The 57,990-nt window shown below is 41.1% G+C and overlaps 4 protein-coding genes and 1 non-coding gene across 7 annotated transcripts; 2 read left to right on the plus strand and 3 right to left on the minus strand.

The window, feature by feature from the left end:
* Window positions 1-15,382: 15,382 nt before the first annotated feature.
* Window positions 15,383-28,503, plus strand: cdc42ep1a (CDC42 effector protein (Rho GTPase binding) 1a). Its single transcript, XM_010730772.3, has 4 exons — window positions 15,383-15,783; window positions 21,095-21,206; window positions 23,538-24,522; window positions 26,817-28,503. Exons 3-4 carry the CDS (start codon window positions 24,051-24,053, stop codon window positions 27,515-27,517), a joined length of 1,173 nt encoding a protein of 390 aa, XP_010729074.2. The 5' UTR covers window positions 15,383-15,783; window positions 21,095-21,206; window positions 23,538-24,050; the 3' UTR covers window positions 27,518-28,503.
* A 772-nt stretch (window positions 28,504-29,275) lies between these two features.
* sh3bp1 (SH3-domain binding protein 1) lies at window positions 29,276-43,362 on the minus strand. Its single transcript, XM_010730771.3, has 18 exons — window positions 43,085-43,362; window positions 39,039-39,081; window positions 38,603-38,707; window positions 38,437-38,513; window positions 37,963-38,074; window positions 37,730-37,806; window positions 37,571-37,658; window positions 37,400-37,468; window positions 37,223-37,313; window positions 36,983-37,119; window positions 35,552-35,663; window positions 34,178-34,259; window positions 34,012-34,092; window positions 33,233-33,346; window positions 32,718-32,815; window positions 31,907-32,078; window positions 31,446-31,810; window positions 29,276-30,079 (listed from the first exon to the last, which is right to left on the minus strand). The coding sequence occupies exons 1-18, from the start codon at window positions 43,132-43,134 to the stop codon at window positions 29,790-29,792; spliced, it is 2,163 nt and encodes a 720-aa protein (XP_010729073.3). The 5' UTR covers window positions 43,135-43,362; the 3' UTR covers window positions 29,276-29,789.
* Window positions 43,363-46,723: 3,361 nt separating this feature from the next.
* Window positions 46,724-49,511, minus strand: pdap1a (pdgfa associated protein 1a). The gene is made up of 6 exons (XM_010730770.3): window positions 49,308-49,511; window positions 48,438-48,520; window positions 48,267-48,341; window positions 47,736-47,860; window positions 47,470-47,621; window positions 46,724-47,347 (listed from the first exon to the last, which is right to left on the minus strand). Exons 1-6 carry the CDS (start codon window positions 49,318-49,320, stop codon window positions 47,313-47,315), a joined length of 483 nt encoding a protein of 160 aa, XP_010729072.1. The 5' UTR covers window positions 49,321-49,511; the 3' UTR covers window positions 46,724-47,312.
* Window positions 49,512-50,313: 802 nt separating this feature from the next.
* cby1 (chibby 1, beta catenin antagonist) lies at window positions 50,314-52,906 on the minus strand. Of its 3 annotated transcripts, none has more exons than XM_019269519.2 (5): window positions 52,806-52,906; window positions 51,591-51,689; window positions 51,318-51,423; window positions 51,081-51,193; window positions 50,314-50,673 (listed from the first exon to the last, which is right to left on the minus strand). In XM_019269519.2, exons 1-5 carry the CDS (start codon window positions 52,884-52,886, stop codon window positions 50,593-50,595), a joined length of 480 nt encoding a protein of 159 aa, XP_019125064.2. In that variant the 5' UTR covers window positions 52,887-52,906; the 3' UTR covers window positions 50,314-50,592. The 3 variants fall into 3 exon arrangements, with proteins under 3 accessions (XP_019125064.2, XP_019125065.1, XP_019125066.1); XM_019269520.2 differs by lacking the exon at window positions 52,806-52,906 and adding an exon at window positions 51,910-52,043; XM_019269521.2 differs by lacking the exon at window positions 52,806-52,906 and adding an exon at window positions 51,825-52,010.
* Window positions 52,425-52,497, plus strand: trnar-ccu (transfer RNA arginine (anticodon CCU)). Its single transcript has one exon. It is a non-coding gene; the product is annotated as a tRNA-Arg (tRNA).
* Window positions 52,907-57,990: the final 5,084 nt, after the last annotated feature.

The following is a 57,990-nucleotide window of genomic DNA, read 5'->3' on the forward strand; positions in this document are numbered from 1 at the left end:
TGTATTTAAGGAGACTCCAGTGTGGTTAAAGTGTGTGGGTATCTTGCGGCCTGAGTGAGAGTGTTGTAACGAGTGAGTGGCTGAGTAAGAGTGAGTGGATGTGACTATAAACAGAAGGGCTGGAAAGGAAGGTTTATGACCAGTGGGCAAAAAGCTGGAAAGCGACAAACAGTTTGGAGAAGAAATTGCTCCTCGCCCCCTCAGCGAGGTCACAGATATATAACATCACACTCTATATAAGGAGACCTGCTGTGGTTCTTGCTTTCCTTCATTCCTTCCATTTGTCCTTCTCCTCTTCTCTCCCCCCTCCGATCCCCTCTTTTCCCGTTGGCTCGGGGTGAGGAATGCTACCCAGTGGTGGCCGGGCATAGGGCCACAAGGAGACAGGCAATCACAGCAGCAGAAAGCAGGAAAAAAGATGAGGAGGAGGAGAAGACGCAAAAGAAAGGAGGCTGAGTGAAAGAGCAGAGAAAAGAGAGTTAGGATGAACGAGCAGTGTGTGAAAGAATATCAGATTTCTGATTTACCCACTGTTGTCTCTGCATGTTGTCACTTTTTTACTGTGCTTTCCAGGAAAACTGGTCCATGAAGTTGCTGGTAAAATTTAGACATATTCACATACATATGTGTATTCCCAGCAGCTGACCCAGAGTTTGAAAATGTTGAATAAACTAAAACATTATTCTTTACCAAGTTATAATTGTGCACCAGTATTTAACAGGTACAGAGACACATTTCTCCACCTCTAGTTTCCTCAGTAGTCCACAATACAGCACAGCCTCAGTTTGCATCATCTTGTTGGAAAAGAAACTCAATAGCTTGTGCAGTGGCCTCTTTGTAACATGCTCAAAGCTGCGGCAGCACCAGGCATTGTTCTCTGTCCACTTTTCTTTACATTTCACTCTCTCCTCCTCTGCAGTTCATACAGCCCTGGGATCTGAGAACCCTTCATTTGGTGTTGTCAGTGGCAACTTAGGCAGTGCAGTTGGACACTAACTGAAGTAAAAATGTAAAAGTGTAATAGGCTGGACAATGCTACGCTTCCTCATTAAGGTCCCCGGGGCTGGAGCCTATAGCGGCTAACTTAGGGCGAGTGGCAGGCAGCTGTTTTCAGTGTAAAAGCTCAGAGCCCACTGTACACTACCGGATAGCGACTAACTGGTAGACATAGGGCAGCATTTACCTGCTAAAAAGCCAGATGTTTTCTTCAAGAGTTGGTGGCAACCAAAACAGAGCTAAAAAAAGGAGTGCTAAAAACCTGGGCGTCGTACTTGATGATCGTCTTTCTCTCTCTGAGCACATTTCCTCCGTAGCGAGGTCATCTCGCTATGCATTGTACAATATTAGAAAAATCAGACCGTACCTGACCCAATATGCCGCTCAGCTACTGATACAGGCTACAGTCAGCTCCCGCCTCGATTATTGCAACTCGCTCTTGGCTGGCCTACCTGCTTGCGCGATCAAACCTTTGCAAATGGTCCAGAATGCTGCAGCGCGACTGGTTTTCAATCAACCTAAAAGGTCACATGTCACCCCACTCTTCAGCGACCTGCACTGGCTGCCTGTAGCTGCCAGAATTAAACACAAAGCTCTGACGCTAGCCTACAAAACCATCTCAGGATCTGCCCCTGCCTATCTCAGCGCCTTACTAAAGGCTCACGTCCCGACCAGGGCGTTACGCTCCGCTCATACAAACCGTCTAGTTGTACCCTCACCTCTCGCAAAGCGAGGTCACTCTAAACTCTTCTCTGTGGTCGTCCCCAAATGGTGGAATGACCTACCAACGGCTACTAGAACAGCAACATCCCTTTCGACCTTTAAAAAACTTGTAAAAACCTTTCTGTTTCGAGAATGCTTCCCTGCCTAACAAAACTAACAAAACTAACAACTACTCTGTGCTCCTTTACACCTTTCTCAGCTTATGTCCTCCTCTGTAAGTCCCTTTGGCTAAAAGCGTCTGCTAAATGCAATGTAATGTAATGTAATTATTGGACTTAGATTCGTCAGATGCACACAACTGCAAAAGTAATGTTGCTTCATGTCTAGTGTATGTAAATAAGCAACATGTTAGCTATATCAGCTCGTCTATGTTGCGCTTACAGCGAAAGCAGGTTTTTATCCTGAGTATTTGTCCTGAGAAACTTCCCATCAATTCTGCTATTTGTACTTCAAAATGTGAGAGCACCAGTTTTCTGCCTTGTTAGTTTACTAGTACTTTTCCCAAACAGAAATGCCATCACAATGAACTGCGAAGCAATAACAAAAACCAAGAATGTGACAAAAATACCCTCCTCTTAAACCTGTTTGTCCTCATCATACCAGAATAGAAACTTCAAGCAGCAGTCTCTCCGCGCAAACTGCCATTTTCACACTTACAAACTCACCGCTGCAGCTACGCTCACACTGTTATTTAGATGCCACCGAACCAAACATATTGAGAACTAATTACAGTGAGGTGAGCGAAATCTCAGTGACACCGCCACCCGGCACAGACTGCCTTAGATCAGCAACCACTTGTTGACAAATGTGTCAGAAAACTCAGACAGCATGTACTGCATGTTTTTTGGTTTGCATGTTTTATGTTCACGCTTTCGAAAAGAGGCATGATCTGGTTTGTATGTGTTCGTGTGAGAGAGAGAAAGAGTGAAGCCAGCACACACGGGTCAGTCTTCCAGGTCAGTCATCCATACGCAAAGAGCACAAAGGTCAGACATTGACATTCCTCATGGCACAAAAACACTCACACACTCCTGTCCTGACCTCTGCTCTATCGGGGCCTTGGACATCACCATCCAATGGATTAACTGAACTAAGTAAACACATGGTACAGTTTATATAAGAGTCTCTGTTATCACACCTACAGATTCACAGGATTTGACGAGAGAATCCATACACTCAGCCACACATGCAGCACAGAAAACGACATTGCTCTGCCACATACCTCCAGTCTGTAAATAGCCTCCCTTCCTCTACAGCTTTCCCTTCCTTTGCGTCTTTTGAAAGCCCATGTGAATCCATAGATCATCTCTCAGCTAACCTGAAAGGTGACATGGCCGAGTTCACAGGCTGAGACATGGATATGGTGGTCAGGACAACCCAGCCTGTATATGTGTGCACACTGAGGTGGTGTCGGACGTTTAGAGAAAAGCAGTGTGAGGAATGTCTAGACTAGATGGGAATCTGCCAAGAGGTCCATGAAAAATTTTCAGATTCATTCACTTAAATTTCCTATTTAGAGTCAGTGTTTAGTGTGTCCATTTTGGGCTTTTGTAGAAACCGGTGCCTCTGCTGCACTGAAACTGTAGATATAAAAGTCTAATTGTAAGGTAACAGAGGTGTAAACTTATTTTCAAGTGATTTGACATTAATAAAAACATAGTTATGCATATTTTATTCCATTTCTACCATATTCTGTAGCTAGAGACTCTTAAATCTGACACACTGGACCTTCAAAGGAAGTTCATCCAAATAAATTTAGATTTTCCCCTTTCATGGGTTGTCAGCTATTAGTCCAACTGTGGTTTGCAGAGACTTATAGATATCAGCCTTATCTTATCTTAGTAAGAAGTAGTATAATAGCTCAATTTCATGACATTTAAAGATCTATCTACATTTTTTTTGGCCATTTTTCTATAGATTTTTTTCACAGATTATTTTTTCTGCCTCTTGCACAGGAAGATAATTAACAGACTTCAGTTGAACACCCCAGGAAGAGCTCCAGACTTTGAAGCCAATTTGACATAGATCTCAAATGACAGCAATGGCATCAGTCATATAAAGCACAGTCACCACAAAATGCATTACCCCATAAGCTTTCATTATGAAAGAAGCAGCTGTAGAAAGGGTAGGTCCATTTTTTAAGCTGCACAACCCCCTGCGAAATGTTTAAGAATTTGATCCATTTGGTTCAGTCACATATGGAAAGAGCTGCACAATTTAAGCATTTATCCCCATTTTACCGGAGGACTAAACCGGAAGTTAGCTGGCTCAGCCGGCGGAACTCTGTAGCGTGCTTCCAGGTAGATCTGTGTAATCTATCAACGTGTTTTGGCTTCATGCACCTCTGAGCAGTTTCCATAAAGATGAATGGAGTCCCACTTTCAACACTGTATCCAGCTTTCATTAAAACATCCATACTTCACAGTTTTCTCGCAATCTCAAGATAATTTTGGAGGCTCTTACACCAAAGAAAAGAAGAACTTACTGGGGTCAAATTAAGGTTCATAAACATCAGGCACTTATCAGGCACCCTTATTCTTTAAAATGTGCTGTGATGTGTGTACACAGTTGTGTTTGTGTTACTTTAAGTATGTACACACCTTCTCCAAACATGTGACGTTTCCAGGAACTATGAGTAGATATATATCTGCGTAAGATGAATGAGTGGACAAACTCCAACGTTTTCCTTCTTCTCACTTTGGAAACTGGTAAATTTAGGGTTGGGGCTTTAAGGTGACGATTAAGATTGCGTTCAGCACGAGGGTGAACGTCTAGCTACTTAACAGTAAGATCGGGACAGGTTTAACTTGTACAGTCAATAAAATATCCTCACAAAATTGTATGTGCGTGATAAAGAAATAGGACAGGGAACATGATGGTCTTTGCTGGAGTCTCTGTGTTTGTGCAGGTTAGGGTGTGTGTATGCATGTGCCCGTCTCAGTGCGTTTTCCTGTTTTAGACTTGCATGGACATAAAGTGCGGTCTTACAATAGCCTATTGTCCCGTCTCCCCTCCACACTTCCTGTCAGGTCAGAATTCACGGAAATTAGGACACAGTGCAAACAAACAGTGGCGGCTACAGCTCTCCACCAACTGTCGGGCCCTCCAGGAGGAACCCCGGCATCGACTCTGGGTGTGGGTAGTAGCGTTCCTGCCAGGAAGCTAATCAACATCGCATCCCAGTTTGAGAAACGCAAGAGGTCTACATGTACAGTATGCATATGCGCACTCAGATGCGTGTCAATGTGGAGTGGAGGTGATGAAGGGTGGAGGGTGGAGTACAGAAGGGTTGGGGTTTGAAAAACTAAACCAGGAATGGTGGGGATTTCCAAGATGGTTTATAGTATATCAAATAGAGTGTGATTGGTGTGTTGGTTTACTTTGGTGGGAAAGTGGACTTTTCACATTTTTGGTTTGGGTGCATAGTTGAAACATAACCACTCTCTTTTCCAGCAGCATGGGTTTAAAAAGTAAACATCACCTTAACTCACTTCATAGATATTACAGAAAACTACTACATAAAGAGTCTTTAGCCTTAAAACAAGTAGGGATGACATACATCTGACCTTACAACAGCTGACTTCTCCTGGGAACATCAGGTGTCTCATCATGTGGCTGTTTGTGCCAGCTGAGTTTGAATGACTTCATCTTCACCTTGACAATGTGAACTAGAGGGAGGTAACATGCCAGATTGTGAATGAATCACTCCAGACATGCTTGGTGTGAATACAAACCTTTATCTGAGATTATCTGGACTATCTTGTGGACCTCAGGCAAGGCACTGAGTTGGTTCAACACTGTTTGTGAAATCAGTGTGGTATCTACTAAGTCTGTAGTTAACATACTGATCTGTGGAATATATGAAGATTGATGTGACTTGATCTTTTTTGTGCACTAAAAGGGAAGCTACTTCCAACAGCTGATTGACTTATCTTAGCATAAAGACCAAAAATGAGGGAAACAGCCTGGCTCTGTATAAGGCTAAAGAACAGCTTGCCACAAGCTCATTAATTTACATAATAGATCTGATTAATCTGAACAAAATGTGTAAAAAATTACATGGGTTGTTATGTGCCTATTTATTTGTCATGTTACTTATTTGGCCAACACAGTAACCTGTGGATGTGTGGATTAGGCAAACAAGATATAAACTGTTAATTAGTGAGTTTGAAATGTTTTGGTAGGTGGATTTTACCTCACCTTTGGACAAAACAGTCTTTATGCTAAGATATGCTAACCAGCTACTGCCTGTGGCTTCGTATTCAGTGTACAAAGATAAGAGAGGCATTGATCTTCTCATCTAACGCTCTGCAAAAAAAAGTATATGAATCATATTTTTCAAATGTCCTTTATGTTGGACCACTAAGAGTTTTTAGTGCATGGAGTATTTAAAGTATAAGGGTTAGAAAAAAATGACACAAATTTACAATATAATGGAAATCGATGTGAAATTCAATCCATTGTAAGATTGTTAATTTCATTCAATATGTATAAATAATACATATGTTCCCCGTTGGTGGAACGCACTACCAGTTCCTACAAGAGCAGGGGCGTCCCTTTCTACCTTTAAAAATCTCCTGAATCTCTTCAGAGAAAGCTCCCCCTTTAAGAATTGTCATAGTACCTTGATTGTTCCCTTCTCTGTAAATCCCTTTGGACAAAAGCGTCTGGTAAATGACGTAATGTAAAATGTAAATGTAAACATTTACACTACACATATACCAAACATAATACTCTACATCCACATGAGCACACATGGACAAACACACATGTGTGCTGCCAAATCCACAGACAGACTGGAGAGCAAAGATTGGTTCAGGAAACACACTTGATGAAAACAAGACATTTGGGATTTTTTTTTTCAGCAAAATAGTAAAACAGTCCCTCCTGAACACATAATTCAACCAAAATCCTGGAGGAACAGAGAGAGTGAGAGAGAGAGCCAGCACCTGTGTCCACTGCAGACTCCCTAGACAGACGTTTCGGTTCCAGACTCCTGAAAAACACAGTAGCTGCTGTTATTCTAGGAGTCAAATTAGCGGACGGCCGCTGAAGGTTGGAGAGGCCTAAGTTAAACCAGTCTGGGCTCTGGGGAGCAGATCACGCCGCAGAAACAGGATTTACTAACTGGTACCCAATCCCTGTTTGAATGTACACCACTGCGATAAAAAAAGAGGATATTACTTAGACTGAGAATTTGAATTTAATTAAGTTTGGTTTTGTTTGAAAGTGAGAATTTGTGCTTTATAAAAGTCTATTGGCAGGCAGATTGTCTGCTTCAGTGTCCAAAACTCACACAAAGGACACTGGGACACTTAAAAGCATAGCTGGATTTAGGGGAAGGGGTTTACTCTTTTCCTACTTTACTAGTAAAAAATAAGTCATGTCTGCCTTTTTAATGTCTCAGCATGTATTTTTCATGGTATGCTGAATGCTGGGATTGGCCTGTTTCTGCTTAATCCATGCATGTTTATACAATCAAGTAGTGGCAACAGAATATAATTCACCCAAAACACAACTATTCCTGTAAGTACACACATTATATACAGTACATAACTCTCTAATGTGGCTGCACAATTTGGGAGGGAGACCTTTTTCCAAACCATTACTTATAATTTCATAGGGCTGTTGTTCATTACCTGAAAATGTCTCTAGTCTCAAATGAAAATACATTACAGTTTGTGGCTGGCTCAGCAGTGATTTCTTTGAAAATTACTTTGGTAATTGGTTGAATTTTTTGGGCTTGTGATGCTGGAAAGGGTTCCAGCATATCTGGCAGCCGTTTGGACTGTGTGAAAGTAATTTCCTGGAAAGACATCCCCACGTTCTGTCTGTGAAATATTCATCCTGTTTCAACACACCTCTGCACTCCCTTCACATCCTCCTCCTCTTCTCCTCTAGCCTCCCTCATATTGTGTTTCCTCCTCAATCAGCTTTTTAGATCTCACTTTGACATAAGATGTCAAAGTGGTGTGGGCTAAGCCCCACACCGCTTAGTTACTCTTCTTATTCCCGTCAACTCGTCCGTTCTTTCACGGCACATTTCCCTTCTTCCACGCAGTTTACAGCAGTAATAGCGGTACATTTAGATCTCAATTTAGAGATTTAGATTTAGATTTAGAGCCTCCTGTCCCCACTGCTTGTAAGGAGTAATGCCTATTTTGTCTTTGACAGTGAAATATCTCTTAATCCTTGCAAGGTTGTTAGGTGAGTCATGGAGGAAGGCTTATGACCATGCCCCCCTGGGGGTCCTGTGGGCAGTAAGATGGGAGTATCGGCTACCAGTTCTGTTGACACAAACAATCCAGTCCATAAACAGTGGGTCTTGGACTACTTTGGGTTTGGGTTGTGGAGCTCACAATTGCTTCCCTCCACTTTGCAGATGATGTTATTCTGTTGGCTTCAACAGACCTTTATCTCCAGCATGCACTGAAGCGGCCTGTTGCCGAGTTAGAAGCGGTTTCAAGTCTGAGATCTTCGTCTGATGAAAAATGGTGGATTACTGGGCTCACCTTTAGAGATAGGGCAAGGATCTTAGACATCTGGGGGGATCTCAGACTAAAGCCATCGAAAGGAAAGCCCTTTGCATGGAAAGGACCCAGCTGAAGTAGCTGCCACTACAACTTGGCTCTAGATAAGCGGAAGAAAGTGGGTGGATGGACAGATGGATGATAGTTCCATGAATTTGTTGAACACACTGTCTTTGGATGACTTTTTAATGTTTCCAGTTGTTTTAAAATGAGAATCCTGTGTGAGTCATTTGATGGATACATATTGTGGTGTACCTCATACACATTCATCCATGGTGCATCAGTAATGACATACCATTTTCTATCATAAGCACTCTTGATGATACTAAGTTCACCCTGCAGACAACCTACTGTATGACCTAGGCCACAGCCACCCCTTAAAACTCTAAGGCGTGGTGGTATATGCACCATATTCTAATCAGACTGATTTCATTATAGCATAACCTTTTTGGCTGCTTAGTTTCTACACTTTGACATGCAGGACAAACATTATTTTTACCCTTTCATTCACATTTTCAAACAGTACTTTCTACTTTTAATGTTACAAGAGAAAAGGCTCTGAGGACTAACCAATGTGTTGGACAAACTTAAAGCTATTTTGGGTTTGGCTGAGGTTGCTGGAGTGTTAAACTTCTCCAAATCTAATAAACAGTGGAACATAGCTAACATGATAACCTGATAGCATCCAGGACTGGCTTCCACACAGTGGGAAAATAGTGTGTTATGAGGAGGCCGCCTGCCTCCTAGTTCCCAGTGTTTTCCCCTTATTTGTTTTCCCTGTGTGTCATGGCCTCCGGTTTTTCCACTCACCTGCCAGATCCCCACACCACCTGTTCCTCATCAACCAATCAGCCCCTGCAGTATTTGGATTCAAACTCCAAGACTCCATCAGATTGTCCAGTCTACTTTTGTGGTAACAACGCTGCGGTAACCAACTCTCTGCAAGTTTTGGCATCTCGTTTGTTGCTTTGTTTAACTTTGATCTCCCTGTGCTTCAGGAATACCTCCCTCCCTGCCACCCGCCAGCCACGTCCAGCTCTGTTTCGTCTCCATTTTTGTTCTTTGGGCTTCTGCCACCACCAGTTCTGCACCCGCCTTTGGATTCTCTTTTCTCCACCTGCTACTGCATCAATAAACTGTATCAGACTGTGTTTACACTTTGGGTCCACTAAACATTCAATTTACTACATACTGTAGCTAATAAACTGGACATACTAACATTTGTGGCCTATGTTAGAGCAGATAGACATATTGTTTCATCAATTTCTTATGTATGTGCAACACCATTCACACTACTTCAACTTGTGGAATAATCTAAAGCCTGACTGGCCTGTGGTTCCCTAGTTATAGTTGCTAAGCTATGAGTGGACATTAGCTGTTCAGAGGAGGGGTTTGGTAAATTTCATAAATACCCATGACAAACGATTCTCCTTTGTTTCTTCAGAGTTTAAACGGTCAACAATTGCTGTGACTCGTGCTAGCTGGCGGCCACTTCAACACATTGTCTGCACCACACCAGCTGACAAAGATCATGGATGACTCTTCCCACTTCCAGACACCACTTGGAAGATTCACAGAGTTCGACAAACCACAGACAAATTGGTTGAGGCCAGACATGCAACGTCCATAGACGTAACTCTCAGACACAAAGTGGCTCCCAACAAGGGGTTAACAAGCACATCAGACACTGAGGCTTGTCGTCACACAACTCCTTCTGAGGCAGGTTCAGGGGTTGATTTTAGACACAAGCACATCGATGTATTTTTCACCATCAGTTGCTACCGCTGGTAGCCATAGGGAAAAGATCTGACACTAAAAACAAACTGTGGTTCCGTCCAACAGCCCCCTCGCTCTTTCCTCATCACTCTCTCTCTCTCTCATTCGCCCTCTCTCAGTTGTTTTCCATCTGGTTAGATATAATTACCCCTTCATCATGCTCGGGAAAGCAAAACAGTGATCTGTATCTCCTTATAGGAATGGTGGCCTAGTCTAAACACAGCGGCTGTGTTGTTGTGCATGCGTGTGTGTGTGTGTGTGTGTGTGTGCGTCTGCATTGGGATATAAAAAGAAGCAGAGCACAGTGTGTGTCACTAGCAGGTTAGTGAGTGTTAGTTCATGGGATAAAATGAAATGTAGGACTATCTGGCTATGCGTCATTGGGTGTGAGGGTATTTGTCACAAGTCACCAAGCCGATGACACACTGAGCATGTACTGTAGGGGGAAAACGCACACACGCATTGTGAAGTAGGGAGACATTTGAGAAACAAGGCTGAACGCTGAGATCAAAAAGACAAAGAAAAGATGTAATTTGTGGTGATTCTAAATATTGAATTTAAAATAATTTCGCTGGCAGACAAACATGCAACACAACTGCATTTCTGCAGACCACACAAGGAAAAGTGTGTGAACTGAAAAAATAGAGGAATTTCTTTAAATGTTCTTGGTTTAATCTCACCACACGGACTCCCACTATAAAAACAGACACACACACACACTTACACGCATCCTTGTCATCAGAGAAACGTCCACTTCAGGTCATTACACTAAAATAGCTTTTTACAAACAACTCGATGATAAGCAAATGCCAAATCGGGAGTGCTTTGCCACAGAGTCACTCGAGTGTGTGTTGTATGTTTGTGTGGACTGTCAAAGGAGCTTGACACGGGCTGCTCAGAGGCATGAGAACTTGTGTTTAGTTCTTCCCTCGTGTGTTAATCGGAGAAGAGCGATGAAAGTTCCAGACATAAGATAAATCAGCATGTAATAAACAAGACAGGAATATGAGGACAAACAGTCAAACTGGTTGGAATAGGAAGAACGTAAGGTTAAGCACAAAGGTGACAGGGTGCTGAAACTGACATATCTGGGAATCACTGTTTCAAGTGAGAGATGTACAACTCGTGAGAGAGCTGGAAGGAAAAAAATGAATAGCGTAGACCAAGAAAAATGAAAAACAGAGGGAGAGATTGTGAAAAAGCACTAAATTTGTAATCTTGCCTCCCTTCGGAGACCAAGATCTGAACGACATCCAAAAACTTGTGAGCTTTTTTGAACAAATAGCTGACATGCCTCAGAACAGAGGTTGTTTATCTTGGGATGGAGCGAAGGGGAAAGAGGAGAGGGATGCAAGGAAAGCCTGGGAGAGAGAGGAGGGGGAAAAACAGGAACACAGAGAGAGATAGACGGGAGGATCTGAGATTGTGCAAAAGAAATAAAAAGGGAGACAGAAGAGAGATGAGATGCTTGGGAACCGGGCTAAAAAACAAAACAAATTACAGTTTTTGACAGATATACAAAAATAATATTTTTCTTCTCACAGCAATGGACACCAGTGGCCTTAAAATCGAGACAACCAACAGGTCCGAACAGAGGTGTACTGTAAGAATAAATCTACTTGAGCGTAAAGTCAAGACATTTCAAACAGTGCTTCAAACGCATGAGTAACAAAGTGGTTTAGACAGATAGGAGAGGACTGGAGAACACCAAGGAGTCGGCAGGAGAATAAGTGACAGACAATTAAAAATCATTATGCTATCAGCTACTACATAACTCACACATTTTTTTTGTTGTAAGATCTGAAAGCTTTGAAGGCTCCAATGCTGAAATCAGTGCAGATAACATATCAGCCAAGATAACAGCAGTCAAAAAGCACTGATTAACAATTGCATGGAGCGGACATATTTCAACAAAGGAATCATGACCTAATGAGAATGTACACCACTGTTACAACAGGACCCTGTGCAATTTACTACACAAACACTTCAAATATAGACCTATTACCAAGACAACCATAAAAGCACCCCTTGGCCACTGTAATGACTCTGGCATCCAAACATTTTCGTAGTTCGGAGTACAAGGTTGGATTGAGTTCATCGTTGAACCAAGGCCAAAAACACAGGAAAGAAAAACATCTATAAAATCTACAAAAAGAAAGTTGAACAAAACGTAATGACAGAAATATAGATTAGATACTGTCTATAGCTTAAACCTTTAATACTAAAGGTCCACTGTGTCAGATCTAGGAGCTCTATTCACAGAATATGGCAGACATTGATTAAAATATGCATGTTCCTTCATTATTGTATAAATAAACAAGGACTGTTATGTTCTTGTTACCTTACAATGAGCCTTTTATATCTACAGATGCCTTACATGGAGCTTCTACAGTAACCCAGAAGAGAAACGCTGATTCTAGATGGGATATTCCACATTTTCCAAGAGCCAGATGCTAATAAATCTTCACACTGATCCTTTAATTGATGTTTTTGGCCACTTGTGGACAGTACAAGCTACAAACACACTGACAAGGTTTCATCTTGTTTGGCTATTAGCAAAGTCATCGACTCGCTAGTTTTTGATAATAAGTAATGTAATCACAGCTGTCCATATTTACCACAGTGGTACTGCACTCTGAATCTGGGGGACGCTAAATCACAAAAATACTAATTTCTACACAATGTTGCTTTAAGAAAAAGAGCTTGTTGATTGCGAACGGAAACTGGACTCCAACGTTTTCTCCAAATCTGCCAAATAAGCCTGGAAATTTGGTCAACAAACATCCGAAGTGAATGTAACCTTGTAAATGTACTGGAAGCACCGTGCGGCCTGGTCACTGGCGGCGTTAAATGAATGTCTGTTGGAGCTACAGTAAAGGTGGAGCGGCTCTGCCAGCACTTCATGCCCGAGAAGTGTGGGCATAGGTGGCAGCTGGAGACAAGACAGACCAAATACAAATACAGACATGCTGTTTGACACACACGGGCATGGAATGCACACACACACACACACACACACACACACACACACACACAAACACACACACTAATCCTTTAGATGCCCTCCAGATTAGAGCCGGGTATTAAACAGTGTCTGTGTTTAAAGGACATTCAGCTTCTTTGCCGCTAAACAAACTCAGAAGTTATAGCTATAGCTGATGATGATAAAGTGGATTAAACAAGTTGGATTAAACAATTAAATGAGTCATACTGAATACAGTTGAAGGCGGAATCCTCCGAAAAAGTTGATCCCGACTGGCTCATAAACAAACCTTGTTGTCCCAAGTGAGGAAGCATGCAGGCACCCTGGAACAATCAGTATCAAGTAACCACACTTATTTTGTCTAATCATGGTGGACTCCATGGAAGAGGACCCCCTCTGTGTATATATATATGTATAAAAAGCTCATTTTAAGGTAACATAACATAACAATTCTTATTTTGGGCTGATTATACACTAATGAAAACATAGTTATAAATATTATATTCCATTTCTGTTACTAGACCCCCTTAAATGTTACACACTGGACCTTTAAAAAATCTTGTCTGACAAGAAGAGTAAAGAGCTGAGATGAGGAAGGGTGTTGTCTTGAAGTTGAGTGAAGGATGGTGCTTTTCCCAATTGTGTGTCATTGTGTTTACTTCCGCCTGCCTACGTGTGAGCTTGTAAGTGTGTGTACGTGTGTGTTTATATGTGTTTGTGTGTCCAGTACCAAGGGTGTTGGGGGGCAGCAGGAAAGTGCTGAAGCACTAAGAGGTGGCATGTGGCTGTGGTGTACGCCGGCCAAGTTAGAGGCCACCTCAGAGCTTTAACGACAGACAGACCTGTTAGAAGCCTTTGAGGACGGGGTGAGGATGCTTCTGTTCCTGTTGATAAGGCTTTGTTTCCTGTTGGACAGGTCAGTGTGGGACCACTGACATGTGCACTTTATGGGGCTACACGTCCAACGGCTGTTGTTCTCTTGAGTGCTGGATGAAATATCGCAGCAGTCACTTATTAAGCAGTTGGTTTAACCGAAGTTTAAAGCTGAACCCACTGAGATTTTATGTAAAACTCATCAGCATAAACCTCAAAATGGATCTACAACAGAGGAAAATCAACATATCCCTCTGATGAAAATGCTATATTGTAGATTTACTGTGTTTGTTTCATGTTTAAACACTTCAAACTGAGCAATAAACAGTTAGTATGCCGTTTGTCCAGTGACTCACTAGACTTGATCTGGTTTCCTTTAGTTTAATCATCACATCACGTCATGAGAAAACTGACGTCATCTTTCTCAGGATTTCAGTTCAGTTCCCAAACATTTACTTGCAACATGCAAAACTTCCCATAGTGCAGTTTTCAGGCTCCATTGTGAGAAAAATTTGCATTTCTAACAACCTTTAAAACAAGAATTGATGAATATTTAACAGCATATATAGTACATATCCTAATGAAAAAATTTACGGCTACTATACTGTAAGTTAGCAGTTTAAAGTAAGAGTTATACATTTTGGGAAATATGTATTTGCTTTCTTACAGAGAGACAAACGATCGCACGATCATGATGAGGAAACAAGGGAACAGCTAGCATGGCTTTGTTCGATAGTAAACAAAATTTGCCTTCCACTAAAGAAATATTAGTCTAGAGCAGATATAGTATTCCCTGGGAAAACCACAACGTGTCACTTTTACATTTTGGTTTTTGTAGGCCTGCAGATTAAACAAATGAAACTATCAGCAGGCATTTCAACACCAGAACCACACCTCCACTGTGCCACTTCCGACAGTCCTCTAAACGCCCTCCTAACTTCCAGCCCACCCCATTTCTTTTTTCCTATTTCTCCCTCTCCATCCCACACCTCCAGTTGGTGTCCATTGTGCCCAATGGCGGATGGAGAGAGTTAACACTTCACTCACAATCTGTTTCTTGTGCTCATTTAAACAATCAAACAACAACGACAAACAACAATAATTTTTGCAATCCTTAATCTATGATAGCAGTATCTAGTCTATCGTTTAAGAAAAACTTGTACTTCCCAACATGTCCAACCTCTGAAAAGTATAACCGCTCATATTAATATGGCTGTTTATATTAAAAGTTCCAGTTTCGCTGCATAAAATCTGTCAGTGAAGGCCACAGTTATGGGATTTGGGTTCAAATTCACATGAACATGTGGTTAGTTATTGGAGATTCAGAGGATGACTCATCAATTTCATAATTATGTGTTTCCCTCTAGCTGAACGTCAGCAGATACTCAGCTGATAAAGTCTGATGATGAACACTTGATAGACTCGCCTTCTCTTTTTTCTGACCCATATAAAACATGGAGGTTATTACACCCCAACATGTGTATTCATAAAAAAAAAAAGTTTGACATTTCAAGGTCATGTTACAGCGCCCCCTAGTTAAAAAAACAAAACAAAAAAAAGCATCGCCTTGTTACTCTATATGTTTATTTATGGCTCCAAACCGTGTTGACAGTTGTCATGTTGAAGGGAGACATCAAATTGAAGTGAGGCGGTGTGTGGGAGCTCCCGGTGTGGCCCTCTGATGGTTTCATTGGTATTTGATGTACGACCCGCCCCTCTTTCCTCATCCTCCGCGCTGCGCCGCTCCACACACCCGGCGCACCAGCGGGACAGTCCGACTGCAGCAGCGGCTCTCTCGGAGCACAGGAACCGAAGAAAAAGACTTTTTTAATTGTTTTTATTGGGAAGATAATTAAACCGGAGTCAGCCAGTCTCCTATTCATCGTGTCGCAGTTTTCTCTGGTGAGTTGATGTTTTAATTTGAACGTTAAAGACACAGTGAGTGTGTGATACTCTGTGAGAAGTTCAAAGGGCTTAAACGCACTTTAAATATACATACATATGTATAATAATAATCATGGGAATATACCTGAAAGTGTTTGTAGTTAAAACACTGACTTTTTAATGCATATTGAGTTTATTTGTGTAGGATGCACATATATTCTATAATAATACTATAACATTTATATAACATTTCAAGTGTTTTCTGTGATATCCAAAACTTACTACTGTTTGGAGAACAGTTTGGCAATGTTTCTTTTTCCACTGTAAAAAAAAAAAAAAAACTCCTGCTGACCAGAGAAAGAAAGCAAACATCAGAGGTTTAGTTTCAGATAAGGAAATACCATTAAGACTTGTAAAAATGTTGACTGAAACTAAGCTGCTATCAGACATGGTGTTAATGGTCCTACTGTTTAACGCTGGTCTGTACGTTGTTTTAACACCGTGAGTCTTTTCTCAGATGTCAGACATGAAACTCAATCCTCTGTGTAACATATATATATATTCAGCAGCAGCAACAGCAGCAACAACAGCAGTATATCATTACTATTTCACCACCGAACTCTTGGTCAGAATAAACTCCGCTTTGATTTCTTATCACTTTGCCTTGTAATCACAGCCCTTACATGACATAAGCTATCAATTTTCATGCAACGTCGCTGACATTACCAAGATGATTTGGTGCAACGTGACATGGTGAAGTTGAAGTTGGTTGCCCTTGAGGTGTTTTAATTATAGAGACAGCACAGTGTTGGACTCATTACAAGTTTGGGGGCAGTGGCCTTCTGACCCTTACAACCTGCCAGCAAGCCACAAGGGAGGCCACCATGTGAAATACCACACACACACACACACACACACAAATTGATTGAAGGGCTTGTTGGCCTGACAGAAAACAAACACACACAGTGGCGATCAATAAAAATCCAGCTCGTTTCAGTGATAATAACACAAAATCCAATAAACAGCATGCAGGGATGAATTCAGCCTCGCTGACTGTGGATCTGCACGCTGTGTGACTTTTTCATGTTCAACTGGAGCCATAATGCCCCCAAGCTATTGTCCCCAAAGTAGGCGTGCAGTTTATCCTCCTCGAGTGCTTGCTTTGATATTTCTATGCCGGCCTCCACATGTGTGTAACATGTTTCCTGTATGCCCTTCTCATATGATTTACCCTAATGATACGGTACAAAGCATTTGATTAAGTAAATGAGTACAGATGTTCTCTGTGGTTTCCCTTTTTTTTTTTTTTTTACCTGAGCTCTACATTCCTTCAAGGGGGACTCTTTGTGACCTTTGGGTGTCATTGACGCAACCACCCAGGAAAAGGGTCAGCAGCAAAGGTGCGAACTTTGAATCCAGCTGTTGTGTTTGTTTTCTCACCACAGGGATCTCTGGCGTTTTTTCTTCTTCTATCTTTTTTTTTTTCTGCCACACATGATGATATTTGGAAAACTGCTCCGTCATGCTCTGTCGTCGCCAAATGGTCACAACTCACTCCAACAAAGGATGACACCCAGTTTTTAAGAGACTGACACTGGTTGACTTATCCATCAACAGCCAGCTGGTCGCTGCTGTCAGCTGTGTGGAGGGAAATGTGGACAAAGTCTATTCCCAGATCTTGTTCACAAACTTGCAGTTATCATAGTTTTAAACCTCACTTCAGATATTCTAGTAAACAGATTTAGTGCCGGAGAGAACAGAGGACCTTTTTTTTTTTTTTTGACCAAGCCACAGTGATTTTTACTTTGAAAAACTGGGATAGGCTGAGGTCTGTTTGTTGATTGGCTGCTGTCCAAACTTTGACTGCATGTGAACTTTTCAGATGATGATTGATGTGAATGATTGTAAAGTTTCCCCAGCTCTGGCTCCGTCTCCACCTCTCCCCTTTTCCTCCTGAAACCGTACGATTTAAAACTTCATTATGAATCTTGCAGTAAGTTGCGTTGTCGGTTTAAGTAATAAGAGCACTGACAACAAAATCAGCGCTTCATGTTTAGGGATAGAAATTAAGTATGCAAGAGGAAAGTTTAGTCAAGAAAGTCTGGAGTGTGGAGCATTTAACATGAGAGTTTTTGATATTGATATTGACAAGGTTAAAGCAAGAGTTGGATATGTTGTGAAATATTTGCTTTCGGGCAGAGAGCTAGATGAAGATCAATATCACTCTCATGTCTGCAGTGTAAATATGCAACTACATCCAGGGGATGCTTATCTTAGCACAAAGGCTAGAAACAGAGGGAAACAGACAGCTTGTAGTCTACCGTCACCTTTAAATAAACATTTTAGCACATCCTTTAAAGACAGTGATATGTATAGATCTGGGTGCAAACAAATAAACTTGCCACTGCTCTCTGGTGGACAAAATATGTAATGGTGATATTGTTTTTAAATGATCTCTGCTTATAAGCTAAAATTGGAAAATATCAGCCAGGTGCCTCACTTAACAGGTAAACTGGACTGTTTCAAAACTTTCTTTAAAGACCTGTAATGTGGCAAATGAAGAGAGAGGAGACGTGCGTGTGAGGAAAGTGAAAAGGAAAGAGACAAGTTTATTTAGGAGTGCAGAAGAGATTAAAACCAAAGAAGGGAGGCAACAAAGAGGGCAAATTGGGACTGCCAGTTCCAGCAGATACAGGAAGCAAGGAGCCTTGGAGAGTATGGATATTTGTTGAAGCATGAAAATGTTTTCTCGGCTGAAGAGGAAGTGTAGTCGTGTTTTGCTTGGATTCAAACTGAGCATAGACGATGAAAATAGGAACGTAATTGAAAGTCAAAGGGTGAGCCTTAAAAAATGTGGCCTTATCTTGTATGTTTGTTCACCTGGTTAGCGGGGTTAGTGAGTGAAGGACATGAGAAGAGAGGGGAGCGATGGAACACAAAGTCCATTTGCTGATTTTACTCAAGACAAACTATGGCAGAGTAAACACTTTTGAGTTAAAGTCATCAAAAAGACAGATTAATGGGTGCATGTGTGGGCCCAACAGCTGTTTCAGCCTTCTTGAGTCAAGACACAGTCAAAGAGAGGCAAAGGAGGAAAGAAGAAGAGAGCAATTAAAGAGAAAAACAAGGACAGAAAAAGAGAAGAAGAAAGAGTAGGAATAAACAAAGTGTAGAGTGAGGGGGGGGATGGATGAAAGAGACGATAAAACGAGGGACAATAAATATTACAAGACAAGAATGGAAAAGGAACGAGAGGGAAAGAATTGAAAAAGTGAGGAAAGAAGAGAAGAGAGAAAAAAGAAGATTGTTCAGACCGAAACGTGGTTTCAATCAGCGCCGAGGTTGTGAAGAGGGATGTTTGATGGTCGTAATCGAGAGAAAGACTCCACCGACCGATGCTCTGCTCAGGAATGTATTCGTACACGCACACGCATGCGCACACACACAAACACACACCCACACACATACACGCATACAACACACACGGCTCCTATTAGACTGTGGTTACTCTGGTTTATATCCAGCAAAGCCACCTCAAGCAAATACTGTACATAGTGACATGGAAATATTTTATTGAGCCTGTCTGTGATGTATGAATGCACCGAAATCCCCTAAATGGTGAGTTACCCAAAGAAAGCAACTCAAAGCTGCAGCAGAAAGATGAAGTAGAAATGCTCTGGTTTTATCACAAACTGGGGATGTAACAGAAAAGAGTTGTCTCATCAACATTGACTGTGTCTGGCCTACTGATGTCTTGTTGCAAGATTTCTGGGTTACCAGACAGATTTCCTGACGTGAGATCAGCTGTAATATGAAATGTATCTTCAGGCAGCCCAAACTTGTGGGTTCAATGTCCTTATGAATGACCTGGGTGCTCAAACAAGCCATCTGTAATCACACTTACCTGTCAATCAAAGCATCAATGCTGTTAATTGTGCAAAATTTAAGCCTTAATATAGTTTGAACAGGTGAGTTTAATAGAAATTTACTCAGTACAGATGTCACGAACAGGGAAATTAACTATAGAGACCAAAACTGTTTTTTGTACCAGGCTGTGAACATGTTTATTTCTGCTGTGAAGTTGGACATTTAAAGATGGGGGCTTATGAAGGTTGACTCGTTCTGTAGCCAGCCTCAAGTGGACGTTCAAGGAACTGAAGTTTTTGGCACTTCTGCATTGGCTTCATTTTATAGCCATTGAGGTTGCCGCTTGGTTTTTTAACAGTTTTCATACAGTTATCTGTCACCACCATTGGCTCTGTTCAAATCTGTCTGGTAGAGTGTTATAAAAGAGCTTAAAATCAGTATCTGAAAACACGTCAGCCTCCAGTAATTACATACGGCTACTGCAAAACTGATGCAAGTATATGCTGTTGTTTTTTTTTTGTTTTTTTTTGGCATTTTAAATAGTTAGAAAGTTAGAAAAACAGAAATGTCAGAGAAGTTAAAAGCAAAAAGCATCTAAGTCCCCAAACATGACAAACATGACAAGTATCAAAAGCCTCAACACTGCAAGACAAAAGATTTGATACCCAGAGTCTACAGCAATTTTGTATGGTGTTTTGAGTTAAGTTTACAAAATGTCTGAGGCTGATGGGAATGTCATTAGCTTTACAGGTTTTTGGTCAAAAACAAATTTGTTCACCTGATGATGGTTCGAGAGAAAAACTTGAGGGATAGGAAAAAATGACTACTGTTCATCTTGTACTGAATTTCATGGCAATCCATCCAGTAGTTGTTGAGAAATGTGAAGCTCGTAATCTTTTGAGAACCACGTATGCAAAACTTCATGGTAATCTGTCCAATAATCTATTGGACATATGAGAAGCAGCAAGCTCTTCATCCAATAATCCATTGAACGGATTGCCATGAAGTTGCTGCTTGTCGGGATTTATCAGTAATGCTTATAAATGATGACAATATCAAAGATGACCAATCTGATTATATGTGTTTCTAAACTGCATATTCCTCTGATTGGATCCATTCACTGAAATCTTGTATGTCTCAGTTGCGATATTTCTTCCTCAGCCTGTATTTTTCTTCTCTCTGACGCCCTTCTATCATTCTACTCTCCTCCCCTCACATCTCGTTTCCTATCCTCATCTGACCTTTCCTCTTTGTCTCATTTCTTTCAGCCCCCATTCCTGTCATCTTCCATTCCTTCTCCCGATTCGCCATCCTCCCCCTTCACTCCTTTTTTGTGAAAATGAAGCTTAATTTTTTTTCATCTGCTGCTTCCTCCCATCACTTCTCACCCTGCCTCGCTTCAGTTTCAATCGACTCTCTCTCTCCCTCGTGCTCACTTTGTATTTTATTTCTTCTCTGACAGGAATTGGAGCCAGTGGAGCAGCTGACCAGGGTGGTAGCAGCCAGGCCTTGCCTAAAAAGAGGCACCCTACCAGGGGCAATGGAGTTGATGAAGGATTAGAGGATAATCCAGGGTATGTCCATGTCCCTCCTGTCAAGAGGTGCCCTATCCTTTTCTGATATCCAAGACGCAGACAGGCAAGCTGCCACTGGGATTATAGCATTAAACTTATTACCTTTTAAAGACTCAAAATATTGGGTTTTTGTCCTTGTGGTGCTGTCCTTGGGCCATATTTTCTGATGCCTGAGGGTGCTGGCTGCGGTCCTTGTTTAACTCAAAAAACAGAGGAGCAAGTGCAAGGAAGGATCACAGAGAGGAGAGACGGAGAGTTCAGTAAGATAGAAGCATGTGTGCAGATAAAATGAGCTTTGCCCGGAGGGTCCAGATACATATGTGGTTTCAGGGGGGGCAACCCCCTCTGAGCTGTGGTCAAAGGTCTTTAACAGGATTACAGGCAAAGACAAAACACCAGAGCTTTCCGTAAGCACACAAAGTAATTAATGGCCCCATGTGAATTCCTGTAATGCTGTAGGTTATCAATTAAACTGAGGTTTTTCTTGCCCTTATAGAGCCATTGTGTTTGTGACCACTGTAACTGGGGATTTCTAATCACAGAGGTGGCCTGACGTCACTTCACCGCGGTTCATGGGAATGTGCACAAGGTCCCTGCAGGCTCACGCAGTATTAGATTTAACATCACACCTCGGTATACTGGTCCCTGGCGTCCCTTCCTGAGCCTTGATATGGCTCTGCTCAGTGCTGGTATGTGCCGTGTTTCCTCCCTCCCCACTCCCAGATGCCCCTCTTAAAACGCCAGCCAGGGGAAGTGGAGCGGAGGGCCTGGGACTGCGGTCAGCAGCAAATTAGAAGGGCTGCCTTGGACCTGACGCAATCCCCCATCTCTTGAACCATAGCAGGTCATTAATGAAGCCAGACGGGGCCGTACATGCGTGGGAGGCCCGCCGACATCTAGCTGCTGCAGTGGAAAGCTTTTAAAGAGAACCAGAGGTCCTTGTCAGGGCTGCCTTATGCTATCAAAATATTTTAGAATTGGATATCCATTACTCTGCTGGCAAAGAACAACACATGAGAAAAGGCCATTTTTTTGTCTGCCTTCATTACAGACTTACAGACTTAATCATGTATAGAGCTCCAAAACCGAGACAAAGGCAGTAAAAGACTGTCAGTCGGATCAGAAATATAACTGGATGCATGAATGAATAACTCTATTAGTCAAATAACTAAAATGGACTTTAAGAAGAATTATAAAGCTTTAGACTTTTTTTATTTAACCTCTAAAAAAAAGAAAGATGACATGGAAAAGAGTCACTGTCAGTGAAAGCTAACTGTAATAAAACAGTGCTATCTGTTTTTTTAATCAATCAAACACTATTTATCATACACAAGTACTGCTATATGTTATACTATACACATATGTATTAAATGAAAGCTGCTACTGTCTATATAAAATACACAGGCAGTGTAAAATAAGGTTAATTATGCCAACGTTTCTGATAGTTGACTGACCAGCAATGCAATCGCGATTACTGACACTTCTTAGCAAACATTAGCGTTTTTTATGCATGTACTGGGTAATGTCCTATTATTGGTATGGTGATTTAAAAGTTTCCCATCAACAGCTAATGGGAACATTTGTTAATGATTATTTCAGTCACTGTGTAGCTGCCTGCTATAGCTTTTTAATTAATAATATTAATAATCTTTATCAATATTTGGAGGGGTGGGGGGGTATGACCCTTATATATCATGATTACGGCCTTTGGTAGCATTAACTACTGTCACAATACAGTAATGCTACAGCAGAATGAAGTACATGGCTGTTTAACATTACTAAAAGTTAAGTATCAGTAGTAATTTTTAGAATTTTTTTATTATTTCTTCCTATCTTGCAGACCATATTTTGCCTGTTTATAAATACGCCTGTTGAAGGAGGGCTGCTGCTCAGCTTTAAAAAGCGTGATAAGTCTTCTCTGTGAAAAGTAAGATGAACTCTGTGTAACCTTCACGCTAGACAAAGCAGGACAAAATGGAAGCAGGAATTCCCTGAAAGTCCACCCATTTTATGGATAAGAAGCAGACTTTGGTTTGTTGCACAGAGGAGTGACTGTGGTCTAAATTTAGATGGTTCCAGACCAGCGGACCCTTGGAACGTGGAATCCTAAAAACCTGCGGAAAGACAGATCTGTCCAAAATGCAGTGAGGTTACTTTACAACTACATATGGCATACAGAAAAGGAAAGCACCAAGAACCACTCGCTGAATCTCAGCTTGCATAGAATAAACTGCAAATGTCATCTATTTCTATCAACATCCTTCAAAATCAAGTACATCCCAGTCTACATTTTAAAGATAGATGTTCTTTCCCTGTTTTTACTTCCAATAGATGTTTCCATGGTGCGACCGCAGAGCAGTTTGCAGCTGGACTGAGACCTATTTCTGAGCTGATGTCGACAAAGCCAAGGCCTAAGGCAAGCGGGGGAAACCAGGCGACCTGACCACACTCCAACTGGCCCGGCTGCTTCCAGGAACAGAACTGCAGTGTTCTCCTCAATTTATGTCCGCTTAATTCAGCCAGCTATGCATAACAACGAGCTACAAAGAGTGGGACAGAGTTTGGCCTGCACATGATAAACAGAGATAATATTCCAGTGAACTATTTGGTGCTGCAGGCCTGGAGTTTAACATTTCGGCTCTAGAAATTACACAGTTTCAAGATCTTGGAATAACTTTACAGAGCTATTTTTTAAGTTTGTACTTTGGACTGCTGAACTGTCCATGCTTTTGCCATAAATCTAAGAGGAGAGTTGAACTTTGCTTGTTCAGTTTGACCATTCAGTGGGATTAAGGGTGATCATCAAGCTAATTCTCAAGAATTACTTACTAACGCCTTTTGACCATGAATCTTCAAGAAAAGCTGTCGGGCCTAAAAGGTCTGGTCACTCACTCCCACAGCAAGCGTCGCTTCAAAGGCGACCTCACATTGGACATGATCAGCCCACCTTTGGGTGATTTCCGCCACACCATGCATGTGGGGCGCGGCGGCGATGTGTTTGGGGACACCTCATTCCTCAGCAACCATGGCGGCACGGCCAATGGGAACAACGCGGAAACGGAATCTATCTCCAGCCCTGATAACAAGATCGGAGCATTCTTCTCCAGGACGCTCCGTCAAATCAGGAGGGGCTCTGACAACCGACCCAGAGAAGCATCTAAGGAGCTGTCACCGCCACCTCCCCCTGTTTCTCCCATCATCAAGAACGCCATCTCTCTTCCCAGGCTGGATGTGGATATGCCCAATGGGAGCCCCACCACCAAATTGCTCTTCCCCAGTTCTCAAAATACGCCAGAGGAAAAGAAAAGCTCTTATGGTGAGTATGGTGGTCGCTCATAACCCACAGAGAATTAGTACCCAGCTTTCCCTCATCTATAGTGAAGTTTTTAACATCTTTAAGCTAAGGCCAAGTTTGCGACTAGCTGGTGAACATAGTGGAGCATTTACCCGGCCAATATTTCCCTTAGGAGCTGGTGGAGACCAAAACAGAACAAAAAGGTTGTGAATATTGGACATACATTTGTCAGGTGTGTCTTTTGCAATGAATTTAAATCAGTGAAAACTTTTAGTCATTAATTCTGAGGGACTTACCCCATCAGTCCAACATTAACAGGAAATTTCTCAACATGATGTCATGTCATCTGTTTTTGCCATTTAAGGATTAAGTACCCCACCAAATCCCAAAATGGAAGACTAAGAGTAGATGTTTCCTTTAAATTAAATGTCACTGTTGCTAATGCATGAGCAAAGGTCAAATGATTTAACCAGTGTTAAATGGAAACTGCATTGAAGTTGCAACCATCTGTAGAGCTGCAGTTTAACTCACCCATCAGTTGTATCCAATAATCAAGAGAGATTTGCCCCAGATGTCCTTATGAATCACCTTGGCTCATTATCAACAGCGCTCGCACCGATAACACACAGAGATCCAGACAGAGCTGGCAACAGGATGTCTGAGTGGCTGTTTGTATGGCCCACATTAACATTAACTCATACAGTCTGACCTCCCCCAAGTGTGTGTGTGTGTGTGTGTCTGTGTGTTTGGTGAATGTAAATGTAACACAGAGGAAAGTAAATGTTGTAAATGTTGTCATTGTACATGTTATCACTAACGTTTTCTTCATATATCAGTCAGTCAAAGAGGCAGTTTGACATTTTGACCAATCAGCAGGGAGATCAACATTTGGGAATGGGGAAACAGCTCCCCTGTCAAATCACATCAGTGTTTTTGTACATATTTATAACCTTTTAAACATTGGACTTGCTGGTCAAATTTACTCTAGAGAGAGCCAAGTCAACCTTTTGCCGCCAGTCGTTATGCTAAGTTAAGCTAAACATATTCTGGCACCCGGTTTCATATCAAAGAGTTTGTGTGTGCCGTTAAAGACATTTTGTACATTTTGTATGTATGTGCAGCTTATTTTTCTAGTGATAACTGAAGCTACTTTACTTATTCTTGAGGCACACTGATGGGAGAGTCTGCAAGTTTTCATCCAACTAAATCCTCCATAAGCTGGTTTCACTGATTACGTCTTTCTTGCTCTCTGGTTAAAGTGTGTTAATCTGTGAAATCGGACGCTGTTTTCTTTGGTTGGTATGAAAAACCTCCAGATTCTTGGCCCTTTATGGCTGGCTTTGAGGAGTGCTGTGGTAATTTTAACCATTTGGGCAGCAGTCTAAGTGTGGGACTTGTTAAGTGATCTGGCAGGGTCGGGTAAATGATTCACTGTTCGCAGAGTAGAACAACTCAGCACAATGCAGGATATGGTTTGTTGGCAACGTCAGGCAGGATGTTCTCAGATGGGTTTACAATGCCCCCTGCTGGAACTCATCAACCATGTTAAGAGTGTGACTCCATGACAATCTGAATCATATTTAGTGCTTGATATATGACATTGAGATTTGAAATGTATCTACTGGACTTGGGTTTGCCTTTTAGTCAACCTGTCCTTGTTTGTCTGAAGCTGAGTTGGGTGTTTCTTTCTGGGGTTTGTCCCCCTCTGTACACACTGAGAGGAATCATTTGAAATTTTGGGAAGTGTGATTTGTTGCTGAGAGTCAGATGAGAAGCTCTATACCACCCTTATGTCTGTAAGGTAAATATGAAGTTACTGCGAGCAGCTATTAAGCATAGTTTAGCACACCAACCATCAGGAACAGCTAGCCTACACAGGAGCAAAGGGTAAAAATAAAATCCACCTACTCGCATCAAGTAAAATTGAGGTTGTGGTTTTACAGACTTTTTTTTTTTTTACTTCAACTACTATGACTATTGGTGGACTATTTGCTGTTGTGTTGTCACTGTGGTCAGGTTGCCAGATAACCAGCAAAGACTCAACGAAGCCGGAAATAAGCCAAGCCAAGAAATATTCCATCACAAGACCACAATTTGTTTTTGTACAAATTAAACAGACAAGATATAATGTGTTAGTGAGAATTAGATGTGAAGCTTTTCGTCTAACTTTCATATCAAGAAAGGTAATAAGCATATTTCCTGAAATGCCAACCCACTTTGAAAAGTAGAATGACACAGTTGAGTACAGAAGACAAACCTCTAGATGAAATACCTCCTGCTGAGTTTCATGTGTGGTATCTGTATGTTCTCCTCAGGTTTGGAGTCTGGTTTCGTCACTCTGCCTCGTCTCTCCCGCTCTGAGCGTCAGCAGCCTTCCATCTCCCTCCCCACTTCCCGCTCCCCAAACATCCACCGCGGCTCTCTGACCGACCCCAGCGACGCCATCTTATCCACCTGCTCCGCCTCAAGCGTGACCTCCGACCCCAAACCCAAAACCACCGCCTACTCTGACTCCCTTCCTTCCCTCACCTCCCTAGACACCTTCACCTTCGACCTCGGCCCGTCCCTCATGAGCGAGGTGTTCGGTCTGATCGACGGCCACCCGGAGGATCACAGCCACGCCTGGGAGGGAGAGGAGGCGGGGTCAGCGTGTTGGCTGACCAATGAGGGATCAGAGATGGACTCGGCTACTATCTCATATGTGGACTCCCTGCTGAGGGAGGACTGCGGGGGCAGCAAGAGTCTGCACGGTGGGGCTGATTGGGAAGAGGAGGAGGGGAGCGGGATGGAGGTTAAAGTACCTGACGTGGTGATGGGGTCTCCTGAACGAGTGAGGTTGGGGATGGGGATGGAGAGCGAGCGGTTCCAGAGTGCTACAGATGTGCTTGCACGCCACTACGGTGTCAGCCTCTTAAAGGGACAGAGCAGGATGGATGCAGATTCAGAGATGATCAGCCAGCCCAAGAAGAATATGTCCTACAGTTACATGGACGACGAGGATGAAATAAAAGTCTGAGCTGAGCAAATCGAAGATGTTTTGACACTAAACTAAAAGAATCTTCACCTGATGTATGATTTCTCTGTAACTCCAATCAAATCAATCATCTAAAATCTTTTTATGGTCAACGAGGCTGGCTCTTTTGACAGGATGATGGGAATCCAGCATCCTTAATATGGGATACTTTTATACAATCATGCATCAAGGATGTACAGTTTCGATGCAAAAGTGTAGCTGAATGTATCTAAAAGGAGTGAACGACTTCAGCACTAGGAAGGGAGAACGCTTTTCTCAAAAAGTCATGACTGAAACAAACAGGGGGCGTGCAAATGAGGATGTGCCAGAAAATGTGGTTATGATCGTCTCAGAGGAAACACCAATATTACTCAATATAAGAGCCTGTAAATCACTTTATTATTCACACACTTCCTCACATACGAGGGTGGACGTTCTTGGTGCGAGAATGGGATTAGAAAAATATATGTATTCTTACTACAGCCTTGTTTTTTTTGCAATCTTCACTACCATCTCTTGTCAACTTTTCACTCAGGAATACACTACCAGGAACCAAAGACTGCAAGGGAAATAAGAGATCTGGAATCTCAGGCCTCGATCAACAAGAGAAATTCAAACATCTCAGTTACTAAACTACATGGACTGACTGAGGGGAATATGACAAGTATAATCGGTATTTGCTAGTTGCAACTAAAGCCTAAACCATATAATTGTTCATTTTATGCTGCAGACCTTCTATATAGATACTCCATGCACCTTTTATAATTATGAAGTCCGACTCCTGTATTGCTTTTTATAGAAGAATTGTCATTTATATGTTCTTTTATACGCCTGTACATGAAGATATCCACTGACCTCCTTTAAATATGTACTTACAGTATAAGCACCTGCAGTACATAGTGCAATTCACATCCATATGCTGCAGTGAGTTCCAATGGCATACTATGATGATATAAATTGACAATAAAGATGTTTTTAGTTACTTTGTATATGCATTTATTTACGTAGTTTTTTAGATTTAACATGCAGGGTTGGTTAAAAGCAGGACCCCTTGGACGAGAGACAAACAGAACAAGGACCCCCACATGCAATTAATATTGAATTTTAAAATTAATTTAAAAATGTGTCACATTTTAAGCCTGGCCTATAATAACTTTTATATTTACTTTATTCAACTTTATTTATTAACTTTATTTTACCTTTTTAACCTATTTATATGCTGGGTTATTGGTCTATATGTGTTGATGATTGATAAAAAAGTTCGTGCATAATGATTATTGGTTATTAAATGTCAAGAACTGTGCGTCTTTGGAGGCACAGCTCTTGTCCACTGATTCATCCAATTGGAGTGCCAATGCCTCCGCTGTTTGTAGTTTCTCAATGATCTGCACCCTCACATTCACCATTATTTTGGTGAAAATTGTTAATTATTATTACAAAAATTGGCAGACCCCCTGCAGTACCTCTGCGGATGCCGTGACGGTCATGGAGCCCTGGTTGAAAACCCCTGGTTTAAAGAAATAAATCCTCAAAAGTAGACGGGAAAACTGGTTGTAATCGGTTGGAGCTGAGACAAATTCACGCCTCAGTTGCCCTCCTGTGTGAAAGATGGACTTTAGGTGGAGTAACATTTAACTGAAAAAGTAAACTTTGGGTCTGCCTTAAGGGTCAGTAATTTTCTCATGCATAATTAGCTCACATGCATACTATTATTTTGTAGATTTATGGAGAAATCCACCTAAAAACACCACAACTGGCAACCTGCGTTGGATTCATTTATTGTTTCTGACCAGCAAGACTTAGAAAATATAGGACATCAGTAACTAAAGAATAAATAAATGATATTGGTTACAGAAACATTGGCGGACCAAGAACTTAACAAAGCGGCAACACTTTTTAAAAAATTTAAAATGAGTCCTGGAAGATACTGAACAGCACATATTGACAATATTGAACAATGCAAATTTATTTAAAGCTACATTAAAGGTACTTGCATGTTTAAAGTGTAACTTAACAGCAGACCTCTCTGGTTGAAAATGCCAACCCTGTTTCAGATCCAGCCTTACTTAAATGTGTGGTTTGACGTGGTCAGTATGTTTTGTTGCGCTTGTAACCACACCCAAAAGTGATTTCACAGGGTCCTGGAGTACATCTGTACATCACAACTATCAGGTTAAACTACCAGAGTTTAACAAACAAACAAACAAACACAGAGTTCCTCTTTCAGAGGTTAGCTAACTCACACCATTAAAGAATGACACATATGTCATTTTTCTCACTGTGCTATAGTTGGAACCTCCTTTGCCTGTGATAGTGGAGGAAGTGGTGGGGGGCAGTTTGGGGCTTTGAGTCCAGCCTTTTTCGGCGGCGGCTTTTTGATGATGGACTGAGTTCGGGGTGCGGGTACCGGCGGGGCCTTTTTGTCCGCTATGGTGGGGATTGGAGAGGCCTGGAGTTTGGGAGGTCCCGGAGGTCCCGGAGGTCCTGGTGGTCTGGGTTTAGAGAACTGAACTGCCAACTGCTCGTTTGGTTGGATAGGTTTGTTCATGTTGAAAGATCTTTTTGCTGTAGGATGAGAAAAAGAAGACAGTGCGATTATAAGGAAGAGAACCTGAGAGCAACCAATTTAAGAAAATTCACATCGTCATCCACAACACAGATTATCCGTGTGATTGAGGATCATGAAACCAGACTATGCTGAAATAGAAACTATTATCTTCCTCAAAATGAAAAGTTGAATTCAAAAGTCTTACTTGGTCTGTTATAACCAGTAGTTTACAGTAGCTAACGTTAGCTAACTTTTCAAACAATATTTCTGTGTAACTGGCATCGATTACGAAGCTTTTATAATGCATTACTTGCATGCTTATCCTATACTTGTCACATGTGGCCACAGTGACAGCTGTTAAAGCAGCAAACAGTTTGAAATTTTGTGAATTTACTGAAACTTTAAAGACATTGTGCAAATATTAGAGGCAGCCTATTTGACATGAAACTAAATAATAATAATAATAATACTTAAATCAGCCAAACAGAATGATTTCATTAAAGAATTTGGTATCAATGTGTTTTTAATATTTTACATGTAAATAGTATGAAAACAGTGATAAATATAGTTAATACAGTCCAATGTGATAAGTGTCTACATACTTTTGATATTCTTATAGAAACTCAGGACGAAAATATGATGTATTACCCAATCTGATTGTCAGTCTTTATCAGTCTGTGTTTTAAATGTTTATCAGCATTTAGACAGCCACAAAGTTGAAGGAAGGAAGTCTAACATCTGTCTGACTGGCTGCTAAGTAGAAAAAGTTTTTTTTTTAAAGAGTTTGTCATGGGAATTAGTTCTGTGGTCAGACAAACATATCAGGATGAGAAGACGGAAAAATAAGGGAAAGCATTTTATCCTCAACCCGCCAGTGAGGCAGTTACAACAATGTGAGCGATGACGCATGACTGTTGAGACTGATATTTTGGTCATTGGTGTAAGACTTCCTGTTTCCTGTCTACTTCCTGGTTGTTACAACATGAGCAGTAAATTTATTTTCTCTCTGTCAGCTTGACCCAACAAGCCACCACTTTGACTTTGAGAGAGGAAAAGGGTGGAAGCAAATAATCTGATCAGGACATTACACAATAGAGTCATATAAATAATGAGACATGCCCTCAGCCCCAGAACAACAATGAACGAAGGGGCTGCTATTGCTATAGGAACATACTGTAGGGCCACTTAAAGGGGTAATACTAATATTACTTGTTATGACGATCTTCGTCTTCATGCTTCAAACAGAAAGTCTGCATCTACCAGCCAGTAAGGTTGAAAAGACACTATTGTTTTGCATTACAACTGTGTTTTTGAAGCTTAGACCAAACTAGGAACTGGCTTGCTCCTTGTTACTCAACAAGTTTCGAGTTGAGTTTGACTTACGTTTATACGGTGAAGTGATCTTCACAAATGCTCTGGGAGAGTCTGGCGGTGCCTCCAAAATTGGCTCCAGCTGGCCCTGATCCGTGGACTGCTTCTGAGTGGGACTCTTCATCTGACCTGGGTTTGGCGCTATTGGTCCTGTTGATTTAGGAAGCGGAGCTGGGCCCTGGTTTTCTGGCGTGCTTAAGGCAGCAGCAGAAGTGTTGGGGGCCACAGTGGGGCTGGGGTCGAGGGAGTACGAGCTGCTGGTTGTTATGTTTTGAAGTGTTGTAGTATCAGCTACAGGGCTGGCCCAAGTGGAGGTGCTGCGACTCAGAGAGCCAGATTTCACAAGGAAGAAACCACCACTGTCCTGAGAGGCTGTGCTGATGGAGGAAAGTAGACAATGGTTAATGTAATTTAGGTCCATGAGGTCATCTCTTTGAGGCTGCAGCATGAATACAGTTTGTACAGAGTGGTACCTGTTTGTCTTTGAGAGAGAGAGGTGAAAAGAGGAGCAGGAGGAGGCTGTAGACGATGAGGAGGAGACTGTTCTGCTCAGTTTCTCCTTTTCTGAGATCAGAGATTGGGCAACAGGAGCCGACAGGGTCCCGTCAGGGATCTCGGGCAGTTCTGGGATCTCAAAGGATATATCTGACCAAAACAGAACAATGTGAAAATACATACAAATTATCAGTGCTACTTCAAATAGACATGAATTCCTAATAGGTCTAGCTTATTATAGGTTGTATATAGCTTTTGGCCATCATTCATATTGGTAATAAAATAATTGTACTTGAAGTCTGACATTGATAACAAAAAGTCAAATCGGGTGAGAAACAGGAGCAGTCAAATGATGAGATGTAAGCTGGATCTTATTTTAAAAACTAAAACCACCCCGACTGCATTACCTCTGCAATGGGTGCATTGACTTTCAGTTTTAACTCCAAATAAAGGTCAAATTTGCAGTTGCAAGAGTGTCTGCAGCAGCACCCTGCATAAGGAGCTAAAGTACCGTCAATGGTTTGTTGTTGTTATTAACAACTAATATATTCACAATGTGTCAATAGGATCTTACAGCTATTTTTTGATGTTGTAATGATGCCGCCATATTCTTAAGTTTTAGCAGTTACTGGAATTGGAAAAGTACAAGTTACACAATTATGCACAAGTACAGTTATCTTATTTGCTTTGAGAACAAAATCCACTAAAGAAGTATCAAAGTTGTAATAAACCCTTTATAGACTGAATGCTGCCGTCACATAAAGAGGGTCCATGTCCGTGTTTGTGTACCTTCGGGGAAGAGGCTGGAGCTGTACTGAATAAGAGGCTCAATGACCGTCACCACTTGGACTGAAGAAGCTGATGCCATGTCAAACAGAGCAGCTTCCCTAAAGAGGCAGAGACGTACAGAAGATATGAGTTCAGACTTCAGAATATTAATTCTGTTCTTCAGAGTTAGAGAGAAAGAGTCATCATGTAGTTTTTTGTTCAAAATTCCACCAGTTGTCAACCAACTCTTTAACCACTGAGAGTATTGTTGCAGTCTCTTCCTGCATTCAATGCACGAAAATCATCATCAGAGTGCAAAAATAGCGTTAGCCTAGAAAACCATCCTTTGCTGGTTGTCTGCCAAAAGGATCTTGCGGTTTAGTTTCATGTGACCAGCTGTTCTGGTTGATGAAATATGTCACCAATGCTCATCCCTATTACTGTTATTAGAACACAAAGATGATGAAAGAGGAAGAGCAGGCTGGACGAGGGATGTGTGTGAATGCTCAATGGTGATTGATGTGGTCACTGCATACCCTTCGGCTCTCGGCCAGAGCAGGTTTGGCCCCAGGACGATGGCAATGTTACTGGGTGTCATTTTGTTTACAGCCTGCTGCTCAGACAACAGAGACAGGAACTGGACCAGGTACCTGACAGGAAGAAAGTGGAAATAAACAAATAGAGTCAGGTCAAAGGGATGAAGTTAAAGGAGTATAAAACAATACTGCTTTGAGCTAAATGCTCGTAACACTCAAAAAGTTGAGTATGGAACGCTTCGCACTTCTCACCCTCAGTGGTCACCATTTTTGGCTACGTAATGAAAGGGGAGGGACCAGCAGCATTGTAAAAATGGCGGTCAAGGAAGCTGCTGGAGCTGAAGTGGTTGTGGTGAATACCGTAACATACAAATGCAAGTTGTACATATGTTTTATGTTTATATTTGTGCAGTCAAAAGTTTGTGCTAATGCTCCACCCTGGTGAAATTTGGTGAAAAAGAAGAACAAGTGGCAAAATATATTAAATATATTAAGTACACAATGGTTGTACTCGAATTGAGACAATATGAAGCTGCTGAAATTAGCGCACTACGCCAAGAAGTACATATTGTACACAGAGTCACAGTATAGAGGCGTACTAACGGAAGTATCCGCATTGAGACACAGCGTTAGTTTGTAGTGTTAACATGCAACCAATGCCAATTACAGTAGCACCAAACACAAAATGTCAACCTCAAGGTGCAGGAAACAGTCAGTATAGTTCATTCATATGTGTTAAATAATGTTGAGATAACCACATGAAAACAATGCGTAAACACCTGAGGTTGTTGTAGTTTTCAGGTGGCAGTTTCTTCAGAAGTACTTTGAACTGCTCCAGTTTCTCTGTCAGGTCTTTTTCCCTGTGAGGAAAGAGATGAAACTCAAGAAACAGGCTTGAAAAGCACAGGAAAAATGAGAGATAAATAGTGTAGATGTTTAACGCACCCTGCAGCTTTAAACCAGTCATTGTAGAGTTCAAAGGTCATTAGAGGTTCAGGAAGCTCTCGCAGGTAACATTTCAAAGCACCTGTCACGACACATTCAGAGACAAATCATCACAAGTTGCAGTTAAACAAGCTGAAGTCATATATTAACCTAATTACTGCACATTCTTGTGTTATATTAATATATAGATTAGTGCTGTCAAAATTAACGCGTTAATTTTGTCGATTAATTTTAAAGAATTAACGCGTTAAAAAAAATTAACGCAATTAACGCGGTTTTGTTTACTTCCGGTGGCGGCCGCCATTTTGGATGTGGCAAAGTAGAGCTCTGTTTCCCAGATATATGAGTGTGTTTGTGTGGAACGGGTGTATAAGAGGCATTAACTTAAAGCCCCTACGGAGACTGCGACTGCGCGGTCGCCCACATTGCCCATAGCTAAAACCGGCCCTGCTTGTATTAGTTTACAGGCAGATCTGCCACATCCAATATGGCGGACACGGTAACGTAACGCAGCAACGGACCAACCTGCTCAATGAGGCATCTATGTATATGTCTATGATCTATCCTAACTAAAGGAGAGTCTGTGATTATGGTCTAGATCTATCCTAACTAAAGGAGAGTCTATGGCGGAAAGATGGATAAGGACGAACTTTTAGGGGGAACATTTCATTTTAAAAAGTTGCCCGATGGCTCGTTGGACAAAAACAAGGCAATTTGCACAGTTTGCAAAGCCAAATTTAAATTCCACAGAAGTAACAGGACTTTAACATATCACCTCAAAGCAAAACACCCAGTCTACACTAACACTACAGGAGTGTGACACTCGTCAGTATATTTCCTCATTCTGGCTTTTTTTTATTTGCACTGTGCATATGTGCACCTCAAGCCAATAAAATGAATGAATTTAAATATACTTTCTCTGTGTTTATTCTACATTAATTTGATCATTTTACATAAATAAATATTCATTATAAGCTTCAGTCTCAGAAAAATGCATTTAATTTATTGATACATTTATTGATAGATTAATCGCGATTAATTAGAGAAATTTTTGCGATTAATTAGTTAATTTTTTTTAATCGATTGACAGCCCTAATATAGATATATAATAGTAATCAGTAAACCCTGATATTGGCTGTTTTCTCTCTCACTGTTCACCTATGCCAGTCTTACATTACTCTTCTAAAAATTCTCTCGCATGCAGAAGTCATGCATTTAACATTACTGGAAGCTGCGACAGGGGCTGTTTTTGGAGGTAACAGAAGAGGAAGTGGGTAGTTAGAATGGGTCGCGAAAGTCACATTGGCAACAACAGAAACTCAAACTCCACTAAAAGGAAATAAAAAAAGAAAAAGAAATGGGCACATCATTTACCGGCCACAGCATGAGGGTCCATGCTGAACTCGCTGTGGTCAACCGTTTCTTGATCCAAACAGGTCTTCAGCCTCTTCACCACTGAGGCTGCTGCTGCCAGACGAAACAGACCCTGAGGGACAAAAAGAGCTGAAGTCAACACCAGCCGTGCCGAGTTCAAGTCAATTCCAAGACCAGGTCTAGTGGTGTTTAAGTCATAGACCAGATGCAAATAAAGGCTGAAACCAAAAAACCAGAGCCATGCACGTGACAATTAACAGTCCATTAACAGTTTGCAAAAGATTACATATGCTGCATACAAAAGTCTACATAATACTAATACACTTTTTTAGTAGTCAGTCACACATATTTCCATACTTAGACTTGCTATTTTGAGAACATGAGTGTGACAGTTGTTCATCGAAATGCTGCGTATTATATGTTAGTTGAGTGTGGAACCACCGACACTGTGAAAATAGTGGCGTCAGAAGCTGCTACGGCTGAAGAGGTTGTGGTGGATACCACAATACACAAATGTAAGTTTGACTCGAATGGACCCAGTTTTAATTCTTCGTGGGAGCAGAAGAAGAAGAAGAAAAGGCGGTAGATGTTAGACACTCTACACGCTACACCAGGAGGTACACAGTTTACACAGTGAACTACACATGTATAAATGTTACGGTCCTTATTTAACTTTGTCCAGTGTCCAGTGTCCACAGACACAGCTGTTCTTTGTGTTTGTGTTATACGTCTTCTTAGCATGCTGACATTAGCATTTATTAACATTTATTAACATCTGTATACTTGTTTTCAGACTGACATTTCATTCAAATAAATGCAGTCAAAATGTTCTAGACATTTCTTTAAGTACAATGCCCAGACGTATATCTTCAAACTGGGTTTTAAGAGAAAAGAGAAAAATCTGATAATCTCAAAGTAAACACTAAAGTCCTACATAATATGCATCTGATGTGTTGGAGATAATGTGGTTCATTTGAGGCAAATCACCTCCACATATTTTGGACTGCCCCAAACTGAGTTTATAATGAAATGGCATTCACAAAGGCTCATATACTACTGAACTACTGCTGCAGGACTTTTTAGCAAGTTTTTTTAGCAAGTAAAAAAACCAAAAACATAGATCAATGTTGGAAACGTCAAATTCTACTAAATTGTAAACAGCCTTGACTCTTCTGACGTGTCATGAAATACATGGAGGCATGTGGTTTGTGGTTATGTGGGTGAGTTTACATGTGCATGTGTGCAAATGTGTTAAAGCTGTACATGTGGAAGGGTGGATATTTAAGCCATGAAGTTTTCCTGAGGACTGACTTATGGCCCACAAGAACTTTTGTCTTTAATACATCTCCCTGTAGGTGCTTTGTGATGGAGTAAACTACAAGGTTAAGCAGAATCACTGTGAACCCTGTAGTCTCATCTCGTCAGCCCTACCTCCTCTCTCATGCCCGTTCTCAGCAGCATGTGAATACACTCCTGGATGGGCACAGCGATATCCCTGTTGCTTTCAAATAGATGAGAGAGCAGAGGCTCCCCGTAGACCTTATGGTTAGAGAGGCTTAGCGGTGGCCCTGCAAAATAAGATAACAAGTACACAGTGGAAGTGAGAACAGATGAAATACTGCAATAACAGTGCAGTAAATGAGTGCACAGGCTGGTGCAAAGTCACGGCACCTTTCTGACTGTGATTCTCTTTGAGTTCGCTGATGTTCTTATTCAGAAACTCGTGTGAATTTTTGTGGTACTCTGCCTGTAGCTCGAGAAGCTATAGTCAGAGAAACGAAAGAAGGAGATGGGGTAGTTAAACGCGGTTTTGTGCAAAATAACATTTAGTTTGCGACTGCAACTCACACGGATAAAGTAGTTAGCGTAGTCGTCTTCCTTAGTTGCAAAGTGATACAGATCTGCAGAGTACTGGTCCTAGAGAGAAAAACACAGAGGTCAGAGGTCAAGGCTATCCTAATGATTTCAGATTCAGATACTTGCTGCAGGTCAGGTGGTTGTAAAAGCAAACACGCGTACCTTGATGTTCTCCAACTTCCTCCAAGCTTCTTCCACTTCCTCCCTGAGCACATCTTGCTTCGCCTGGGGACCAGTGCTGGCTTGGCTCCTGTGGAAAATGTGGTGTTAGCTTTTTTGACAGTGGAGAAATGTAGCGCTGACCGAGGCTCTGTAACTCACCTGCTCCTCGCATTGTTCCAATCTGTCCTGAGCTTTGCAAACTGCTTCTTGTTCTTGAGAATCTCTGGTAAATCCTCCTAAAGGAAAAAAAAAAACAGAAACATTTCTCTCTTTATAAACTGTGCTCATGTTCTGGCATGCATTTACACGATGTAAAGCAGCTGTGGTCATATGAAGAGCTGCGATCAGATGGTTTATTTTAGCTTCTGTTCACACATAGACCTCACTCTCACCTCACTGAGCTTGTTGAGCGGCTCCAGAACTGTCTTCTCCACTTTCATCTCAAAGTCTGCCAGCATGTTGGCCAACATCTTCTCCATGAAACAGCACATCTCCAACACCTTCCTGCCACACACACACACACACATATATTTTTTCAGATGGAGGTCAGAAAATGTTTTTGAAGGAAACCATCAACCACAAACACAGGAGGCTCTTTGCACAGTGCAGAGAACTTGCAACAAGGTGAAAATATATATATATCAGTAGCTACCTTAACAGAGTCACAAAACTATAAATAAAACACCTGAATAGTCACAAGTTGTGGGAAGTATATTGGATCCTCTTTCTATTTTATCCAGAACTGAAAACCACTCTGCTAAAGTCATGAGGTTTACACATGACAGCAGTCATAAAGGCTGTTATTAAGAGTTCAAGTCAAGAGCACGGAGGATGGATGGATGACTGCAGAGGATCAAACCTGTCACCTGATAGAGGACTCTGCATCAAAGTCTTTGAGGCTCTCGGCCATGCTGATGGACAGCAGCATCAGGGGGAGCTTTTTCTGTGGAGACGGAAGTAGATGTAACACCGTCCACCAGACAATTCAATGTGTATCTGACTTTTTTCTAATGAATGTAGTAGTTTCCGTACCATCCGTTTTTCGGCCTCCAGTCCTGGTTGACTCTGCATGCAGCCCTGCAGCTTCTTGTATAGGACCTGAGCCGCCTTCTTGGCTGGTTCCACTCGCTGGTCCACCTTCATTCAGAAACAATGTGACCAGTTAACCAGCAGAAAAGCTTGTGTACATGTTAGTGTCTGAGGTACATGAAACTCTGTGGAGATGTTTATCAATGAGTCCAACTTCTGGTCATCAACTTTAAAAAAAAACGGCGTAAAATATGTATATATATGACATGTGCAATGACTTGATAGCTGAATTTAAGTGGGTGTGTCTTCTAAATCTCGTGGAACAATAAAGTTTGAATTAAAATATAATCAAATGCAGCTGAAGCTATAAAGTAATGTATAAAGCAGTCGTTTGTGAATAATAAGTCAATTATAGAAAATATGAAACAGAATTTCTCACCACAACCAGGTCCTCGTGTAGAAGTTCAGAGGCATCTTGTGACCTGCAGAAGTGTTTGTTGTGTTGGTTAATGAACATACAGGTAACATTCAGACAAACTAAATATTCAACTACAATTTTGATATTTGAATGTCCTTTTATTATTATTTAGGGCTGTAATTTAAACGTATTTGTCTTTGTGAAAAGTGCCTATCTTAATACTCTAAAGCCAAAGAAAGCAAAAACTCTAGCAAATGCTTGACACCACTCAGATAACCACCTACAAATCCAACACTTTATATCTTGTTTGTTTAATCTCAACAAAAATAACTCTTTTGCTGAAATAAGTGAACTGGATACTGGTGTCAACTTTATATTTAATGTACAGATGTGTATCAATCACTAACTCTCAGCAAGAAAGCAAAAAAGTATGCTTTCCAAAATGCTAAACTCTGTCATAACATCATTTATAAAAATGGTGGTGGTTACTATATTACATTTTGAAAAACAAAACAGTAAAACTACTGTGCTGCCTTCATTTGTTAGTGGGACAGTCTGTAAGAAGGCAGATAATACTGAGATGATATATATAATGATATAAAATAAATAAATACATATATAACATAAAAACCACTGCAGAGGGTCTGTAGTTTAACATTTACGAGCTCTTGATATATCTGCTGCTTCACAATGAGGACATTTTTAGGTCAGCCAACAATCTAAACCTGGAGCGTGAGGGCTGCAGCTGTGGTTTTAGTTCAGTACCAACTCTGTGAGAGGAGGGAGGAGGTGAAACAGCAAAAAAAAAAAAAAAAAAAACCTCTTGCACCTTTGCTATGGTGCACATTCGAGAGAAACAAAACAAAATCCTCTGCATCTTTCAGAACACCTTCAGGCTTGTGTCACAACAAAAGGAAGCCCAACCCAGTTCGCAAAGAGGTTAGATAAGCTTGAGCACCTCCAAAGTGTAGCAGCTTCTTACTTCCCCCTGTGAACCTGACATCTGATGTTTGACACAAAGAGGAGAATTCCCCCGATGTGTTTGAACCACTGTCCGGTTCCCTTTTTTTTTTTTTCTCTCTGACTCTCATTTCAACTTTTCTTTTTAATTCATCCACAAAGAGTAAAATGACATCAGAGCATGTGAACAGACGTACTGCATGCTTTCTTAGGAAAATAGAAGTGTTGTGGTGGCGTGTGTTGTAGAGAAATCAACCATCGGTTCAGAGAGTGAAGAGAAAGTGCACAGGAGCCTAAGATGCCTAATGAAAGGATTATTAAAATTGAATCAGGGAGAATGGAGGATTAATCAATACGCTTGTTGTTCCATCATGTCGCCTCAATTCTGAAGAAGCTGTCCTCTCAGGCTTATTGATTTGCCCTTAGTATAGTGACACAAAGAGACACAAGCCCCCCATGCTGGGAAATGAAGCCAATGCATAAGTGCTAAAAACTGTAATTCCTCGAGCAGCTGCTTGAGACAGGTTGCAGAAGAGAGTCAATCTCCATAAGCAGCCATATTAAAACGCCCAACTGCACAGCAGGAATAAACATGTTTACAACCTGATTCAGGCAACAGTTTTGGTCATAGCTAATTTTCCTGTTCATGACAACTGTTTCCTTTAATTCACCTGTTCGGATGATTAAGGCTCAAAGCTACAGTTTCTTCTGCAAACTGGGAGGCAGAAGAAACTGCACATCCAACACGATAGATAGATAGATAGATAGATAGATAGATAGATAGATAGATAGATAGATAGATAGATAGATAGATAGATAGATAGATAGATAGATAGATAGAGATACTTTATTGATCCCGAAGGAAATTAAGGTGTCCAGCAGCATATACATGTAACACATTACACAAAATCAACATATCAAAAAAACGCATAGCACATACACACACTGCACAAAAACAACACATCCAGCCTATCAGTCATTGCACATGCCCTGCATACATACATACATTCACTCAACTGTCTTTCAAAACATCAGGTAGTAAAATGTCATAAAAATAGAAAAAATGTCATACTGGTAAAATGCGTGACCTGGTAATGAATAAATAAATAAATATTAGTGCAATATTAGTGCAAAACAAGGTCATGATTGGGGGTGGGATGTGGTGCACAGTTTTGAGAAAGGGAAGGAGAGAGAGGTAGGAGTAGAGTTATTGCACAGTAATAGTTCAGTTATTGTCTGATGAATTAATTTTGCACGTCAGCTATGTAGTTAGTGTGTGTGTAGCACTCTGTGCATTCTTTATACTGTCATTGGACACAACTACTCGATGTCCCTAAATGATCATACTTATTGCATCTACAGTCTAATGGTCTGACTTTATCTGACTCTGTAGAGGCTTCTACATTATGTACCTATCTGTTGTGCTGAAGCAGTGAGACAGCCCTATCCTCTGACCTCAGTCACTATAGTAACAATCAGAATAGTGTCTGCTTTCCTAAACACAAACATACAGCTGCTCCGAATCTCACCTAGTGAAGTCAGTCTCTCCATAACAATTTTAAGATTTAACACTATCCATACAGTGACCTCAAGGTATGCTTGATCCTGTGTAACTTCCATATGTGTACTAGAATAGAAAATTCCCTCAGTGTGTGTGTATGTGTATTTTGTTCAGCACAGATGTAATGGAGGTTACGGTCTGACCACAGTGGCATAAAGAAGTGAAAAATAAGTGATACACTGATGTATAACACTAATCTAAGCATACACAGGGTACAGTACATGTAAGGAGTCTAGGCATGTGCATTTGTTTTATTTTTGGACGTGCGTTGTAGGTCGCAGAGTCAGAACTGAGAACTGGGTGAAGAGTTGAGCTGTTGTGGTTAAAGCCTGCGCTGTTCTGCTGCAGATGCACACTGTGTAGGTTTATTATTATTAAACCAGAGTGCGTCAGAGGTATAGAGGCAGCATGGCCTGCACACAAACACACACCTACACCCTGCTGCAGGAAAGTTTGTTCCAAGAAAACCCGATTGAGGTGTGATTTCATCACCTACTCATTTATGTTAGTCACTCTCACCTGTATGCACAAATGTTCCAGATCAGAGGTATTTCAACCTGTTTAGCACATCAAGGAACATATTTTATTTCTCAAAGTTTTGTTTCTCTCGAAGAGATGCCACAACAGATTTTCAACCTCCGCTTAGACACACCCTGCCTTCATGTGTGTAGCCAACATACACCACAAACTCGACTGTGTCCGCTGAGGCGTGTACTGAATCTCTCTCTGGCTTTCGCATGTGAAAGAGCATGAGGTTTCCCTCAAAGCCCAAACAGCATGATTCACCTAAAAGAGGAACCAGCAACTGTGTGCATGCCAGCTTTTACACACTTTTTCAACACGGCAATTGCAAGTGCCGAAAACGAGAAGCTGGAAACAAAAGCAGAATGCAACATTTCTTCAGAGCAGAATCTGGCGCCGAGATGAAAAAAAAAAAAAACTCTCCAGTATAGCAGGTTATGAGGCACTCAGTGAAAGTTCATAGTGGATTTCAAGGAAATAGCATAAGGTTTGTTAAAGTTTTTAGAAGTGAAATGATCCACCTTAAAACTGTGATGTAGATTCACAGAAGGAGCTTTAAAGTGACTGTAGCTAGGAAGTGACAATTAACGGGAAGGGGGTAAATGATAAAGTGTAATGGTGGCATGAGTACAGTCATAGTCATAGTTACAGCAATATCTAGAGCTGACATTAGTTACCATAAGCTATTGGTCATACCAGACCAGATGTAATGTGTCACAGTAAATTGCTTATCAATTGAACTTTCATTTACAAGAGGAAGCTTTCTTGTTTTAAAAGTTACACAGTGACACAAAATTTAAATCCTTAAAAATATAATTTTCCACCCTGACATGGTCACATGTTGAATCACAAGACCAAATTCCTGTCCTACATCAAAAATAATGACACTTTTGGATTCACACAACATCTCGAAAACCCCTGAGTTCAGTGTACATGTGAGTGTGAGAGCCTCAGCATGTGTTTATCACAGTTTCAACGTGACACAGAGTATCAGTGGAGACATATATCAGATCAAAGCACTTACTTTGCCAGAGAGCCAAACTGCTTCAGGATGCTCAGAGACTGCCGGAGCATGCTGGCAGTGAAGTCTAACCAGCTTTTCTACCTGACCTTTTCAGTCCGGCTCAGCCTCACAAGATATCCTGCTTCACAAAAAAAAAGACGTCCACACCATGCAGGGTCCTGCTGTGTTACTTCATCAGGGACAGAAGCTTCTCTGTGTGGTGTTTTTCTACGTGTGCGTGTCTGAGCCGTCAGTTTTTGTTCTTGTTTCAAGAGCGCGCTCTTAAGTCACATCTCACACAAACTAGTGAGTGAGGAAGTTGCACAGATGAAGTGTCGGCCGTGGGGGGGGATTTTTTTCATCAGCTTAGATTGTCACACATAGAGATTAGTGTGTAACGATGCTTTTTTTGTGTGTGATTTGGTGTTTTCTGAGATTATAATGACAAAATCCTAACCAACATTTGTTTCATATTCAGTTTTAAAGAAAGAACTACTTCCTCAAACTGTATGAGAGGGTAAATCATTTATTTAACACTCATGGAAAGTAGATTGACATCTAATAAATAATTTAAATCATAATTTGTGCAGTTTTGTGCAACAGGTCTGCTTGTAACTGGAGTCATTCACTCTTAAACTGTCCTCCTGGCAGGTTGTGGTTGGTGTGTACTTCTGTAAATTCTGACAATATGTGTTTAAGAGTTAAAGGGATGTGAAAAGACCCAAAGAGGAAACTATGAGCAGTGCTTAATGTCACTGTATCTTTTTTTTAAAACTGGAAATGATCTGAAAATCATTTTGATTTCAATATGTATTTGTTGACTTTTAAGTCGTTATTTTTCCTGCAATTGTTGCCAGTGGAAACAGGCTCTAAACACAACACTGACATATTAACACACTTTTGTGCTAAGTCGAACTTGTTAAACAAACTACATTCATACATTTCTGCTCTGTTTTTCTGAATTTACAACTTATCTCATAATTCCAGGAAAGGTTTTCTCAGGGACCGGTCTCAACACAAATCCCATAACCAACCTCCAGCTTGTTCCAGAGGGCCCAAGCAGGGATATCTTCCCCTGAGCCCTTGTTACTCTGTTGGAGCACCAGACCAAGGGAGGGAGGTGTGACCCGTGCCCAAGGCCACATCCCTGTTCCTGGCTGGGACTAGAGAGATTCTATTAACAGTGACTCCTCTATTAAACGTCTTTATTCTTGCTGCAATGGATGATTATAAACTATGGTGAACCACACGTCTCTCATCTGCGTCCAGGCATAACCTCAACTGTGACTTCCAGTGACCACTCAAAGCACTTTTACACTACATATCTCATCCACGTGCATTCATACACTTCATTGGCTGCCATGCAAGGTGCAAACTGCTCATCAGTTTTGGGAGCAAACCATAGACTAGCCGGGGATCTAATCGATCATACCTCCTGAGCCACAGTGTCCCTCCCTGTACCCAAAGATTTGTGGACACAGGAGGATGGCTGAGAACAGGCATTTGGCTGTGGTTATGGGCCAGGCTGACGTCCTCCTTCTGGTTCTTCAATGGTGTATCAAGGAGTGAAGACGTAGAGAGCTCCCCCTGCAGCTAGAGGCTGTCTCAGCGCCAGTGTTTGGGACTTTGTTTTCAGGCTTAGAAGACAGATGCCTGCCTTTGTCCACTGGAGTGTGCTGGAGGTTGGTTATGGGTGCCTGCTGGAGCTATCTTGTTGATTCAGTAAAAAAGAAAGGTTATCTCATCCTGATTCTTTTCACCATAATTCACAAAGGACTGATTGCACAGCAGACATTCTGACATGTCTTAGCAGGAAACTCGCATTTCACCTAATGGAACTGAGCCATTGTACCTGTTATTAAGCACACCTGTGTGCTGCTTGAAACTTTGCAGAATCAGTTGTGTGATTGGTTGTTGCTTTGAACAGCCAATCACATAACTGATTAACAAATAAAGACTATGGGATAACATGGCATTATGAAATAAACCAGTAACTGAATGGCTTTATGAAAGTAAAACAGACACTGGAAATAAAGTCTGAACTAGAAATAAATCACCTATAATACAATAATAGATTTTTTCTCATTTGGTTTCTACATTTACCTTGAAACACATCTTGTAGTTTGCCACCCTCACATTACACTGCACATACAGTATTAAAAATACAAGTATGTGAGGAGGATCACAGAATAACATTTCATAAAGATTAACTTAAAATGTCTTGGATTGTTTTATTTCATGTTTGTGCTGTACTATGTATGTAGTCTGTAATACGATTACGTTAGTTACTGTACATGTATTTCATATCGAACACTTTGATTCTCCTCAAGTGTGCAAGGTTTAACACTGCATGTTTGCAGAGGGAGGAGCTCACCTGCAATCTCAACCCTGAAACATTTCAGTAAACGGTACAGCCTGAAGCAAGGCTCTGCAGACAGATAAAACACCTGGCATCTCCTAGTACCAAGTTTTGAGGTTAGTAAATCCTCATGTGTGCTTCATGTTGACATCTAATCCTCTGTATAAACTTTCACTTTGGATTTTCTCAAAAATAGCATCCAAAGTTTAATTCCATTAAATGTTGGCAGTGCATGAAGAACTGCACACAGATGTTTTATGTGGAGGTTGTACTAAACCTGTGGTCTGTTAGATGCTGCAGTCTAGTGGCGAGAACAGCAAAATGCACAGAGCGATCAAACACCCTGTTTGCTTTAAATAAATGGCATCATTAGGACAAACGAGTCTATTGTGAATTGATTCTGGATCTGACAACTAAACACTGAACAAAATGAATAACTATAAACGACAGCTGCTTTAGGTGAGCGACTGAAAAAGCAGCAATATTTGAACACTAGATACAAAACACAACAGTCGTTTATTTATTAATGAATTTATTTTTAAAATGACTTCAAATACACGATGGAAAACTTGAGGAATTTTTACGCTGTGGCTACATTTCTCACCCTTTGTGGTTTCAACCATTTGTTCTTGAAGCTACTTCCATATTATAGGGAATACTGTTCTCCTGATCAAGGCACGTCCAAATCCCCCAGAGGCCGAGTCGCCAGTTTATCACATACACTCGTGTATGTGTACCCAATAAACTAACTCGGCGTAGGTTCTTTGTAGCACTTTAATTACAGGAGAAAGACAGTGAACTGGTCTTGTGTAAACTTTGAAAAGGCAACAAAGACACAACAAAGACCCTCCTACAGAACCACAGAGGATCCCATCAGAAACAGGGCAAGGCCACAGTTACTGAGGCAGTTTGAGACAATGCTTACCGGCACTGATATTCAACAACTTAAAAATGCTTATTATAGGCAATTCAAGTAACATTCCTGGTACTTTAAGTGAAGTGAGTACAAAACACGTGTTGAAATACGTTTGAAATGATACCAATAAGATGATTGAAGTGAGAAAAAGCAAAAGAAGCTAAATATTTTCTGCTCTCTGGATGTGGTGTGAGGACAGCTAACTCTTCCTACTGTAAATTGAAGGGGCTCTCAAATAAGGCAAAACCGACACCAACTAAAAGCTGATGGAAAAAGCAGAATGTTGGAATAACGTTTGTATTGGTGGAAAGAAAACTCTTTAAATCTTTAGAAAATTATACCAATGTCTTGTGCAACATAGCCACAAATACTAATCTACATCGTATAATTCCTATATATCAGTTTATCCTCGGAATAGTGTTCTTTTCTCCATCTGACACTGATTTGTCATCTTACAAAACAGGCGGAAAAATGGAAGGAAAAGTAAAGCACCAAAGAAATCCTTTGCGCACGCTCACTTTAATATCTGTCCAGTCATTAAGTAAACTTGTATTAGGTAACCTTGTCAATATATATGAATCAAAAAAAAGAAGAGCTATAACTTCAGCAGCTTTAGAATTAAAACCATGGTGGGTGGTGAAGAGTGAAGAGGCCGTGAAGCACTTGGAAAACCTGTGATTATCTCCACTTTAAGACTTTTAAAGAAAACTAGAGGCATCCCAAATGTTGCATTCCTCTTCATCTCGCTTTGCTCCACCCGTTTTTCCCTGTCCTGACCACACTGCCGTGGAAGACCCACGCCCCTCCTGATTTGAAATGAGGGACAGGAGTTCAGGAGCACCCCTGATCTGATGCCACTCGAATTGGTCCCCTCCCCGTTCTCTTCCTCCTCCTCCATCTCCACCTCCTCCAGATCTCCTTCTCTTGCCATCCACCTGAGACTGAAGTGCATGTTGAAGCGTTCGGATGGAGGACTAGCGCTTTCCTTTGGCTTCTTCGGCATCTTTTTCTGACAGAAACAGAGAGATTGTGTCAGGCTTTGAGTTTCACAGAGCGTGTTGGAAAGAGCGTGCTTTAGTGTAACTTAACGGTGCTGTTTGGGGTGTAAACTGTTGTTGACCGTCTTCTCACCTTTCCTGAGTTCGTCTCTCTTCTTGGCGGCTTCCTCCCTCTGTTTCTTGATAATGGCCAATCTGGCCAGGTCGGCCCTGGCCTGGTCGGTCTTCCCCTCAAGATGGAGCTTCATGTAACGCTCCTTTGATTTCTGCTTCTCTATCTCCTCTCTGACAGAGAAAAACAGGACATACACACACACACATAAGACAAAGTGATAAAAATAACAGCCTGATGTCAGTGACTAGGGCGTGATTTCAGATTTTCCTGAGTGCAACACCCACCTCTCTCTGCGAGACAGCTCTCTGGGAGCAGTGACGTCTACTTCGGCCACCTTCTTGCTTTTCTGAGACACACGGTTGGGATTTTCAATCTCTATAAGCCCCTCTACTCCGCTCCTCTTCCTGGACTGTGTGCGAAAAGAAACATCTTTGTAACATCAGCGAGACTAAAACCCACCAACAAAGCTAAGCTATTATATATCGCCAGAGGCTGGTAAGATATTTTTTTGTGCGCCTGCTTCTGCCAGTCATTGTCTGGGTGTAGTTTATTCATCCAAACACACATTCAAACAGAGCCGTTGCATTGTTCATTGTGTGTTTTCTTAATTCCCTCTGATGACTGGCCAAAACTAACTTTTGCACATTTAGAGGGCAAGCAGGCGCAATAGAGGAGTAAATTCCTAAAATCATTCAACCACTAAAAGATTAACACTAAGGACAAATCTAAACCTGTACGATCGTGTTCAGCTCCTACCGTCAAGTGTTAGACCAAGTAGTTTCACCGCTAAAACAACATCGTAGAACATCACTCACGTCAGATTCATCTTCGCTGCTGCTCTCTTCCTCCGAGTCTGAATCGCTCCCTTTCTCTGCACCGGCGTTTGCCTCCTGTTAACACACATACACATATATATATGCATTCAGATCACATCTGACCTCGTACCTCGAACTCTGTGTCTGTCTGTAAAACGACGTTTCACTCACCAGCTCTCTCTGTGCTTTCATCTGTCGGTCAATCTCTTCGGGGTTGCTGAATTGCTTCCCTCGACCCTTGTGGCCCTTTTTCCCTGTAACGCAAGTTGACAAGAGAGAGAAATCATTTTCACTATCAACCGTACAAAGGAGTATGATTCAATACTCATCCCTTGATGCTGAGATGAGTGGTCTAAACTTAAGCCTAAACTTAAGTTGTGGTGATGCAATACTGGATGGCATTGTGTTATGCAGCTGTTGCTGTTATTATGTACAAAACACCTCTGGGATGAGTTTCCAGTACAGTTCAGAACTGTATTTAGAGTTATACATATAAGTGGGTCTCATGTTATTACAGTGTGTGTGTGTGTTAGAGAGAGATGAGGTTATGACGTTTGCTCAGGGCCGGCTCCCTTCACACTGCCAAACGTCATGGCAAGTGAGTGTACATGAACACGTAGCTGGAGGACACTCTCACAAAACATTAGTATTGAAGTATGTGTACGTACTAACAATCCCAGCCGAGCAGCAGTCAGAGGAAGTGTTGATAAGTGTGTGTCGGTGAGCCGGAGCCGTCTCCGGTGCACATGGTAGTGGCGGCTAAACACAAACGGCCACAATTCAAACCGTCAGAGCGGTTTCAGACGTTGAAAAAGACCGACAGGCAGTCAGCTGTGTCCGTGTGAACACATTAAAGCTACTAACCACCGGTGTGTTTGTTTGTCTTTCCTGCAAATACACCCCTGCTAACCGGTTAGCATGCTACGAGCTAAGCATGTGTGACTTCAACGGGGATTCTCCGGCTAACAACTCGCTAGCTCAGATTAGCCGGCTAAAAAAAATGTAGCATGTTACAAGAACTATAAGAATAATAATACTCACCGCCTCGGGGCATTATTAAAAGTGATGTTTATACAAGGGAAGTCCCGTATTATATGGATGGATAATCTGATGGCCGTAGAGGCAAAGCCGATGGTTTAAAGTCCCAGAAGAAAAGGCTACAGATGACTTCGTCTCTCCCGCTGTCGGCTGCGCAAACGTCGAAACAACTGCATTCACTCACGACAGCGCGCGCCTGCGCAGTTAGAACCATTCGACCAATCGGCGCGCTGCAGTATTTAACTGACGTGTACGTCAACCAATCAGAGCAAGAGGAGACATCCGATTCATAAAAGACCGTAGCTGCCACTGACAGGGACACCTAATTGATTTTTTTAATGCATGGTTTTATTAGTATGTGCAGTGCTACTGAAAAGTAAATGTCCGGGAGCTACATGCTTACGAAAACACAGACACTGAAACAAACTACATTCTACAAGGGGAAGAACTATGGTCATTAAATCATAGTATTGATGTAATCAGGTTATATTATTGTATAAAAGATATATTAGTGATGCACAAAGATACAAACACTAGATGCTACTCGGTATATTAATAGCACATGATCATGATCTCATGGTAATGATGTATTATATCTTCTCTCAAAGTGTTGTTTTTTTTGTTACACTACTGTTTGCAAGGTCAAAATAAACTTACAAATGATTATTTCTATATATGACTTTTGATTATATTACATATGACACTATCTTATGACTTGTTTCTCTACACTTCTTATTTATGAGTCATTTCTTATCCACCTTGTGTACACAAGCTGCTGTGACAAGTAAATTTCCCTGGTGTGGGATCACACACAGTCTATCTCATCTTATTGCTGTTCACATATTACGTGGAGCTGGATTAGAAGTCAAAATATTTAACAAAATACTCTGTTGAGTTGTAATCAGTGATCAGAGTTAAAGACAAACCACACTCATCTAAAGCTCAGTTTTCAAAGTATGACTTCAAAAAGCAGTAATATTGTAAAAACTGAATGAAAAACTGATTCCCCTTTGATAGATTTTTTACTTTTATTCTGAATAGAAAACACAATAAATACAAAAAACTCTTAAAGAGAAACCGTCAGCTTTATACTAGCCGTACAGATGTCAAAGATATAGAAAATACGCTGTGTGTTGAACAAAGAGGTTCACAGTTGTTTTAAATGTATAATGATTAAACAGATGCAAAACATGACAAATAAAAAAATCACTAGATCAGATTCAGCGGCAGCTGCTTTTCTAATAAAAACACTTTCTCATTATGAGAAAGCAAGAGCACTTTTTTTTTGTCATTTCTTCCTTCGATGTTGAGTCTTTATATCTTCCACTTCTTTCTCCATCAGGTGGAACTCGACGGTCGTCTCTGTCAACTAGAAGGCAAAGATTAAAAAAAAATAAAAATCAGTTATTTAACACTGAGTTAGATCAACCGTTGAACTGGAAGTTAAGTGTATAATTAAAATGTATTAAGCATTTATAACAAAACCAAACAGTATTGGAAGCCTGCTGAACCTATGTTACAATTATAGTTATGGAGCCTGAGGAAGGTGATATCTGAAAAATTTCACACATGACATAAGTTTTTTTCCCTAGCTCAGACTCAGAAATACTTTCAATTATTTTTGTTACAATACTCCAGGTATACAAACAACATATGTTAAACAAGTAATCATCTATTGGGAACAATATGTATATATATATATAAAACTATATATAAAATATACAGTATGTTGCAGCTCTATTGTAAGGGCATAAACCAAATTTGCTCAGTTCTTACCATATCCAGGAGAATTTCAATCTTGAGTTTCAGGAGGTTGTTCTCTTCCTCCAGCTGCACATTCCTTTTCTTAAGCCGCTGCAATTCCCTACCAGAGGCATTCCCACCAGACTCTGGTTGCACAAAAAAACAACAACAAGGATTAATGTTTGTGTTTGGCCATTCAGAGATCAACAGTGGTCAGCAGATATGCACAGCACTGCGTCCTTGTCCAAGTATAATAATTCAGGTAATTACCTGTTATCCACTGCCCTTCTTCAAATTTCCAGCTTTGACCTCCAATGTTCATCACAGGGGGTCCATACTCAAGGCCCAGCTCGACTTCTCTTGTTGAACGATCCAACTGAAAAGGACGAGGAGGTAAACAAATAAACACCTTTTACACAATCTGCATCTCAGCTCACGTCAAAACACGTCCTTTAAGCCGTTCACTTCACTTTAACCTCAAGGTGTGTCCTATCGAGTGAACAATGTAGTTTACTGATGGATAAGTAAGTACCCTGAACTCACCGTGTGAAGGCTGGACAGAGATGCAGATTTACGAGGCGGTGTCTTCTTCGGACTGAACGCGTTTCCAAAGAGCGGCATCTTTAGTGACTTTTTAAGGTCCTGTGTAAAAGATATTACACAAATTAATATTTTTAAAGATATCAATGACGCGGAGCCACACTGTGTGTGTTTATCGTCGCTAACTGGTACGCTACTGAGCTAATGCTAGGTGGCTAACACTCGTACCACTCATACCTGACATTAAATTGAACCTGTCGACTGCCTCACAGGTGGGTTAGTAGTTGTTGTGTCACTGAAAACAAACAGGTCATATATTTACCTCCATACAGACTATTTATTTAAATTCTTAACGCGGTGGTTGAAATGAGTTTCTCTCCGAACAAAACCATGCTTGCTACTGCGCATGTGTGAACGTTCCATTTGTCTAAAAGAGACAACACTGTGAAATAACGCGCTGTTTTAATATAAAACAGCGAGGAAGGATTGCCAACACCAGCGAGTTTAGGCTCCTAATGTGTAACTCTGCGCTTGAATGTTCTAAATATGGTGTTGTGTGCACATTTTTATAGTCAAACTCGCATTCGGGTTAATATGAACATCCCTATTTAGGAGAGCTAATGGAATGGTCCATGTAACGTAAACGCATCACCATGGTGATCGCGTCACTTGGCCTTTCCAGACAGTAATATTCACGCCCACATTGTGTATTCAGAGAAATTAGTTGAGAAATCAAATCTATAATCAAATATATAAAAATATACAAATGAGAGCACAAAAAAAATAAGAACGGATTTGATGATATAAGTGACTGTGACCCCGCCTTTTCTTTATATAGCCCCAGTGGCCTAATGGATAAGGCACTGGCCTCCTAAGCCAGGGATTGTGGGTTCGAGTCCCATCTGGGGTGATCGTTCTTTTTCTCTGAAATATCACCTTATACGTGGATCATTCAGACAATAACTATGGGGAGATGAGAGATTTTTTCAATTAAGTAAAAGTATCAGCAACCGAAAAACGCAAGCTTCATCGACACAAAGAAACACACATTTCACCGTCCCTCGCCGCACAAGTAACCATAGAAACAACGATTTAATAAGATTAATTATTCAGAAACATCACTGACCGAGAGTGGGCTAAGATAACAGCCGACATAGAAAAGAAGAGCTTCGAAGTGTTCGTACACACAGCACATCGGCTGCATCAGTGCAAACTTACCGTCAGATACATGCTGTGGTGTGGTTGTAGTAGTTCAACTCCAATATAAATCAGCTGCTGTTGTTTATGCGGCAATAGCATATGGCAAACAGTTCATGCTGTCACCTAGCTACATTTTATATTAAGCATTCCATTCTATTCACTCATGTAGTCACATGTATTTATTTTCCAAATCTGACATAATAATTTGCCTTAAAATACCACCTGAATATATGTTTAAGCAATTACTCTTGAAATGTCCCTTAATGTTTACTAATATTTACTGGGAGAAAGCAGTAAATTTACTTTCTACGTTTATGTCCAACTGACTAATCAATGTGAACCATGTGTTAGTCTATAAAGATGAATATAGTATAGAATAGATACTTTATTGATCCCACGAGGGAAAATGCACTATTATATAATATTAAGTCACTTACTAGTTTTATGTTCTAGATAATGAATGAGAATCAGAAAATAGCACCATATATTCTGTTTATAGCATTCTTTCTCTTTAACAAGGCACAGCTAAAGATGCCCTCACCCATGAATGATGAGTCATGGGTGTCCAGGCCGGTCAGCATCATTTTAAACATGCAGCAGTGAGAGTCTGTTTTCATGCTCATTGATGAAAATTGACTGGACTGCATGTCTGTGGGTGTCTGTGAGTAAATCTATTCTATAGCCTACATTCATTTTATATAAATCAGTTACAATCAACACGCAATCTTTTGCAAATTATTACATTTTAAAACAATCTTGCAAAACAAGTGAAGGTCACTTTTACTCACCAAGTGTTCTGTTTCATTTAGTTTTGTACATACTCACATTCAAGATCATACCTACGTATATTGGCAGCAATAGGTCTCATCCTGGCTTTATCTTTTCTACAGCTGTGTCCTACAGTGGTTAATATGCTTTTTAGCTAAGACCTCCCTACTTTTATTTAAAGTAAAAATTCATATTTTAGGATACTGGTTGATGCATTGGTGCCAGCTTCACCAGTACTGTCTCTTGTCAAACACTAGAGTCTATCCTAAATGCAAAAATGACATTTACACATGCAATGATTGATGAATTCTGAATTTAGGACCAGTGAAACAGAGGTGATCAAGAGCGACCCCTTCTGGTAGCATCTGGGACAGATCCTGGCCCAGCTGGACGGACTCCATGCTGGAGCTGCACAGTGGGGCCAAAAGCAAACACAGAGAGGTGTGTGTGTGTTGAAGAGGTGGTGAGAGAGTTGTCACAGTATCATTTCATTCATCTCTGCCGCTTGCTCCCTCCGTCCTGCCCAGCCTCCATCAGCGCTTACATTCCAGTTTCTCAATGGTGTCGGCAACCTACTGGCCCTCGTCCCGGTTCTGACGCCTCGCTCCAGCTCCTCCACAGGGACGTGTGCTTTCAGGATGCCAGGCCACTGCACTGCTCTCATTAAAGTTAGGCCAAGCTCATTTGGCTCACTTAGGAAGCCTCAAAGTAGGAAGCCTAATTAGTTTTATTGTCGGCCCTTGAGCATGGGGTTTCCTCCTCTAAAGTGTCATTCAGTTAGTGTAAAAGGCCACTGTGAGGGCAATATTTTGTCTTCCATCTACACCCATCTACAAAGAACACAGCTTTGTAGGTTGCTGCTTAGTTTATAGTCATAACGCGTTCGACCAATCAAAAGTTGGACCTTATGACAGCGCTACAAGTTTAGAGACCACCAAATTACAATAATTACAATGAGTGAATCAATTAAAAGATTTTTGTTTTAAATGCCATACATTCCATTGGCCTTGGGAGGCAGCTGGACTCGCAAGATCATGTAATCTAATAAACCATTCTGCGCTGCCAGGTTAACGCGCCCCGACTAGTTAGGTTGTCTGACACACACATTTTCCTAAAAGAGGCCTGACGTAAGTAAAGTTGGCAAAAGTAAGATTTTCAGCTTGTAGATGGCACAGTGTTTTCTGAGTCCATGACCTGAATTTTGTTTGAGTCTGTCAACATACAGTGTACAAAGCTCAGCTTATTTGTCAAAGCTGTGAACTGAGGTGAACAGCCTGTCCTTAATACACACAGTTTTCATCTTGGAAAATATAAACACTGACATCAAGGACTTAACCCAAATCCTCTTTGAGCATTCTCTACCGAAAGTAATTCTTCTGCGAAGCACACAGCTTAGTCAGTGACGAGCAAACATCCTGTCTGCAGTGTGTGTGCACCCAAAACAGAGCCGCATGTGACGTATTACCTCTCTGTCAAGTCAGGGGAGGCTGAGCAGTTTCATGAAGTGGTCCAGGCCATAAAAATCCTCTTACAGGCTCCATTGCTATCGGAACACAAGTGGCTTTAAAGCACTATTTTTAGAGCCCGCCAGGGCAAGGATATCACTTCAGTATATTAAAATAAAGAGATGAAATACACTCCTGCCACTGGAGGTGACCCCTGCAGTCTTCTCAAGCTGCTTTCTCTTTGACAATGTGGAACATTTAGCACACACAGCAGATCAGGGGAAACAGAACAAGATAAGATGTAATATAAGTACGTCATGTAGAAGTAGATGTACGGGTGGTGGAGATATTCCTCTGCCTATGATGTTTATTATTGATAGCAGCAGTACGATTGTAAATTTATTGTGATTCTTCCAGGTCATTGGAACAAAGAGTGCCCTGCACTCAAACGCAAAATCCAGGTCTAGTGGTGGACAATTTGCCCCTTCTGTAGGCAAGTCAGTTGGTCGTCATGCTGGGTTGTAGTCCAACACTGTGAACAAGCAGTGTGACTATTTAGCATTTATCTCTGAAGGGATTGTATCACTTCTAGGGTCAGATAAAAAAAGTCCTTTGCTACTGACACGGGTGACACTGGTGGTGATTGAGGGATGGTTTGGTTCCCCTTTTTATTCTGCTTCACAAAATAAAGCTGGACCCTGGTTTGGTGTTACTCTGACCAGTAGAAAAAAATGTGTGAAATTTAACATTATAGTAAAATGATTAGGTTGAAAGGTAAATAAAGTCCAAAGTGTATTTCTACTAGATGATGGTGTATGAGGTAATTGATTGTTTTGTTTAAACCACAAGATAATATGACCTCCTCATGGTTCCCTGTAAAGAAACATAGTTGCTCCTGTTTTCAGCACGTTGACGCCTCCTCCAGGTTTAGGAGGCTGTCATGGGAGGTTAACACAAGTTATCTGGAGTTTGCGGGCTAAACAGTGAAGATCTTGAGTGAGTCAACTCAAATTTGTTTTATGTTTTGGGCTGCCAGTGTTAATAAAAAAGACAATTAGGGGTTTATTGGGGTCTTGGGGAGTCCACTCACCTGCTTGGCCCCACTTCTGAGCTGCTGTCGTAGCTCAAAACAGTCAGAGGCATTGTCTGACCTAATTACACTGAAACCAGAGGCCCCTTTTTGTGTTGCTACTGTCACGCCTGACTGATTTTCATGTCTAACTGCTGGTCCCTGTTAATTAGACAAGAATGGGCCCAAGTAATCATGTCAGATCTATCGTAAGGAGTAATGAGGTTTATTGTTTTGTCAAGTAACTTTTGGAGCTGGGTGGCCTCTCTCTCACGTCTCCCACAGTATTTTCCCCATTACACGAACAACACATCAGCACATGTGGCACATTTGACAAACTGAAGAGCTTAAGTACAGAAATGGAAACTATAGTGCCCCAATGGCATAAAGTTATTGCTCTAATTAATCACGAGTGGCACATTGTTAGGAGATTGTTTTGTTTCTTCAACTTAATGATGTTTTCATCAACAGCTGATTGGTGACCTGGCTCTTCTTAATTGCTGAGCTCTGGTAAACTACAATTAGCAATGATTAGCAATGAGAAGAGCCTCGAACAGAGGGATATCAAAGAGATATCAAATTTGATGTATTTCAAAGGATAACAGATTACGCTGATTGCTGTTGGTCAGCACTGGTCAGCATGTTATAGTTAATGTAATCATAAAACAAATCATTGGACAGATTAACATTTGAACTGGATGGTGGCGCCAGAGAAAATGTCAGCGTATCACAAATTGAATTACAATTCCCTGAAGTGGACATGAATGTTTGTACAAAATCATAATCACAAACATTCAGATTTTACCTCAATAGTTTTTACTTGAAACCACATGCGTCATTATAGTGGCGCTAAAGGAAGAGTATCACTGAAGTCAGTAGGAATTATCTTCTGGGAACCATGAATGTCAATGCAATGTGCAATTCACTGAACAATTGTTGGGATATTTCACAAGATAAATGAAAATGCTGGAAGCACTACAGGATAAGTAATTTCATTCTCATGGTGTCAATAAATCTAAGTAACAAATGTCATGACAATCTGTCCACAACTTTAGATTCTGGACTGGAACAACGTGGTGAACTGGCAGACAAACATTGTCACCTGAACTATGCCAATAGTCTGGCTAAAAATACACCAGTTATACAAACGAATGAACTCAGGCATGTGAGGCATGCAACCAATAATGTAACTGAAAATATCTTTCTTATTAGTCTTCTCATTGCTTCAGACAAACATATGTATCAACTGATATAGTCATGATTATATTTGTGTAATCCAGAGTATATTCCATTTAAATAGATTATGAATTAAATCTAAATCTTTGAATCCTCCGTCCCTCTTATCACAATAGACCTTTCCTTCTATCATTAGTGCATCACTGCAATAGTGAGTCCATGCATGTTTTGTAATTTTACTTAAGTAATTTAACATGGGTTAAGTTTATTTGAGTAATAGGGAGTTAGTAGGAGGGGTGAATAAGAATATACAAGACGAAAATGTAACTTGCAGAAAGGAGTGAATGATTGTCTTGGTCTAGGACTAAAACCCTGACTATGTAAAAATCCACGCTACAAGTTTCCATCGAGAATTAGCAGACTCTCAAACAGACCATCCTTCTCATTACACGACACTTGTGCGTGTTAATTGGGCAGCTGCTTTGATCTTTTACGTCATGTTGCTATGGGAGGGCAGGGGAGAACAGGACAGCGTGTTCTTGAGACCGACAGTCCTCTAATCTCCAAGCAGCCTCTGCTCTCAAGCTCCCTGCCCTGCCAAACTGTTGTGGTAGCCTGCAGGCACACAAGAACACAAGAGCCTTTACCTTTGTGCATGTTTTCATTTCATTTAAATCGAGTTAGGTCAGAGGTTTATTGTCTGTGCAAGTCACTGAACTCCAGAGCCAAAAGTTTATCTTGATTC

This window comes from Larimichthys crocea, chromosome XVI (genome assembly GCF_000972845.2).
Source record: "Larimichthys crocea isolate SSNF chromosome XVI, L_crocea_2.0, whole genome shotgun sequence".
NCBI classification, from domain to species: Eukaryota; Metazoa; Chordata; class Actinopteri; family Sciaenidae; genus Larimichthys; species Larimichthys crocea.

What these genes read in the sequence shown, in the direction of transcription:
- pdap1a (XM_010730770.3), bottom strand. An exon ending in GAGCTGTCTCGCAGAGAGAG is followed by an intron (nt 47,622 to 47,735) that starts GTGGGTGTTGCA and finishes TTTCTCTGTCAG; the next exon opens with AGAGGAGATAGAGAAGCAGA. An exon ending in GAGAGACGAACTCAGGAAAG is followed by an intron (nt 47,348 to 47,469) that starts GTGAGAAGACGG and finishes TGTTTCTGTCAG; the next exon opens with AAAAAGATGCCGAAGAAGCC.
- cby1 (XM_019269519.2), bottom strand. Translation starts at nt 52,886, where the DNA reads ATGCTATTGCCGCATAAACAACAGCAGCTGATTTATATTGGAGTTGAA. An exon ending in CTCTGTCCAGCCTTCACACG is followed by an intron (nt 51,424 to 51,590) that starts GTGAGTTCAGGG and finishes CGTCCTTTTCAG; the next exon opens with TTGGATCGTTCAACAAGAGA. An exon ending in AGAAGGGCAGTGGATAACAG is followed by an intron (nt 51,194 to 51,317) that starts GTAATTACCTGA and finishes TTGTGCAACCAG; the next exon opens with AGTCTGGTGGGAATGCCTCT.
- cdc42ep1a (XM_010730772.3), top strand. Translation starts at nt 24,051, where the DNA reads ATGAATCTTCAAGAAAAGCTGTCGGGCCTAAAAGGTCTGGTCACTCAC. An exon ending in GGAAAAGAAAAGCTCTTATG is followed by an intron (nt 24,523 to 26,816) that starts GTGAGTATGGTG and finishes TGTTCTCCTCAG; the next exon opens with GTTTGGAGTCTGGTTTCGTC.
- sh3bp1 (XM_010730771.3), bottom strand. Translation starts at nt 43,134, where the DNA reads ATGCTCCGGCAGTCTCTGAGCATCCTGAAGCAGTTTGGCTCTCTGGCA. An exon ending in CGCTCAACAAGCTCAGTGAG is followed by an intron (nt 37,807 to 37,962) that starts GTGAGAGTGAGG and finishes TTTTTCCTTTAG; the next exon opens with GAGGATTTACCAGAGATTCT. An exon ending in GAAAACTACAACAACCTCAG is followed by an intron (nt 33,347 to 34,011) that starts GTGTTTACGCAT and finishes TCTTCCTGTCAG; the next exon opens with GTACCTGGTCCAGTTCCTGT.